At 46.9% G+C, this 69,674-nt stretch overlaps 5 protein-coding genes and 1 long non-coding RNA gene across 11 annotated transcripts in view; 4 read left to right on the plus strand and 2 right to left on the minus strand.

The window, feature by feature from the left end:
• nucks1a (nuclear casein kinase and cyclin-dependent kinase substrate 1a) overlaps positions 1-2,188 on the plus strand; it is a 7,440-nt gene extending 5,252 nt beyond the window's left edge. Inside the window, exon 8 of the mRNA XM_057030313.1 lies at positions 1-2,188. This exon is cut by the window's left edge and continues 168 nt beyond it. Within this exon, the coding sequence (XP_056886293.1) occupies positions 1-86 (86 nt within the window). The 3' untranslated portion in view covers positions 87-2,188.
• Positions 2,189-4,719: 2,531 nt separating this feature from the next.
• Positions 4,720-10,662, plus strand: si:ch211-117k10.3 (Krueppel-like factor 15). Its single transcript, XM_057030661.1, has 3 exons — positions 4,720-5,013; positions 6,150-7,315; positions 7,931-10,662. The coding sequence occupies exons 2-3, from the start codon at positions 6,219-6,221 to the stop codon at positions 8,097-8,099; spliced, it is 1,266 nt and encodes a 421-aa protein (XP_056886641.1). The 5' UTR covers positions 4,720-5,013; positions 6,150-6,218; the 3' UTR covers positions 8,100-10,662.
• A 2,700-nt stretch (positions 10,663-13,362) lies between these two features.
• On the plus strand, positions 13,363-21,207 carry elk4 (ETS transcription factor ELK4). 2 transcript variants are annotated; one of them, XM_057029260.1, is made up of 7 exons: positions 13,382-13,585; positions 14,280-14,465; positions 15,822-16,036; positions 16,263-16,985; positions 17,182-17,418; positions 17,988-18,107; positions 18,212-21,207. In XM_057029260.1, exons 3-7 carry the CDS (start codon positions 15,830-15,832, stop codon positions 18,308-18,310), a joined length of 1,386 nt encoding a protein of 461 aa, XP_056885240.1. In that variant the 5' UTR covers positions 13,382-13,585; positions 14,280-14,465; positions 15,822-15,829; the 3' UTR covers positions 18,311-21,207. The 2 variants fall into 2 exon arrangements, with proteins under 2 accessions (XP_056885239.1, XP_056885240.1); XM_057029259.1 differs by lacking the exon at positions 14,280-14,465 and having other exon boundaries at positions 13,363-13,585.
• mfsd4aa (major facilitator superfamily domain containing 4Aa) lies at positions 21,062-25,760 on the minus strand. 2 transcript variants are annotated; one of them, XM_057029252.1, is made up of 10 exons: positions 25,603-25,760; positions 24,906-25,365; positions 24,142-24,340; positions 23,600-23,839; positions 23,203-23,323; positions 23,013-23,122; positions 22,766-22,939; positions 21,981-22,128; positions 21,830-21,900; positions 21,062-21,705 (listed from the first exon to the last, which is right to left on the minus strand). In XM_057029252.1, the coding sequence occupies exons 2-10, from the start codon at positions 25,136-25,138 to the stop codon at positions 21,508-21,510; spliced, it is 1,494 nt and encodes a 497-aa protein (XP_056885232.1). In that variant the 5' UTR covers positions 25,139-25,365; positions 25,603-25,760; the 3' UTR covers positions 21,062-21,507. The 2 variants fall into 2 exon arrangements, with proteins under 2 accessions (XP_056885232.1, XP_056885233.1); XM_057029253.1 differs by lacking the exon at positions 25,603-25,760 and having other exon boundaries at positions 21,062-21,497; positions 21,585-21,705; positions 24,906-25,348.
• Positions 25,761-25,927: 167 nt separating this feature from the next.
• cdk18 (cyclin dependent kinase 18) lies at positions 25,928-45,102 on the minus strand. 4 transcript variants are annotated; one of them, XM_057029257.1, is made up of 16 exons: positions 44,793-45,102; positions 36,878-36,999; positions 34,629-34,765; positions 33,811-33,942; positions 33,481-33,537; positions 32,926-33,040; positions 32,581-32,675; positions 32,425-32,487; positions 31,799-31,922; positions 31,327-31,447; positions 30,794-30,891; positions 30,230-30,335; positions 29,577-29,619; positions 29,392-29,482; positions 28,568-28,645; positions 25,928-28,473 (listed from the first exon to the last, which is right to left on the minus strand). In XM_057029257.1, exons 1-16 carry the CDS (start codon positions 44,807-44,809, stop codon positions 28,439-28,441), a joined length of 1,434 nt encoding a protein of 477 aa, XP_056885237.1. In that variant the 5' UTR covers positions 44,810-45,102; the 3' UTR covers positions 25,928-28,438. The 4 variants fall into 4 exon arrangements, with proteins under 4 accessions (XP_056885237.1, XP_056885236.1, XP_056885234.1 ...); XM_057029256.1 differs by having other exon boundaries at positions 36,878-37,011; XM_057029254.1 differs by lacking the exon at positions 44,793-45,102 and adding an exon at positions 39,620-40,788 and having other exon boundaries at positions 36,878-37,011.
• Positions 45,103-63,810: 18,708 nt separating this feature from the next.
• LOC130524409 (uncharacterized) overlaps positions 63,811-69,674 on the plus strand; it is a 15,430-nt gene continuing 9,566 nt past the window's right edge. The window contains exons 1-2 of the long non-coding RNA XR_008950140.1: positions 63,811-64,374; positions 65,512-65,693. This is a non-coding gene — a long non-coding RNA (uncharacterized LOC130524409). The remainder of the gene's footprint in view (positions 64,375-65,511; positions 65,694-69,674) is intronic.

Consider the following 69,674-nt stretch of genomic DNA (forward strand, 5'->3'; position numbering starts at 1 on the left):
AGGAGGCTGCAGGAGGTGACGAGGAGGAGGAAGACGAAGAGGAGGAGGACGGCTCAGAAGAAGAGGCACCCTCTGGAGAAGACTAGAAGATGCCAGAGTCTATCCTTTATGTCTTTTCTGTCTCTCTGTCAACGTTTTTGTTTCTTTTGTTGCTTCACTTTTTTGGGGGTTCATTTATTTTATTTTTTTTTGTTCCCTTGGTGGCCTGGCGCAGCGGTTTGGACGCTCCTCTTTCCAGTTGCAACGTTGTTGATCATGGGACTGACATGTGTGTATGAGTTTTTCCTCCCCGACCTCACTATACTCGGCAGTTCCTCCCCGTATTTTATTGTGAAAGTCCCGACAGTTCTGCCTTCTCCAGGAGCGCCGTGCTCGCGAGCATCCGTCCTCAGTGTGATCAAACGTGGCTTTAATTTCCCCTCCTGACCGGACATGAGCTAGCCTCACGCTCAATCCGCCTCCGTCGGACTTGTTCCCTCGGAGCGTATCATGAACCGGAGCGCTGTATTCACACATGCTGCGCTTTCTCTGGTACTCGGAGCTTTTTACCTCTTTTAATCTCGCCGTGTTAGTAGTTGTTTTAAAGGCTGTTTCTTCGGTTAAAGCGCCGCCCGTCTGCCCCGAACGCCCGCGAGGGCAGGTCGGTGGGTCACTCTTCCTTCTTTCGAGCGTGTTAATGACATTTTTATCGAGTTCTGTGAAGGAATTTCCCACGTGGGCTTTGGTTCCTTTCCTTTCCGCTCCCGTCGGCTGCCTGCGTGTAACGGTTTTGTCCGTGGGGTTTTTCCTCGGCTGCGCCATGCTGCGACCCATTCCCTGTGAAAACACGAACCTTGACATCATGCATGGCTCAGGCGTCTCCTCCCGCTCAAGCCCCCGTGCCAGGCCCCCACCACCACCCCCCCAACCCCGACCTTTATTCTGTCGAATGGTTCATTTTTAAGAAATGCAAGATTTTTTTTTTTGTTTCGGTTCTTTTTCTCAAGAAAAAAAAAGAATGTTGGTTTTTGTTTTGTTTTGTTTTTTTTCTCCTGTTGGTTCGTTGTTCTAAATCTTTATTCAGATTTTTTTTGTAATGTTTGTTTTTTAAGAAAAAATAAAATGTATCTTGATTTTAAAGAAACCTAAGTTGGCCCTATCCAGTCTGTTCTGATGGTTAGAGCGGCCGTCCCTCCTCCATCACACCCGCTGCTCCTCCAGTGTTGCTGTCCACATCACGTCCGTGCGCTCTTCCTTTACGATCACAATCCACCCGGGTTTGGTTTCCCCCCCTTTTGACAGACTCACCTGATCATTTGTCTTTTTAATGCCTTAATTTTCACCACGTTGAAGCAGTGGCTCTGGTGGCGCCGTCGGAGGCCTGAGAATGTAACCTGTCCTCGCGTCGTAGGTCTTTATTGGACACGGCACGCGTCAACAATTTGTTTGATCAGCATTCCATCCGAAGCCATAAACGATCACAAGACTAGTGATTCTGAGATCTGGTGCAGCACTAGTGACGTTGTCCCTTTTTTGAACCGAGCGGCATTTCACTGTCGCGGAAATTGAAAGGCAAAAAGTTTCCAATTGTGATCTTTGGAACAGAAATTTGACTATCGAGCTTTTTTGTCTTGAGAAATTCTGACGCAGACGAGTCCTGGAATTCCAGGACGCGCTGGAACCCACCTGGTTCAGAAGCACAGTCGGTAGATTTACAGCTGTCCTCGTCGGCAGGTCGCCCTTTCGTTTTTCTACATGCTCCTGATTTGACCCCCAATTCTTGGTTGGATGAGATTTAAGAGTAAAAAAAGGTTGTTTTTATGAATTTGACACTGCAGGATCAGATACTGTCTGTAGATGGGAGTGTCGGGCTTGACTGCTCCTCTCCATCGCCCCACATGGGATAAGGCTGTGAATTTCTCCTCTTTCATCCATTCTACAACTTCTTCTGTTGTACTTTTCTGTATTTGCAATGTAATTGTAAGAGTTGTGATTCTTACAGAAGACCAAGTGGAGAATCTTGTCAGTGTGGAAAAGGAACGCTGAACTCAAATCTTTTTGCATGTTGTGGAAAATGGTGCAAAGAAATGATGCTGGTGATGGCAATGTTGTGGTCTTACATAAAAAAAAAAGTATTAACAACAATGTTGATAATGTTTTTGGTTTCCCAGCTTCTAATAAAGGCAACCTACTTTTTCTACAGATTTAACTACCTGGTTTCTGATGTTCTGGTGCTGTTGGCGTGTAATGATCTGTAATCCCTCTGTCCTCCACAGGGGGCGCTGCGTCAGGCTGCACCGATACGCGCACAATCACGCAGGTTTATAGTTCCTCCAAAACTCACATAACGTTGCAATTTCTGAAGTTCTCCTGTCAAATAATCTACTGTAAATATTTGCACTGTAAATACAAACAACGTTAAAAGTTAGTGGGTCGGGCTAAAATGGCAAAGGTAAAACAGCGCTGAGTAACTGCGGCTTATTTGCTAATTAAAAATGTAGAATGGTGGAACTGAACCTGGAGGAGAATCCTTGATACCCGTGGAGGAACATTTGATACCTTTACTATAGGTTCTTGACTCGGTTTACGCAGCGAGGAATTACAAAAGCACTTCCATGACGTCAGTTCTTTAAAGGGCCACCATGTTAGAGTTTAGCTGCACAGTGTAAAAACTAAAAGAGCCGTCTTGACTTCTGAGGAAGCTGTAATTATTTTTAAAGGAGAGTAAGAACAAAAAATGCTCAGATGTGGGTCCATGTGGTTCTGGGGGGCCTCAGAACAGGGCCCTGGCCCTGCTGGGATATTCACCAAATCCACTTTATGTTATTTAATTGTGGGACACAAACACCCCTGACATTTAAAATAAAGCTAACAGCAAACGAGCATGCGTAAAACAGGGGTGGTTTTTTTTTTACTTTCCATGGGTGAAGATGTGACATGACGTCGGGCTGTGTGCTGTTGCCAAGAAACCACAGCAAAGTTCTGAAGGTCTTTGGTGCATAAATGCTGCAGTCTACTCTTCTATCTACTTATCCTTGTGCTCTTTAGTTTATGTGGTTGGTCATTCTCCCTCTCTCTCCCTCCCTCTCCCTCCCTCTCTCTCCCCCCTCCCTCTCTCTCCCTCTCTCGCTGACCTGTTGTTGCTCTGTTTAGCCACCAGATGGCGATGCTGTTCATCGGAATAAAGTCGAACTAATACCTCAACTTAATTTCTGCGTGATGAACTCTAATTAACCTCCATCACACCTCCAATTTGTGAGACAATTCTCAAACTACACATTCTGTAATTAGCTGCTGTTTTCCTAAACTTCCAAATGATGACTCTTCACTTGAGTCTGTGTAATCCTGATAGGACAGTGTGTTCTTAAACACAGCCAGGAAGTGCCTGCAGCCAGAATATTCTATATTACAATACACAAACCATTACTTTACATATTTTATCTAACACTCACTAACACTAACTGGTCCAGAATCTCTGTCCAATTATTCTCTGTCTCTGTTCATATTTCATACTAGTTATGGTTTGTTTTTTTAAAAAGTGATTTATTTTAAAATTTAAAATTTTGAACTACTACCGAAATGATTATGTAATACATCTAAATAAAAGGCTGTGACATGAGAGCAGACAAGAATGTAAATTTAAAGTAAAAAAAACACCAGTTAGAAGAGCATCAACTACAAAGAAGTAGTTTATGTGGCTCCAAAGAGCTGGAAAAATCCAGTAGATATGAAGAATAAGAAGCAATTAACGCTGATCAAATGTCAGAACGGGACTGCAGACTTGGTGAGGAGTTAATTAGCACACGGCAACAACCCTGCTAACATCAGTAGAACAGAACTGGGTTCATTATTTGCTCTATTACCGTCTCTAGAAGCCAAACATTTGACATGGTTCCGCCTTACTGTCAATGTTGATTCCAGAGAAAATCACCAGACTTGTTATCACGGCCGTTGATAATGCAACAACGTTAAAGCACATTCAGTGGCGGTCCCAGAACAGAACCCAGTGGGACACCAGAGGTCCAGAAAGCAGCCACAGACATGTAGACAATAAGCAGCTGGCCAATCGATGGAGGAAATACTTTTACATCAGTATCATCATAGTTGAGCTCTGTAAAGTGATGAACGATGCCCAAGGTTGATGTCCACCATCAGGGTGTCTGATCCGTTTCCTGCAGCTTCCTAAACCCGACTGTGGTTCGGACTGTGGTCACTACTGACATCCTTCCTCACTCCTCTGCAGTTTGGAGGTGTTTGAGGAGAAAAAAACCATCACCGCTTCTTCTACCTGATTAGGGGGCAATATGAGGACAGATGGTAATGACAAAATAAAACTAAAATCAGAAGCAAATCAGAGCAATGACAGGAAGCCCCTCTACAGTTTTGCCTGCTGGCTGCAGGATGAGGCTGTGCCAGGGAGGTCATGTGACCGCCGGTGTTTGAATGTGAATCATAGTCTATGATCAGCCCCCTCACTTCACTGAGAGCCTCCAACACAAGACCAGCAATACATGGTGGAAGACAAACCCATTGAAGATAATCCGATTGATTGGATCACCAGCTTTGGGTGTAAGTCAGCACGTGGGGGAATGAGCTGATTGGCGGAGGTGTGCGTGTGTTTTGTTTCTGTTCGTGGTGAAGTCATTCGGGACGAGGTCATCCCTCAGAACGACCATGTTCTGCTTCCGGTGATTGGCCCCGCCCCCGTCACAAGGCCACATTGTGCTCTGCGCCCATGATCAACACATGGCAGTCAGAATTTATCGGCCGCCGTCCAATCAGAGCGCTCCTTTTAGGGCGAGCCTCCGCCGGGCTCGGCCAATCAGCGCGGCCGAACGGGACCCGTGCCTCTGAGTTGTGCTGCGATGCCGTCACGTGACGCTGGGAAAAGGAATGCCAACATGGATCCGTGGCAAGGACGCGACGTGAGAGCGCGACGACAATAACACGACGAAGGAGGGGAGAAAGCGTCCAAATAGAGAACGCCGTCGACGGCGCCGCTTCCTGCACCGACCCTCCTTCGGTCTGAGCACGGTAGGCCGAGGCAGATATTCGGGATCCCCCTGATCTGGTCACCAGAGAGACGGGGGGAGTGTGGAACATTTTTTTGACCCAGCCGAACTTGAGACCCGTGGATTCCTGTGCAGGCGCTGCTGTAGTCAGACGAGTTTGCCGTCTTTTGAACGCTTCTTGCGCGACAAAGGCCGTCCTGGCTTCCTCTGGTTCGGTCTGCGGGCTGGTTTTGCGTGTGCACGCGGCCGTGGGTGCGTCGGTGCGGGCCATGTTTACCAGCCCTGCTGGTGTGGAGTCGGAGGCCTCGCTGCAACATGTGCTGAGGCTCTGACAGCAGCCACAGATTCCTTCGACATGATCGCAGCGCGGCTTCGACTCTGCCTTCAGATTCGACGCGTAACACTGGAAAATGAGACGCTCTTCATTCGAATCCGCCGAATCCACACGTGTTTAACAAGAGACTGAAAAGGCGAAAGGTTTTACAGCTTTCTTATGATCGTATTTTCCAGTGTAAGTGTATATTTATGTCACTATTTTTAAAAAGAAGGAAATCATCGATGTCCTCGTGCTTGCTGGGGCTGTGCATTGGATCATAAATCGATCTATAAGATCAAATGTGGAAATATGGCCTTTTTTTGCTTATAACAAATTAGGAATGTTTATAGAGACAGTAAGTATTTACTGATATTCTGAGGGTCAGGTTTTAGAATAGATTTGCTGTATTGAATCTAATACCTGTATTAAATCTGCTCACGTCGTTGTTGTTTACAAAAAAGGAGGCTCTTCCTCCATCTTCATCATCACTCAGAGTTCAGCTGGAGCGAGATCTCGCTGATTCCCTTCAAGCGTGCAAAAACTGCTGCTCACTTACTTCTCCTTTAATTTGATTGTAAAGAGAACAAGGTTTGAGTTGTTGAGCTGCACCTTCAACACACAACAACACTCGCGCGGTGGTTTTAACGTAAAGTGTGTTTATGATGCAAAGAGATCTATAAAACACAGATATGGCCAGAAATGAGTACGTCTAACCTGATCAGTCATAAGAGTGTGTATTTAAATTTATTTAGAATGTGAATATAAAAGATGAGTTATGGGATAGAAGGAGAATGTGAACCAGTCCTGTTGAATGCTCATCATGTCTATTCTCAACGTTGCAGGTTTTCTGTGATCCCAGTTCTGGAAAAAGTGTTTCTTCCACATCTCTCTTCTGCTTTTGGTTGGACTCAATGGTGTCGCTCCGCAGCAGAACCGGTTTGGACAACGACCTGTTCAGGGACGGCGGCTGTAGCGGCCTGTTCTCTCTCGGTCTGGGAGAGGGAGCTCACAGCGAGGGGGGCAGCTCGGCGTCGTGCGACAGCCCCGAGGCCGGGGAGCTCGCCGCCATGCACAGCTCCAGTCCCGGGGAGGAGGAAGACGGTGAGGAGGAGGAGGAAGATGAAGAAGACGAGGCATGCCTGCATATTTTCCTTGGTGAAGAGGGAGAAGATGAAGCTGCAGGTCAGGAGCCCAAGTTGCCAGAGTTCCCTTTCAGTTCCTCTTCCCCATTCTCTCCAACTCTAGAAGACATAGAAGAGTTCCTGAGGGAAAAAATGGAACTGGTCAAAGACGAGGCATTGAGCCCCAAAGAGGAGCCCTCCCCTCAAACATGCATGGACTCGCCATCCTCCAGCGCCCCTCTGACCACCGATTCAGACACTGGCACCGAAGCTGGGACGAGCACCTCGCAGTGCACTTCAAGACCAGACACTCCTGGCAAAGCAGAAGGAAGCCCAGCTGACCTGTCACGTTCTCCCCAGGTGAACCTCTCTCCCACTCCAATCACCCCACCTGTGCTCCTGGGGGCTCCTCTCGTTCTGCAGCTCCAGCCCCTGCAACTGGCCCAGTCTCCCACCCCCGCAGGATCCCCCCCTGGAGTCCAAAGTGGAATTTGGCTCACTCATCTGGTCATGGGTCTCCAGAATGGAACAGGACAAAATGTCACACTGTTGACCCCACAGGTGCCCTCCACCCCCACCACATTGGTATCATTAAACGCTGGAGATACCAAGTCAGTGGACCAGAAGTATGTGAAGATTGCCCCGCTGCCCCTCACGATGAGGACCTTAGAGATCAGGGGCGTGAGTGGGGTCGGGGGCCAGGACAGCAGCCTGTTGAAGGCTGTAGGGTCCCGCGTGACCAGAGTGCCCCCCACTGAGAGGGTCCATAAGTGCTCTCACCCAGGCTGTGGGAAGATGTACACCAAAAGCAGCCACCTGAAAGCTCATTTCCGCCGCCACACAGGAGAGAAACCGTACACATGCAGCTGGCCTGAGTGTGGATGGAGGTGCGTAACAGGATCGTTATCTTTTTTTCCTCAGGTTTGAAGGCATTTTTTTAGAATGTGACTAGAATTTAATGTCACGTGACCAGCGCACACGGATGGGTTGGACAGAGCATCACGCTGTGCCCAACTATTGACTGTTAATCATAGAATCCACCCATGCATGTTGCCTGCATGTTAAATAGAAACAGAAGGTGATAATTAGCAACCATCTGCAAACTAAAAATTTCAGGGAGTTTCAGGATTAAATATAACTTAATATTGAGTATTAAGGTCTGAGTCCAGCAGAACTCTGGGTGTAAGTGATAGTAAAGAGGCTCAGCCTTGTGGTGTGTGTTCCTCTCTGAAGAGAATAAGCAAATGTTAACTGATAAATCCATAATCTGATGATCTGTTACTGGGTTTTAGTATTCCTTTTCTCACCCAGAAGGCTTCCACATGTTTCCATCACGTGGATAGTTTCTTGGCTCTTCTCTGATGATCACCTGCCAGCTGTCCAATAACGGTCCTGGCTGCCGCTGCATGTGTCGCCCCGCCGACACATTTGTGTGGGTGGCGGGTCACTCTCAGCTGCTGTGGTCCTTCACCCACCTGCTCTCTCTGCTCCTGTCTCGCCAGGTTCTCCCGGTCCGATGAGCTGTCCCGTCACCGCCGCTCGCACTCTGGCATCAAGCCGTACGAGTGTTCGCTGTGTGAGAAGAAGTTCGCCCGCAGCGATCACTTGTCCAAACACACAAAGGTCCACCGCAGCTCCAGACCCAACAGGATTATCAGAGCTACAGTGTGATTCTCAGCTAGCCCCTAAAATCTGCCCTGCATCCATCCTGGCCCCCTCCCCGGGGGCTCCAGAACTCAGGACTCTTCGTGATCCAGTGTCGACTTTTCGGATGAAATTTGAGAGCCAGCTGCTGCATCTTCAGCGTTTCTTCCTTCTTTTATCTCCTCCCTGCCCTTCGTGTGTCATCTCAACGTTGAGCGAAGAGCCTCCTCAGGAAAATGTCCGATTTCCTGGCCTTCACATACGCTCGTGTTCAAGGCGGCGTACAGGAGGGAGCTTTAAGTGGGCTGCTTCCACCTTGTCTTTACGTGCATCCCGAGGGAGCCGGGATGCATCAGAGGCCAGAAGGCTGCTCGTGATATAAGAAATCCCCTCTGAACGTGTTAGATGAGAACACAAAGGCAGTCCGGCCTGGACCCGGTTTACTTCCCATCAGCCCTCCTCTGTCAGGCAGAGCAGCAGCGACGTTCCCGCCCTCTCCGGTGCGTTTCAACAGTAAATCTCACTGCCTCCAGTTTTTCCCAGACTGTGCGCTGCAGTAGAACTCTTCTTTGTAACGTTCTACACATCAATTATGCACACACGATGTTGCTGTACTTGCAGAAGAAGAAGTAAGCACTTACCTGAAGTGAGTCTAGATACGTTTATCTATGCTGGTGGAAGCTATGTACATGTTTCTGTAGCAGGGCTGTGAGACCTGAAGCAGTCAAAGAGAGCCACGGGGATGTCCGTGAAGACAAGGTCAGGAGAGCCCTGGAGAACCCCCGTTTGTAGCCTCTACCTGCACTATTGTTCCAGTTTTGAAGCTACTGGGTGCTGCTGGAAGTGTACTGGCACAGTAGTTCAATAAGCTCCATCTTCTTTTGGAATCTTCCAATCAAAGCCAAAGGGTCCACACGCATTAAGATTTTGAATATTTTTGTTCATGGTAACAATGAAAGTGTGCCAGGTTGGCAGCACATTTATGGTATGTGTTCTCATCACAAGGAATGCAATGAAATATTTCTCTTTGCTGAAATCATGGACGCTGCAGACTCCTCCAGAAGGGGAGGAACAGATTTTCAGGTCATCTGGAACTAATAGTATGGCTCCTTGATTGCTTTGCCTCCCGTTGGACTGGGCTAAAACTAAAATCTGCTTTGCTCTTTGTCAGTTCTGGCCTTTTAATGCAAAAGTCATAATCCTCCTTATTTTGACCTGTATGCCTTTGCTCAGTCCCCGTGTGCCCTTATTGTGACTGATGCTTTTCTCTGTGATACGAAGCCTAACTTTAACCTAATATTGTCACAACCAGCTCTTATTTTATGTAACTGTGATTTTAAACGGAGGGTTGCCAAACCAGTAATTCCCGTTCTGGCCCCGTACAGACATGAACGCATCTACCATGTGCTTTCGCTTTATAAGCTCCTTGTTCTCTGAGGTTCTCTTGAAGTCAGTGTGCAGCCAAACCCGCTGCAGATGGCCTCGAAAACAACTCGGATTGCATGTTCTGTTTTGTGACGTGGAACATGGCTCCTTCCTCTTTACAGCAGCGTTTGCTGTATATGATGTTCTCTTGTGTATAGCAGCAAGAAAAGCTAATCGGTCAAAGAGCTGGAAAGGTAGCTAACATCTCTTCAATCCCTGTAACCCGGTATAATCGTACTGAAACTGTACAGCTCGTAGCCATTGTATAGGTGTATTTTTTGAACAGAGAGGAGGTTTTAATCAGTGCATTAAGCTATTCATGTTTCTCAAGAGATTTTTTGGTCTTTAATATGAGTTTGATTGTAGTGTGATCCTTCTGTGGAATGTCAAACTGATTATGGGCTGGGATTTGGAGTCCTAAACTACCACCCTGCAACCATTAAGGTGTCAAGTGCACTTGTGTTAGTGGAAAGTGAGAAAAAATAACTGTGCTCTTATGGCAGTTCCATAAACTTATATCGGAACCATGAAATGCCAAAACAATAAAAAGCATTAAAAAATAAAGAGCTGAAGGTTGAGCTGCACGAGCGGTGCAGTCCCTCTTCTCATGTACCCTTGATCCGATCACCTTGGTGCTTCATATGAAGAGTCTGTCTAAATGCCAGCGTTGACATATCTAGATTGTTTCCTCAGAAACAGACGACTACAGTGCTGACCACAGGTTACTGCTTGAACAACATTGGTGCTTCTGGTAAACACTTAACGTAAAGCACTTATTCATGCCGCCGTGCACAGCAATCATGTTTATATCTGTGTTTCTAGCATCATGGAGGCGTTGAGTCTCACTTTGTAAAAACATTGGTCTGTGTGAAAGCCCACTGGACAGACGGGCAGACGTGTTTATCTGTCTGAATCAATGCTGTCTTTGTGTCTGAGCCTCCCCAGGCTGCTTCTACTGACCTATATCCAGACCTGTATTCCCTAATCACCATCATCCAAATCTCTCTCTCTCTCCCTCTCTGTCTCTCTACCCATCTCTCCTCTGTTTCTCTTTCACTCCCGCCTGTGCTTTTGGTTGAACATGGGCTGTATATACAGTATTTTGTTTTTTGAATACCAGAAATGCTATTTTCCTATTTGCAGAAATAAAATTGAAAACGCTGAATCATTTTTGGTGTGGCGCTGTTTGTTACTGACCCGTTTCAGCCGCCCCGACGGGTTCACGCGGATGGGAGGAAGTCCCACAGTCCCGTTCAGGCAGCCATTAGTCCACTTGAGCTGATGATGAATTTGGGGGGCGTCGGTCTGCAAAACAGCTCTGGGGGGTTTTAGCAAACATGCTTTCAACTAGTTTTGAAAAATAAATAAAAAGAGGCAGCAGGGCCGTCCGAGCATCCACAAACTGATGCATTCGGTGTTTGAAAAGACCTGAATCATTTACTAAGGTGCTTCTACTGCTAATAAACACACTTAAGTACTGTGAATAAACAGCATTTGCTCAGCTTTCTTGATATATTACCGGTATTAGTTGTAAATATAGATTTTAAATGAAAAAGTTCTGGGCATGGCTGGTTCTGGCCAGTCCTGATCTGCTCCATCGTGCATGTATCCTGTGACCCACTTCTGGTAAACACCATCAATCTTTCACGGGATTCTGCGTTGTGTTTGTATAAGGTCACCTGCCTCACATCAGACATTAAGACTGGGAACCAAACAGGATGCGGCACTGCTGCACAGTCATTACAATCTTAATTACATGTAAAATTCAAATGCTGTTTCAGCTAAATCTTTGCAGTTGGAGGTGATTTCTGAAGTGTTTGTGTTGATCTACAGGGACAAATCTCGCTTTTTCTGGTGAACTGACTCTCAGATGTACTCGTGTGTTCGGTGCCCTGTGCAACAGCGGAGTGGGTGGAGGAAGAATTAAATCAAGGCCAGTAACTTTTCCAAACCGAGAATACTGCCGACAGTTTCAACGGTTCAGCGCCGCAGCGTGCTACAAGATCTGGGGAATGCAGAGAGGAAGTTGCAGCTCTCCGCCAGCGCACATTTGGGGGATTTCTACATGCTGGTGTTGCTTTGTTTGCCTGGAGGAACGAAGTTCAAATATTTGCTTCCACGCTGCAACAGAACTCACGTATGGTTTGACTGCGACGCTCTCAGCCTGTTCTCACTAATCAGGGCTGAAGCGATGAAGGAAGAACGGCCCTGATTTCTGACAGCAGGCCAGAAGAGGAGAACAGTGGGATGAAGAGGCTGTCCGTCCAGGAATGCAACACAGCCGTGGCCTTGTAACGTACCACGTCACTGTGAAAGTGACTTTTGTCAGTAAGAAATGCTGCGCTGCCTTTGAAATTTCCTCTGACAAGAAAACCTCTTCTCACGGCCCTGAGCACATTCTGATCCTTTTCTCTGTCAAACTTGCGTGTTTTTGAAATATATTTTGAACCTGCCCTTTGTTTCCCTCTGTCTTGTCGTATTATGTGCAACAATTCAAAAAAAGACATAAAGAAAATCTAAAGCACTAAAAATCATGTTTGCAATTGTTGCCTTTTGTCAAAGAAGTGATGCTGTTTTCCGACTGGCTGTCATCACTGCGTGTTTTGCTGCAGGAACATTTCATTTTATCTTCAACTTTGAGGAATAAGCTGGTGGGAAAAGGTGCTAGCCCGTTTAAGTTCTCCGTAATCACCACTTCAGAGACGTGAATATTTGCATATCTTATTTTTTACACTTAACTTACACTGTTTTAAATAAATGTCTTTATTGTTATTATTATGTTCATGTTATTATCAGCATCCACAGGCTAAATATTTCATATAGTGGCAACACTGGAAACTGCCACCCTGCTGCTGTTTCATTGTTCTTTTATAAAGGCTCCAGAGGTCAATGGTGACAGTTGGAGAAGGAAATCTAATTTCTGCCCCAACAGTGAGCCTTGGCCTGAAAACGTTTGACATTTGATGCATTGTTGGGGAAAGCTGCCTCATAGTGGTTAGTTTATTAAACTCTGCAGTCTCACGCAGCTTCCTGCACTTTCTTTTTAGATTCACAGAGGCCAATTACACTAACCAAACTACAGTAACTGGTGCTACTTAGACTTTATAAAAAAATGTACATTTTGTGACCTTTGGAACAAAAATGTTTTCTCTACTGAGGACAGTCAGCAGCTCTATAACTGCATGTTTGCACTCCTTTATTTGTTGATTTCCACACCTTATTTCACTCCCCATCTGATGCAGGCTGCAGCATTTGTTTGCTTTTATTTGACGCATGTGCAGTCTAAAATCTCTCAACGCTACGAGACAACAACCTATAATCCTTTATCATAGGCGGTAGACATCAGTTTAAATCTATCTTGCTTTGTGCTTGTATTTTTTAAGGACAAAACGACCGGAGCGTGTGATGTTGACTAAACAGTAAATTATGTAAATGAGACCAAGCTGCAGGAAAATATATTTTCAAAAACACAACAACAAGAGGAAGTGATCTCAATAAAAATTAATGTTGCATTTCCATACCGCCCAAAAAATCGGAAATCGAACAGACGTTATTACGTTAGGGTGGCAAAGTGTTATAACCTGAAGTGCAGAAAAATAATGCAACTCTTGGGTAGCAACTGAGATAACTGAGAAATTGTTATTATTCGACGGATACCACACAATCTTTAGTGTTCTTAAGTAAATGAATTTGCGTTTTCATTTTTAGACAGGATATCAGTTGTATTGCTTTCACCGGTTGTAACAAAAGCACCTCTCAAGACTGAATCTAAAACACAGATTATAATTTAATTATGATCTAAATTCGCATCCACAACAGTCACTAACGAAAACATATTCCCCGTAAAGGCGCAACGATTCTCGATATTGACATTTCCGAGTAATTTCAAACGCAACATATTTTCAGTTCAAAGGAAATGCCGTCATGACGATCCAAAGGCAGTTTAATGTATTTTATGTTTAGGTATTTTTTTAAAATCTAAAACTTATTTCACTGCATATGAAACATTAATACGGTTTTCAGAAATGTTTTGGGAACGTATCGACGCGACTCGACGACTCGGAAATCCACCCGTCTCTAGGAGCGAGGTAGGTTAGCCGCTGAGCTAACATGCTAAGAGCTAACTTCCAGTTCAGAAACTGACGCTAAAGCTTTGATTTGTTGGCCTCGACGCCTCCGTGCACGGAACAGCAGCTTCGGGCTTTTAAAGGCAAACTGCGTGAAATCAGCAGCGAGCCTGTCGACTGTCACCAAAGGGAGGGCTTTTAAGCAACAAGTGGTCTTTATTTCCCACTGTTGTTGGTCTGTGGCGGCGCCAGTAAAGCCCAGTCGGACCCGTCCGGACCCCCGGATCATGTCTCACACATGTTACATGAGCCATTTGTCTCAGCTCGCGTTTGCGCCATTTGTGGCGAATGTTGCGCAACGACGGTGGTTAATCTTCCCGCTGGCTGCAGGTTGGACGCTGCCGAACTTTGGATAGCTCTGGTTCTGACAGGGTTCCCAACCTGTCAGGTGTGGATGAGTCAGGCTCATTGTTTCTGTTGCTCGAGGCGCGCACACGCACATGTTGACCGGTGCAGATGTGTGTCGGTGCTTTTGGCTCCACTTCAACCATAATAAAAAGGAATGTGACCAAATCACAGCAGCGCTTTGGTTCGGCCCATCATCAGGTTCTGGACGGTCTCTGTCTCACACACGTGTATAAATGCATCTCAGAAACCTTTCTGCACTTGTTTGACCAAAATCTTCCCCATTTTGTGTGACCTTTGGCCCCGACAGCAGCGTGTTGGGGCGTTAAACTCCAGAACCAGAACAGAATCCCTCCTGATTTCTCTGTGGGTGCAGAACCTTCTCCAGCTTCTCTGAACACACACGGCCACGCTGAGCCAGGAGGTCCAACCCGAATCAAAACTGCAGCTTCCTAGAAGATGATTATACGGCGGCATTAGAACATAAAACACTTTGGTAAGAGCAGACCTGATTAGAGGTCAGTGCACCTCACACCGGGGGTCGTATTCAGCACTGGGTTCTGGATCAGAACACACTGCACCTTATGAGGACATCTGCTGCGTGGGAGGCAGCTTTTCATAGGGGATCTGGGGCGACATCACACCCATGTCCCCAGCTACAGCGGCGAGATTTATCTCGAAATGGGTCTGGAAATGGAAATCACCACCACGACCCAGCTGATGGACCCAGCTGGTTCCAACCCGGTTCCTCCCTGTGGACGGTCCTGATTTGGGCCAAATGTTATTTAAATGACTTTAAAGTGGCCGGAACTGAAATGTAAATGCCATTAAAAACATCAAAGCAGCCGAAAATGGTCGGCAGGAGGCCTTTCTCACAACTTTGTGGTGCCTCTCTCACAACTTCTGCACCAGCAGGTCCGATCTGCCAGTGTGGCGTCATGAGGGCTGTGATTCTGCATCTATATTCGGGATCCGAGCCGCAGGAGAGGGGAGAAGGAAGCTGTTGTTGTTACAGAGCTGCTCGGCTTCATGAATGGCTCATGGAAAAGTTGAACCGGGTCATGTGACCCCACCAGAAGCACGAGTCCCATATCTTCTGGTTCGGCTGCGTCCGTCTCGCAGGTGTCCGTGCAGTGGATAAAACTTGCAACTTCTTTTTAATACTGAGCGTTTCCCTTTAAAAAGACATCTTAAGTGCTTCGGAGGCGTGAAACACGTGGTCTTAAACTTCATTTTACCTGATTCGGCCGCTGGAAGGTTCCAAATGTGAGTTTTTCCTCATTTATCAGGGCTCCCTGCTGTTATTAGGGATCAGAAGGATGTCGAAGAAGAGGCCTTTGTTCGTCCAAATGAGCAGTTTTAAGACGGAGGGATTGCGTTGGATAAAAGTCTTCCTCTGTTCACCAGCCTCCGTCTTGGCCTTTGGGATATTTAATGTTCACAGCTTCCTGGGCTCGGACAGCCAGATGTGAACAAGATGTTTGTAAAATAGTAATTAGCTACGTTAAAGCGTCAGGTTTCTGTCTTCTTTTCTATGACTGGGTGCTACTTTTCCTTCTTTAGCGCCTGGTTTAATGCCCCAACACGTCACCTAAACCCTTTATTCTGTGTAACAGCCGTAACACACACACTCACTGGTGACTTGGCTGCTGCCTTTTTACACCAGGGTCCAGATCTGCCTTTGATTTATTGATATTAGGTGGTTTCCACCACACAGATTCTGTTTGGATCCTTAGAACGTGGCTCCATTAAAGAGGCTAAAGGTCAGGAGGAAAACGCCCACCGATGCAGGAGACGGTTGGAACCTGACAGTTTGGTGTTTGGTGTAATTTCTTTCATTTCTCTTTTCCAGTGACAGACATGGACAACTCTGTCACTCTGTGGCAGTTCCTCCTGCAGCTCCTACTGGACTCCAGTAACGAGCAGCTCATCTGCTGGACCAATGAGAAGGGGGAGTTCAAGCTGCTGCAGGCGGAGGAGGTGGCCCGGCTGTGGGGAGCCCGAAAGAACAAACCCAACATGAACTACGACAAACTCAGCAGGGCTCTCAGATACTACTACGACAAGGTAGCTGCAGCAGAGACGCTCGGCACAAGTGTGTCCTGTCCCCCACTGTCCCCCGTGGGTGTGGACGCCTCTGCTTTAGATGTGGGGCTCAGACAGAGGACAGAGCGCTGTCCCACGGGCCATTCTGGTCTCTCCAGTCATCTTTGGTTGGGGCAGAACTGCTCATTTAACACAATATTTATTTAACATCTCCTTATTTATTCTCCTCCACACGTTTGTTTCGCAGAACATCATCAAGAAGGTGAACGGCCAGAAGTTTGTCTACCGCTTCGTCTCCTATCCGGACATCCTGAAAGGGGACGTTTTCTCCCGAGCGGAGGGAGGAGATGCGCCTCCCCAGGCCAAGAAGGGGGACGGCCCCCTCCCGGAGGGCGAGCCGGCCGACCACGGCAAGGTGGGAAGCAGCTCCGGCAGCAAGCAGTCGAGCCGTAACGACTACATCCACTCTGGCCTCTACACCTCCTTCACCCTCAACTCGTTGCAAAACGGACGGCAGCTCTTCAAATCCATCAAGATAGAGAATCCAGCCGAGAAGATGGCCGACAGGAGGAACGCCGGCCCCCGAGCTCACAGCCAGGAGGAGGCGCCCCAAACGCAGCAGCCCACCTTGTCCTCCGTCATCAAGTTCGTGAACACCCCTCCAAAGCCAGCACCAGCACAGACACCAGCACCCCCCCCTCGGGTGGACATAGAGCCCGCTCTGAGCTCCAGCCCGCTGGACCCTCTGCCAGCCACGGCCCAGAGACACGAAGGCCTCGCCACACACTCCTCCGTGCCGTCCCAGTACGCCTACTCATTCGAACAGGTCCCGCCATCAGAACCAGCCTTCAGCTTACAGGACCTGGCCTCCACCAACCCGTCACCAAATCTGGTGCTCTACTCCTCTCAGGAGCTGGTGATGGACAGCGACTTGGAGTCTCAGCCTGTGGACTCTCAGTCGCAGGAGAGGGTGAGTAGAGGACCGCACCCTCCTGTTTGACTCTTGTTATCTTCTAAAATCTGTCCTGTCATGTGATGTTTTTATTACTAGAAATAACATGTTTGTAGAGCTAGTCGTGGCAGGTGTGCCCGCCCCACTGTGGAATTCCCTGTAGCATTCTAGTGAAGACAGTGTGCAGATCCGTGTTCTGTCCTCTGTCCTCCAGGTGGACAGTAGCATTGCTCTGTCGGACGAGACCAGTCTGGTGGATGCTGAGACCAGTTCATCCTCAGTGAGCAGCAGCACCACAGTCAGCACTCAGAGCTCAGGAAAATCCCGGAAGCCGCCAAAAGTCCTGCAGATCAGCCCACCCACCCTGCTGGTCACCACCTCGGACTTCTCTCCCATGAGCCTCTGCAGCCCCTCGTTACCCACCGCTTCTCTGACACCAGCAATGATACCGGTGAGTGTGTGGAGGCAAATCAGCACAGAATATTGGACCGACGTAATTATCTGATAGAGGAGAGATTAAACCTGAAGATCAACCACTTCTAAATCTTAATATTTGTGAGAAAACTGGTTTATTTATTCATGTAAACTTCAGTTCCAGTGTCGACCAATAGGTGGCAGTAGACGCTGCGATGTGAATGGTTATTTGGTGTTTTTTGTGTTGTTTAAAGCTGCATTTAATGTTGTTTGCTGAACACATGACTGGGCCGCAGTTGCAAGATTCTGTCATTGTAATTGGATTTAGCTTTAGACAATGTAGTCTTTCTGGTTCGGTTTAGGGCCGTGACTGATCACAAGATCTACTGGTGTGGTCATCCAGTAAAACCTTCCTGTTAGTTTAAGATAGATTAAGTAGATAAGAAAACATCTTCACATATTAAGATAAATGTCTGTATCTGAACATTCAGGTGTTTCTTAAACAGAAATGTTTAAATTTCCTGCTCAAGGTTCTGTGGTGTGGACAGTAAATACGGTAATTTCCTCCATAAATTAGTGTATTAGTGTCCTCCCTCTTTCCCTCAGACTCCCACCCTGCTGTTGACTCCCAGTCCTCTGTTGTCCAACATCCACTTCTGGAGCACGCTCAGCCCAGTGGCTCCCCTCAGCCCGGCCACGCGTCGTCAGGGAGCTCATCTGTTCCAGGTAAACGCACCAAAGTGCACCACACACACACACACACACACACACACACACACAGGCACACACACACTCTGCAGAGATGTATTCAAACTTCTGTCCTTTTCCAGTTCCCGTCCGTCCTCACCCCTCAGTTCCAGATCCCTGTACACAGCATGGATGGAACCAACACACCTGGTCCCATTTCTCCAGACCCTCAGAAGACTTAGAACTCTGCAGCGTTTGGACCCAGACAGGCAAAACTCACAGTTGCAGTATTTACACTACACACACGCGCAGGAGGACCTGGAGTCCTTTCAGAATCCGTCCTCACACACTGGTACTCTTGTTCCACTCGGACTTTTGGATTCATGTTCCGGGGCTCCTCGCGTGCATCGGTTTGAAGGAGGGAGAAGTTTCTCTATCAGCAGCAGGTGGATCCACGCTGGACCCCCACCAGCGACAATCCCGTTGGGTTATTTTGGACTCGAGCAATGCAAAGCCTGGATTGTTCTTTTAATGTGCAGTTGTGTCACTGCTTTATTTCCTGATCCAGCTGCACCTCTGCTGGCAATAGTTCTGTTTCCTTTTCTCTACTCAAGTGTTGCAGAGGAACCTTCTAACCGCCATGTTTCTCTGCAGTCCCTCGGAGCCCCTGAACCCGCTTTACCTGCCCGTGTACTGTCTGCTGCTGTGAAACCTGGGCTGACTGTAGCCTGATCAGCTCCGACTGTCTCCGTGTTGACGTTGAATCATTCCTCTTCTCAGTGTAAAAACAAGCCATAACACTTTGTGTGCATCAGATCTGCGCAGGCCAAAACTTAAATTCAGCTTAAACGTGTAGGTGGCGCCAACAGTAATCCGGACTAGGACGACGGCATCCCAGCACTCCTGACTTTGACCAAAGAACACAAACGCCACCCTCTTCTGACAGCCACTTATCAAACCTTAATGACTGGTGTGTTTAAACTGCACACACGACAAACTGTCAAAATATTGACTCTCTTTTCCCCGGGAAGCTTCAGCTGGTCGGACTCATCGCAGGCAAAAGAACAACAATTGATTTTGCACTTATTGCAGACTCTGTGTTGTAGTTATGTGGGAATACTGGCAGCCACACCCCAGAGCTAACGTTCTGCTGGCCTTGATGATGCTTGTGGAATTTAAGGATCCGTACGGACACCGCTACGCGTTTACTGCAGGTGGTCGGGCTGCACGATATCCGCACCAACAGGTGCTTAATCAGAGGCTACAGGTTCATGTGCTTCAGCTTTAAGAGATACTGGACTGCACCGTTCTGCTGCTCCTGGACTTTACATTAGCTTGTTTGCTTCGCTAATGCTAGCTTTTTATAACTCTGCATAGATTTTTGTGTGGCTATGGAAATAATCGTCCTTCAGGACGCTAAAATTGTTAAGCATGAATGACGTAAAACCGCATTTCTAGCATGTGGCTAATGGATGTAACAACACATTCTGTTGTTTTGATCTCTGCTCTCCATGTTTGACATATTTACCACAGCTTTGTTCATATTTTGTGATTCTTACGACTAATACAACGAAGTATTAGGTTTAGTGTGAGCCCTAACATGTGTATGAGTGTCACCATAATGGAAATTTTAATTGTGACGCTGAAAAATATGATGAGTAATGGTCAGAGTAACTGACGACCAAATGATTCTGTTTTCCACTTCCAAATCAAGTATTGAAACATATTTTGTGACGCATTAGCAGACGACGGAAAGATGCAACGCCACTCGGTCAGCAGTCATTTTCCAGTCTACCAGCCTGAAATTGAGCCTCTTCTCACCAGTGAATGACAGCAACCCTTAATCCAGAAGCCCCCGAGACTCTGATACACCTTCTTTAAGCTGCACCCTCTCCATAAAGAGCCATAAACAGTTTTGGACCTGTTTCCTAATAGATGTAGAAGCCATAAGTCTGCGTCAGACTCATGAACATGGAATTATGTTTACTCGATGCTTGGATAGAAGACATGCCTGTCTTTCTTTACCCAAGTGTCCCTTTCTAACCCAGGGATGTACCAGCAGAGATGTGGAGAATACTGGCTGACCTTTGACCCCTTTGCCTGCAGGCTGTCATTCCAATATGGTGCCTTACCACAGCCAAGCCCGAGTCCATTTCCTAAAATGCAAGTCCAAGTAGGCGTAAACCCAGTAACAACGAGCCTGTTTAGTGAGTTTTGCCATATCACAGCGGAGGTGCTGAAGCCGATCAGCGCACGTAAATATGCAGCGCTTGTAAATCTAAGACGGCTTCTAAATGTTTGCGCTAAATTTTCTTACATTTTTCTCACAGAATATAAATATTTAGACCCTGTTCATTCAGCGTAATCTCCTTTCCTGTAACCGTAGATTATTTTTGTAAGAGCCCGATGGCTTAGACGTGTTTCGGGTTCTGGGATTTGATGTTTTTTGTCCAGTTTCTCCTCCTGTGAGTGTGGAGGCAGCTGTGCAGCAGTGGCATTGTCTATTTTTGAGAATCAAAAGCCTTATTGAGAGAAATCAAAAGTCTATGTTTTATATGTGCAGTGTTTTGATATGGTGTTGATATTGTACATGCAGATGTGGTGATGGAACGTTTGCACTTCTCCAGGTTCTCCTTTAATTGCATTCTGTCGCTTTTCACATTTACTCTTTGACAAAATGTTGTTTGTTTACTGACTAATGTATATTTTCCCAAAGGGAGGAACATCTTTGCACTTTGTATGAAATACGATTCTCACAATCTGTCAAGCTATTAGTCATGTGATTAGTCATGTGATTAGGTTAACCCAGACTATTTATTTCAACATGACTCACAGAATTGGTTTATATTGCATTTTGTTTCAGTGCTTTTAATTAAGAAAAAGTGTCCGTGAGACTAAATCCCTTTTAAAACTTTCCCGATCTGCTCGTCCGGACCTCCCCATGTTTTCCCCTCAGATGTAAACTCTTGTTTGTTTTTAAAAAGAAACAACCGTTGTTGCTTTTTTCTGTCCACTTTTTATTTCTTCTTCTTTCCTGATGTTTACAAGTTACTTGTCTGAAGCTGCACATCGATGTACGAGAGGCGGCGAGGGAGCGTTTATAATCGGTGAGACCAAGAATTAAAGATGTGTAACCAGCCCCGTGTCACCTTATTAGCAGGTTCAAGTAGCCGCAGGTAGGAACGTATAAGGCACACACACGCAACACAGAGCAAACATCGTTGTGTGTTCTGGAGGGCAGCTACAGCTGCTGAGGATGTGTGACGGGTTTGACCAGAACGGAACATAATAGAGTCCTGCTCTATATCCAGCTGCCTCTGGAACATACGTGTCACTCGGATCTTTGGAATTCCAGGAAAGTCCTTGTGATAGGAGGGGACGTGGGGACATCAGCAGCCTCTTGTGGCCCCTCTTTCTTTCTAGATTAACCTGGGGCAGATTAGAGGAGGGATTCCTGGGATGTTTGTCTGTCAGCCTGATCGAGGAGGCCTGGCATGGTAGCAGAGGTGGGTTTACCTGCGCGGCTGCTTCTGTGGAGGTGCTGGACGTAGAGAAACAGCAGGAAACAGCAGAGGGCCGTCACCGAGGCTGTGGTGCAGCAGAGCAGGAAGGTGAAGCTGCCCTCACGCTGGATCACCTGCAGGGAGAGACCACAGGCGACATCAACGGCTTCCACGCGCTGCAGCTCTCATTTTACCGAGGAGATGGATCTTGGCTGAGGTTTCAAGTGTAATCATCATGACAGGGAAAACGGCGCTCACAGATCCAAAGACCACTTGCAGCAGCATCTCTCCTGTGCTCGCACTGGTCACCAGGACGGTGGTGGCGCAACCTTGAACGCAAAGAAGAGGAACGGGAGTTCACGGACAGATCTGTCGGTAGATTCCAGAGGCTTCCACATTCAGAGTTTACCTTTGTAGTCCAGAATGTCCTCTGTGAAGGCCAGCATGGAGGGGAACATGCTGCTTATGCACAGCCCCAACACGCACGTACCAATGAAGAGAAATACCCAGCTGGTGTAGAAGATCATCAGCATGAACTGCACCAGTATGGCCCCCACCTCAGGCAAACATGCGGACGGACAGCAAGGATAGAGAGTAACTGATCGGGGTGGGTATTTACAGAGGTCAGCCTCCTTAAATGAGATGTTTGAACAAAGATTTGGGTTTCTGTCGTCACAAACATGGACTGGTTTCCCAGGAGAAAAGGATAGACTCCACCCTGCTGTTAACCCCCCCCATCTGCAATGGACTTTAGCAGGTTCTTTCCAGAGGAGCTGCGTGTAAACGCATGTGTGACTACAGAGATGTGAGAGCTCCTGGTGGGGCTGTCGGCTCACACGCAGCACCGCGAGGGCGTGCACGTCACACTGCAGATGGTCTGAGACACAGACGCATCACTTCAGCCGTCCTCTGCAGGATCCCCTCATCTCCTAGATATCGCTCCTCAGCTTCGTGCCATGCTTTGAGCTTCCTCTATCCGCCGTGCAGTGGCCCATTGGCACGGCTTCAGTATTTACACGAGGGGACGCGAGTGAATCTGGGTGGGAACAGCAGCTGTGTTCACACATCCAGCTCCTCTGGACTGAAACTCGAGGTGGACTCTGAGCTGCGCTGGGGACAAGCTTCTTCCGCCTAAACCACACGCCGATCATCTCTTTTCAGATTCTTGAAATTTTAAAAATCCGACTCTCGTACCAGACTGAAGGTGAGCAGCCTGGGTGCTGTGAATCTGTACGACATAAAGATGAAGCCCAGACGTCCGATTGTGATGGAGGCCCAGAATATGCTGTCCAGGCAGCCGGCAGCCTTGTGGCCCATCAGCAGAGGAGGGGACACGGCGTAGGTGTAGACGAAGCCAGCGTAGGAGCCCTGGGAAGAAGGTAAACTACAGCAGATCAGGGCCCAACTCCCAGGTGAACAGACATGACTGTGAACGCCTCACCATGATCCCATCAGTGAGGAAGAGGATGGCTCCGCCCAGAGCATGGATGAGGAAGAACGAGGGAGGGCGGCCGCGCAGATTAGCGGGGCTGCAGCAGGAAAACGCGCTGCCTGGAGACGAAGGGACAGTGAGCAGCTGTGTGGACAGCACGGACACAAAGACGGACACACACACACGTGCTGTGTGTTACCGGGAGCGGCGTCCAGAGAGGAGCCGCCGGAGCGTCCCTCGAGCAGACCCGGACCCTTCCGGAAGCAGGGCAGCAGCCTCTTCTGGTATATCAGGGTGAAGACGGCCACCGGCACAGGGAGCTGCCTCAGACACACACACACACACACAACACACACACACACACACACACACACACACACACAGCAGGAGTATTAACACCCTTTCCAAGCAAGAAGCTCCTGAACAAACGTATTAATGTCATAAATGGGAACCGGTGAAGCGTAAACTTGAGCAAACTGGTTCCTGCAGTTTCCCCAAAGTCGACTGAAAAACACACTCACGCATTTACACCTACACACTCCGAGAGTATGAAACACACTTCCCTTTATTCTGCATAATCGGGCCGAAGGACTCACGTTGATCAGCGCCATGATCCAGAAGGCGTACGACACGCTGCCGATGGCCTCGCCCTCGATCGGAACTCCATGCGCGGAGATCTGGTCGAGCCGGGCGGCCTCGTGCTGGGACGTGTTCATCTGGACGTGGTGATAGTTTGGGGTCCGGTTGGTTTCCAGGGTGCAGTTGTCGTCTGTCAGGAAGGGGTCGGCCACCAGGGGGCTGATGAGCGCCCCCAGTCCGATGAAGAAATGCAAAGACTGTGGCCACGACAGAGTTAGAAACGGTCCGAAAGGCCGAACCAGCAGAGACTTTTATTCAGCTTCACTTTTACATGTCAGGGGGCAACTTTAAACTATCAGGGATTCTGAAGGAAGTTCTCTGCAGACCGCCAAGGTTTGGTCACATGATCTGTTCAGATGTTGATCAAGATGGAGTGATCAAAGATGATGATCAGGTCCCATCATGAGCTGATGTCGCCCCTGACCATGACTCTGACCCTGACCTAAACTCAACCTTAAAACCACACACACACACAGACACACACACACGGTCCCCTGACCTGTAGGAAAACAGCAGAGTTCTTCTGGTACAAATTCACGAGCTGGTAGTTGGCGATGGTGTCGATCACCCCCATGGCACCACCGGTTATCGCCATGGTGACAAACAATGGCACAATATGGTGGCAGAACGGTATGGCAGCGAACAGAAGTGAGATCATGAGAGTGCAGAAGAACAGGGCCAAGAGGGAGGCCAGAAGGCTGCGGATGAATAAAAAACATGATTCAAACGATCGCTTAATGAGCAACATTTTAATTTAGTATATTCGCCTCTTCCTTCCTAGTTAAAAAAATTTCCATTTTTAATTCCCTCAGACGCTCGCCTGAGGCTTACAAATTTGAAATGACAAATTTTCAGATTATGTCTAAATGATTGTCTTTTCCCTCCTAACAAATGCTGGAACGACCAACTTAAACCCTCAGAAGTGTCGCAGGAGCTTTGTGTAGTTTCAGTCTTTGTTCTGTAAAAGTACCAACAGCAAATGCAAAGCAGGAGCTCTTTTGCGTAACTGTGACCAGAAAACTGTCAAAAAGGTGTTTACGCTGATCCTATTTGCTCTTCCAACAAGTTCTTGTCGGACCAGAATGTCTAATAATGTCACATTGGTCAAGACAGTCTATCCATAAACACTGAGGTGGTTTTATTATTTACTTGTTCCATAAAAAGTTGATTTCACCACAAGAAGAACGAACTCACTGCGACTAACAGGCGAGAAGCAAGCAAACGTCGAGAATGTATCGTAGAGAAATATGATGACGCACTCACGTCTTCTTGAAGAGCCCCCCCACACAGCTGCCCACCAACAAGAAGAACTGCTGGGAGAAGAAGACCCAGGTGATCTGCTCCACTGTGGCCCCAGTCTGACATCGCAGGTCCAGGATGGTGGGTCCCAGGAAGGAGACGCACAGGCCGAAGCTGAAGAAGACGCTCCAGTAGGTGAGGGTCTGCTGCAGGTGCTGCTTCAGCAGAGGCCAGAGCTGCTCCTCCATCAGCTTCATCTCGCTCCTTCACAGCAACTCCAGCTCCATCCGCACGGCCGTCTGGTGGAGCTCTGCTGCCTCGGAGGCTCAAAGTGCCAGCAGACAGAGTAAACAGAGCTGTGGGACTCCCAGCAGCTGACAGGAACCAGGCGTCTCGCTGGTTGGCTGGTTCAGGGCAGGACATCCAATCATTCATCCCACTGAGTTTCACTCCTGTGTGTTGGTTTTGACGAACGTTTACTTTTCTGAGAAGATGAAATTTAAAAAAAATCTGTTAATGTTTCCCTTCAGGTTATTATGAATTAGATATGGATAAAATCCTGACAGCGGAATTATAAGAACTAAATTTAATAGCGACTCCGACTCAAAGGTGAAAGGTTAAGTGTTTATGAAAGCTTAATCTTGGAAACTCTTCATATTTAGTTTTAATGCAAATCAACGTGAAGTCCAGGATGCAGGAATGCGATCAATGTGATCCATACCTGCTCGATACCCGATTAAAACCTTCGCTGTTCCGGTTTTTGGTCCGTTTAATAACTAATATTCCATAGATAACCGTGAACAACCGGTTACATGTTGGTCCGGCCCAAATCCTTCCCAAATAACTAAATTATTGAATTAAGACATTTTCCTCTGCAGTCACCGGGGCCCGGCCGTGCCAGACAGTGGAGCTGCAGCGCCACCTGGTGTTCACCGACGCTCATAGCACCAAAGGGACGGATGAAGGTGACGAGTCGGACGCGCCACAAAAGCTGCTGCAAACTCACATTTCCAGTGTCACAGAAGATCAAACAGCGAAGCAGTGGATGGGTTTCAGAATGACAAGAGTTTATTACTGTTTATTTCTCCGATTAATCAATTATTCACTCAGTTTGTTTGCCGTCAGGCTTCAAACTACATTCAGTTTCTTATAACTGTGTAGACGACCAACACTAAATATCACATAATACAAAATCTAAACTTTTATAAAACAATTAGACATCTGTTTTATTTTAAATACAGTGGGTTTTGTTTTTTTTAAACTTTGAACAGCAGCAAACGCTCTAATAAAAATGAAAACATCTGTTAAAATACATATATAGTTTATTCTTTTTTATTACTGTATTTAGAATTAGCTTAAATGACCACAGCTAAAACACAGTAATACTTCTGCCACTAAAAGAAAGAAGAGAAAGGTCAGAAATGTAACATCCACTGGAAGTCTCAGCATGCTTTGCACTGATTCCAGGCCGAGGTTGGACTCACGCACTTTTACAGGCGGTCAAACACTTCACTCTTCACGTAAACACACACGACGTCCAGGGTTTCCCTTAAATTAAGTGCAAAAAGCTGAATTTAAATACAGTCTCTATTATATTGGAGTACGTCACAATTTGTTTTTTTGCAACCACGTTTTTTTCTTAAATCAATAGACAAAGTGGAAGTGTGAAGGTCAGATGTGCAGAGTTCGGGTTGTGTTGGGTGAAATTTAATCACTGTAAATTTGGCAGTAAAAAATGTTCCCAATAACACAGCGGTCAAAGAAAAGTTCCACCAGTTGGAAGCTTTGAGAGAAGGAACCTGCATGGAAAAAACAAGATTACAGATAAGACTTGAGAATGAGCTCCTCCGTCTGTCTGCAGGTCCCAGGTGAGAAGAAGATCTAGTTCTACTGATTTACAGTCGGCTGTAGTGTTTACCCTAAAAGAAACGTGTCGAACCAGTTCAGGCTGTGAAAGGCAGTTGAGATTATAACTGGAAAAAGCAGTGTTTGTGTGCTCTTGTACTTGCTACATACTTAGAACCAAAGTTCCCATTTTACTAGCAAAGTGGGGACATTTTTGAGGAGTGAGCATATTTGGCTGGTCCTCGCGACTTTAAAGGACTGTTTGAGGGTTAAGACTTGGTTTTAAGGTTGAGGTAAGAATTAGGTCAAGGTCAGAGGTTAGTCTGGATGTTCGGGGTTAGGGTTCGAAGCTGGGGAATTAAAGCTGTCTAGTCCTCACAATGATAGGAGTACAAGGATGTTTGTGTGTGTGTGTGTGTGTGTGTGTGTGTATTGGCATCAACAGACTCCTGAGAGTCCAACTTTTCAGTCAAAAGGGTGAAACACTGCAAATAATTTGAAGTCCTTGCAACACTTTTTGGTCCTCTCAGCAGGAACCAGCAGCCTCCGAGCTGCCGGTCTCGTTAGGACAACATACGGAGAACTGAAATGATGTGGAGAAGCTGAAGAAGTTCACACTACTGTTGAGGTTAATGTGGTAACTTTCCCCTTAAATGATTAACGTCAGTTGCGTCAGGTTTCCAGGACTTTAGAGTGTAGTTTAAAATGCAAATGACTGCACAAAGCCTGGTTCCTGTCAGGGAAGATCCTTCTAAAGTAGCCGGTACTGGTGGAAAGCATCACTTCCTGAGAGTCAGACAACCTGAATCCCACCTCTGAGGCTCAGAAGGTTCTCAGCAGGATGTCATAAACAAGAACAGAAATAAATCTGCAGTCCTTCAACAAGTCACACTCAGTCCTAATGAACGTAACTTTGCTACCAATAAGCACCTGAAAGTACAGTCGCAGGTCACGCTCGGGCCGTCGCACCCTGCGGGGATTCACAAGACACGGAGGAAAGTTTACAGCCGGGCCTCAGAGGACACTTCCGGTTTGTGCAAATCCTGGAAAGATTTCTAACTTTAGTCAGTTTTTCAGACACGAAAAGCAAAAACTTTTGAACCACTTGGCTTCACAAGATCAAATAGGCTGTCTCCACAAGGCCAAACCATCATGCACAGGTTACTAAGGCAACGTAAAGACACGACAGTCAGCTGTTAAGAGCGTCCGCAGCACAGAGCTGCACCCAAGGGCCCCTCAACCTTTACTGCTGGAGTCTGTCCTCCTGCCAGCAGAGGTGCTGCTCCGCCTCTGGATGGGTCTTTATGTACACCGTCACCAGCACCAGACTGGAGCAGCATCCTTCACAGCAGGAGAGGAAGTCAGTGTGAATCAGCGTACCTGACGCTGGTCAGGTCTGACAGGTGTGGGAGCTCCCTGAAGCCCCTGGAGCGTGTGTGTGTGTGTGTGTGTGTGTGTGTGACCAGTGGACTCTGGATGGCAGCAGCGCCTCTGACTGTGCAAATATGTGCAAATTATAAATGTGGAGCGTCTCCGTCGTGCGGTGCGATTTCCTGTGCAGAGAAATGTCCAGCGTCTTGTGCGTGCATGTAGGTGTGTGCACGTGCTGTAGGGGAGCATGCGTGTGAGTGTAATGAGCCGCCGGTCTTTGTGCCGCGGTGTGAAAAGGCAGCTCTTCTTCTCTCTGCACCTCCGCTTCGTCTCTCCCGCTTCTAGAAAATGCTTTGTCTTCGGTTTTTTCCTCGAACTGATGAGAAGAAAAAAAAAACAACACATCAACTTTCAATTTTTCCAAAGAAACCACCGAGAATTAAAGGTGTAGAGGTGAGAGAGGGTTTTACCTAAAGGCTGAAAGACGGAGCTGCGGTGTCCCGGGTCCTTCTGGAGCTGCACCTCTCTGAGGGAAAACACTGAAGCAGCTGAGGGACAAGAAGAGGGGGAATCTTTTAAGATCACAGAACAAACCTAAATAAACATAAAATATACAGACTATAAATGTAATGTATCTGATGCGGTCATGTGCGTATTTGTGCTATTACTATGTTTTAATTCAGCATATTACAGCCCTATTACTAGTCTATTACATCACCACGCGGACCATAACGCTGGTTTATAGCAGGGTTGGGGTTTGCTGCCCTCTGCTGGAGATCACTGCTAACACGTGACTTGTTCCCAGGCAAACCCAACTTTACTGAATGAAACAAAGCCTTTGATATTTGCTGTCTTCAGAACGTTTAGAGGGATTCTGATCGTCTCGGCCGGCTGGTTGTCAGAGCTTGTGTGGCTGTGGAACATCCCAAAACAACTGCTCCGACGCACATAAACGTCAGACTTCTGCTCACCAGAACTACCAGCTCTGGATATCAGTCAGCTGGAGCTGAACGGTGGCAGCTCCAACGACAGATGGGTCGATTGGAAGAAGTTAAAGGAGCCGAATGGTGTCAGAGATGAAATTATCTCAACACGTTCGCGTCCTGCTGGATTTGTTGCTGTAGCCGGTGAAGCAAGACGTGAAACGCGTGAAAAACGGGCTTCTTAAATTAAAAAGGTGGAGGATGAAGTGACGCAGATGGCTCATTTGTAAATATCCCTTCATCACTCTCACTCTCCAGCTGTCTCGTCTCTGACTGTTCAGTCTGTTTCTGGTGGGATGTGTACAACTCACTGTCTGGCAGATTGTGGATGATCTCCCCCAGACTCAGGAAGTACGAGTGTCGCAGCGCCGCCTCGGCGCTGAGTCTGCTCCTGCTGTCAAACTGCAGCAGGATCAGAGCACAGAGGGTTAAATGTCTCTGAGGTCAGCAGGGGTCAGCAGGGGTCAGCAGGGGTCACTGGGCTCTGGTGTCCTACCTGCAGCAGCGCACACAGCAGGTCGATCCCCTCCGTGTCCAACCTGATGGAGGCCAAAAGACACTGAAGTGGAGAAACTACAACATTCTCATAACGAATCCACAGAGATCTGAGCTACACGACGAAAGACGATAAAAGAAACCCGATTTATTTCATCTGAAGGTTAAAGTGCCACTAAAATAAAAGTAAAACCTCCTAAAACGCCTCAACGTTTGACCCGCAGGTGGTGAGAGCCAGAGAGGATTAGAGCTGAACATTCTGGTAAAAGAGAAGTTTGAAGCTGTGAAATCCTCCAAAGAGACCTCGTCTTAGTCTGATTATTGTTAATCTGCTAATGACGGAACTTGTGTTCCGGCCAAACACTCAGGCTGCATTAATCAATCTTAAAAGGGGGCAAAATGAGGCCGAATCCCCAGGTTTAATCTCACAGCACAAACATACGACTTGTTAGAGCTGGTTCTGCTCTGGTGGCTACGTGGTAACGTGATATAACCTACAGACGTTAAACCCAGCTGGTTTGACTGGTAACTTCCCAGCTGCAAACCAGGCTGACCTTTGACCCCCAACTAAAACGGAGGTGTGTATTTGTTGTCATTAGAGACACAACCCTAACAGCGAGCGCGTTGTTGTTTTGCAGTTGCCGTTAGCCTTACCTGGGCACGTGGTTGATGAGGTTCTGGGCCCGGTACTGAGGGAAGAGGTAGGACCGGAACTCCTCATTACTGCTGACTCCAGGCCAGGTCTCCTCTGTGGGGGTTCCTGCAGGACAACACACTCAAATCAAGATGTGATGAGAAGATTTAAGCTCAGTCCCGACCGTGTCGCTGTTTATTCTGCACGCCGGCTTTTTCTACTGATCAGATTTTATCCAGATTCTCCCTGACGACATTCCCATTTATCCCCAGTGAAAGGAGAGACTGATCTAATTGGCCATTAGAGACCTCAGTCGGGAGGAGGCGGGAGGAGAACTGTCTGCTCCTCCTGAGCTGCTGCAGCTTCAGGCTGTGTCACAGAAGCAGCTGCACACATAATTGTTCCGCCTGCTTCACAAACTTCATGGCATTTTCTTCCCCCAGATTTCTAATCTAAATATAGGGGGATTGTACATAAGAGGAAATTCTCAGAGCAGCCGCATCACCGTTCACAAACGGAGAAATATTCCCACAAGTATTCCCTGATTCCCTCGGTTTGGGGCGGATTAAAACGTTAAATCAAACCCATAAGTCTGAAGATCAAGTGCAGCTCCTCCTTCACTGTGGCTCCAGGAAACATCGGACGACCAGTGGCCATTTCGTACAGGATGCACCCAACACCCCTGGAGGGAAACAAAGAGTGAGAGGAGCTTCAGGCGCCGCTCAGCGTGCAAACACGTAGTCCCAGAACGGTGCAGTGGAGGCGCCCCCTGCTGGGCGACGAAACGAGGAGTTAGGGGGCCGTTATGTTGCCGCTTGTCGAAAAAAGCCAGCGGAGAAGGTGAAACGTTTAATCTCGCTGCTGAAAACTCCTAATGAGCAGCAGGTGAACGCAGGTGACGCCGCCCACAGGTGACTCGCAGCTGGGCTAATTTCCCAGGAGACTTCAGCATGTATGTTTCATGGAAACCTGAGATGCACCTCGTGCCTGCGAGTGGTGGCGCTCTGCTGCTCGGCGACGGTGGAGGGGGGCGGGGCTCCACACGCTGTGGTGGCCTGCTCAAACCCCCCCGAAGCCGCGGGGGATTTTTAATAGTGAGTTCAGCGCTTTAACCCACCACATGTCGATGGGTGTGGAGTATTCCGTAGAGCCCAGCAGCACGTCGGGGGGCCGGTACCACAGAGTCACCACCTCGTTGGAGTAGGTCTTGGTGGGCACCGACTTGGCTCGGGCCAGACCTGAAGGACAGGATTCACTTTCATTTACAACTGATCAATCGTTCCTTCCACAATGACCAGCAAGCAGCCAGTTTCATTCACTCCTACGCTGCCGATGTTACGAAATGTTGAATTTAAGATGTGGGGAATACTGCTCAGATTAACTATGGCTACATCGCACACTTTGCAAACTCAAAGAGAGGCGGACGGTTGCTAGGATACAGGAAGTGAGGGTGCTGGAGCAATCAGTAGAGCAGTAGAGAAGATCTCAGTGTGGCAGTAAAATGTTATCAGAAAGCAAATCCTGCTACCCTGCTGCCGTTTGCGTCTACATCTACGTGTGGGTGTGACTCCACGTGTGTGTTTTCCCACCGAAGTCGGCCAGTTTCAGCTCCCCTCTGTCGTTGATGAGCAGATTCTGAGGTTTCAGGTCCCTGTGGAGGATTTTCCTCTTGTGGCAGTAGGAGAGACCACGCAGCAGCTGGAACATGAAAATCTGGAGGACAAACAAACAGGGATCACGTATGTGTGGCGCACCCTACAGCACAGCAGGGTGCCCCGCCATGTGACGCCCGGCCATGTGACGCCCACCCGCCCCTGAAGTTAAAAATACCAGGCCGCTAATGATTTGTGATTATGTGTTCCAGTGTGACCGTGCACACGTTCGGTCCACACTCACACGTTAGCAACATGCGGCAGTATTTTGAACTCTTAATGCCCTTATTACTGCTGCCTGAACCAGAATGACAGTATAGCACCGCGCGTGAAGCCGAAGGAGACGCGTCATTAATGGGTGACTTCAAAGTGAGAACGTGGAGCTTTGATCTCAGCGCTTGTCTGAGGGGCAGTTTGGAGCTGCTGAACTGTGTAAAACATCAGCCGAACTGGTGATTTCATCCAAACTGGGGGAACGTTTTTCAGCCTACTGATGCTGTAAGGAAATCTGACACACACACACACACACACACACACACTGCTCACCGATGCTGCCGACTCACCTTGACATTATGCATGCTCATCAGATTTCCACAGTTGTCCAGGTACTGTTTGAGGTCACTGTCCTGAAGGTCAAAGATGCACAGGACTCAACCAAAGAACCAACCTGGAGTCAAGACCTCGTGCACAGCTGCACGCTGAAGTGTCCATGTACTCACGAGATACTCGAACACCAGCGTGAGGCAGCGTTCCGTGTGGATGATGTCGTGGAGCGTGACGATGTTGGCGTGTTTCAGGTTCTTCAGTAAGGACACTGGAAGGAGAGACAAGCCCCTAACTTCACCAGCACAACGAGCTGCATGTGTTTAATGTTGGTGAAGGTTCTCAGTCATCCAGGTAGAAAGAAAACTCTTCAAAAAAACGCTTTAAAAGGTTAACTGGACTTCTGAGGCTCGTCGCTACAGCGACCATGTTGTCAGCAGGCAGGATGAAGAATCTGTCCCGTCTTCATCTTCTCGTTAGGCTCTGACTGTGTGTGTGTGTGTGTGGGATGGGGGGTGTACCTTCTCTGATAGCTGTGCAGGGGGCTCCCTCATCATGCTCAAGCCTGATCTCCTTCAAGGCCACCAGGTTCTCGGTGAGTTTGCTTCTTCCTTTGAACACCGTCGCGTACGTTCCCTGTAAACACAAACACATGATGTTCTCTGAGGGTTCTCTGAGGGTTCTCTGAGGGTTCTCTGGGTGCCGTTACATAAGAACCGCCATGCCGCTCTGATCCGCTGGTCATGATAATTGACAACAAAAGCAGCTCTTTTCGACGGTTGGCCGAGGATGAATAATGAAGACAGCTTGTGACAGTATGCATCCGCCTCCTTCAGGCAGGAGCTCAGATGAATGTGAGGGATCTAAGTGTTCTGGGCGCGAGAGGAGATTCAAATTGGCCTGTTTATTTATTGGCACGGAGCTGCCAGCAAACACAGAAAAATTAAACTTCCTGGATGTGAACTGATGTCTGAAACGAGTTGGTACCCATTTGTTAGCATGGTGAACATTAAAGTATTACAGCCTCTCAGCATCTGTTACTGGGCAGTCTGAAGATGTAACTGGTGCTAACATACTTCACCCAGTTTCCCCAGCTTGACATACGTCTCCAGTTTTCCAAAGCCGATGTCGGACTGATGGGAGAAAAGACACAAAGGTTGTTGTTTCAGCAGCGAGATGCTCATTAATATGCAGGTTTATGAATGAAGAGGCTCCACTCGTGTTGAAGGTCAACATTTGTTGTGTTAGCATTAGCCAGCCTCATAATAGCTTCAAAGTCCATGTTGTTTCTCTTTTTTCCTGAATCCTAATGTGCCACTCCGACTTTTGCTCTTCTCCAACACAAAAAATGTGAGTTGAGACGGAGATAAAGACGAGCAGATCGGACACAGACAGATGTCACAAACCAGCGAAGCGCGTCGAGACATGCGGCTGAGAGGTTTGCAGAGCGGCGAGTTTTCGTTCTCGGGCTGCAGCTTCTTCAGGAACTCTGGAGGCAGACGGATGTCCATGGGCAGAGACATCCGTTTACTGACGTCCTGCAGAAACCAGCACAGACCATGAAGGAGAAAACAGCTGACATTTGTCTCAAACGCAAGGACAGTCAGAGATTTGGACATTTTGGTTGAAGCAGAGCAGAGCACAGCAGGGGGGGGGGCACTGTGAAATAAGCTTATCCTGATCCTCGCTAACTCAAGTTAAATATTAATAAGGGATTTGGCCGTGACAAGCCTTTTCCGTAGGAACTACAATGCATAATGGGGACAGAAATAGTAAAAGCTCCAGTTCAATACAACCCTGATTGACCACATGTCCACTTCCCCCCTTTGGCGCCATTGACGGTGTTTTTGATCAATCCCACTCCCTCCTGATGTCACGTCGCTGGTCTGCTGTGATTTACACGGGACATAAAAAGGCTGGAGCGGCATCACGCTGGCTCCACAGGGGACATATTGAGTAGGCACAACTGTGCACTCTCACATTAAGAACACAGTCATGCGCTTTAGGAGCTTTAAGGTGTTTGAGGTGACGCATCTAGAAGTGGGAGTGAAGAATGGCCTGATGGGAGGTTTTCAAACCACGCTGCTCAACTCCATTTATACATTTTAATGGGTTGAACTGACTTTTCTATTATTGCTCCCGTCCCTGAAACTAATTTGGCTTGCAATCAGATGAAATGGTGCAGTAAATTGGTTGATTTAATTGTCCTGGCTGTGCCTCTCACCTCCATGGAGAAGCGCCTGTGCTGCGCCTTGCTGTGATAGAGGAGGTGGGACGGCGACTGAGCTCCCGGTGTTGTTGGTTCTGGACTCACTGGGCTGACGTCCTGGGATGGAGGACCCAGCATGTCTGCTGTCGGGGCTAAAAGAGCAGAGCAAATGATGGGGAACATTTCTCCTGGCTCACATATGTGATTCACGGTACTAAAGACGCTGTTTGGAGGGGAAATCTGGTCCGTTTGCTTTGGTGGTCACTTTTTCTAAATGATCAAAAGAATCACTAATGAGATTAATTATGCGTCTGCAGAAGAGCCTCCTGAAAGTGAAGAGATCATTAAGAAGCATAAAGATAGAATTTCAGGCAGCGCTGCAGCCTGGCAAGGTAACGATGCAGCTCCGGCGCCGAGACGGACGGACTTTGATCCCATCGTTTAACATCTTACATAACGCACGTTTGATGCATTCTGAAGTCTGCCGACCGGGAGTTTTCAATGCCTCTTTGATCTTCAATGCCGGCCGCCATCGCCGGTACGCTCATGCGTGAATTCAGACGGCTCTTCAGCGCTTCCCTCCCAACCAAAGTGCCTAAACGCCCCGTTTCCATGGGAACAATGGTGAACTAGGAGGTCTCCCAGCAATTTACGGCCTCTCCTCAACATGCAAAACAAACATTTACTGTGTCGTAACCCTGTGACCTCTGTGGAAATTTAATTAAACAGGACAATAGAAGCACACCCTGCAGAGCTGTTAAACCAGGACGTTGGATTCACGTCACTGGCAGAAACAAGCGTCCGACTGAGTCCTCCAACTCTTTCCCTTCTGTCTCGATAAGTTCAATACTAACGAAGTGAAGGCAGAATATCACTGACCAGAGTGGATGATTCAAGCTTACTTGGGTCGATTCATAGATTTTCTGTCTGTGTTCGAGTAATGAGACGAGGGCAAATTAATCCAATTAACTTTTCAAGTCGAGCCAGATGCACAGAGGCCGCGAGCTCAGGAGGAGGAAATACGGTTTAAAGCAGCCGTGTTTGGATTTACCTGATCCATTAAACAGCTCTAATGTCACGGAGGCCAAAAGGAAACAGATCTTTAATTTACTGAGGCCTAATCAGCAAAAACCATTGCATCTGCTGGGACTATTTTAAGGAACTTCGTTTTAAACATGTGGCCACTGCGGATTAAACAACAAATCCAGTTCAAGGTCTTCGGCCACACGGCCTCTTTCACCTTTTGGTTTGTGCGAATGCAAGAAAGAAATAAAGCAGCTCATGTCTAATAATAGAGCTCTGTAACACTGTAATCTCATCCTTTGTGTTTAATCCCAAACACAAAAGCGTTCTTTCCCCCGTGTTTGTAGCACAGCCTCACAGATTAGCAGTTTCCCCCCCCCACCGCCGGTCCCACCGCCGGTCCCACCGCCGGTCCCACCGCCGGCGCCGCGTCGCCGAGCTTCAGGGTGCGAAAGGAAATGAGGCGAAAACGAAGGCGGGTGGCGAGGAGCGGCAGAATGCATTCTGGTTCTCAAGTGTCTCTGAGTGTCCAAGCACCTTTTCTAAGAAGAAGCGGGAGAGTCTCACCCCCCCCCCCTCACTACATCACACTCTGCTTCCCTCCATCTTGTGACCGAACGAATGCGTCCGCTCCAACTGGTCCGTGGAAATATCACCGATTTACATGTTTTGTTTGCTTGCAGTGACATTTTCACATTTCAGCGCTCGGCATTCAAGGTTGGGTTTGACATCTGAGTCCTCCGGGGGGGTGGGTGGGGGGGGGGGGGGGGTGACCTCATGTGCATCAGTGGTCTGCAGCTGACCCCCCCAGACTGAAGCTGTCTGCTGCCTGAACCAGACAGGGAGAGGAAGAGCAGGAGCCATCTTTACCTCCTGTTGGGGGGGGGGGTAGGAGCCACCGTCAAACCCTCCCGCCTCCAGAAGCTTCTCAGCGGGTCTGTTTTATTAATCAATCTGGCGGATCTTTAATATCACAGAGGTGACCGCCATGATCACCCCCTTTGCTGAGCTAAGCTCCATATAAACCTCTAATTTTCTGCAGTTATATTTTCTTATTATGACTAAAGAGGCTGCAGCAGGAATAAAGACTTCGTGAAGCTCTTCGTCCCTCCTGCTGCTAAACTTATCAGCACAAACACGGACGAGGACTCGGCCCACATTCACGAACCCCCCACCTTAAACCCTTTGGGAGGACCGACCACATTTAGGCTGAAAACCTTTTGTAAAAATGGGGGTTTTACCCTGGATGTGCTGGATGTTGAGCTGGTTTATCTGGCCGGTGAACTCGTTCTCCTCGATGGTCTCAGTGCGGGGAACCGAGAGAGAAAACCGTCGTTTAAAGTTCTTCATCTTGTTCATGGTGCTACAGCACAGACTCGAGGAGAGAGAGAGAGAGAGAGAGATGGTTTAAAGTACTGAACAGACCAGTTCATATTAGGAAGCTAAATCACAGAAACATCATGAAAGCAGCATCACATTCAGCCACATGTGAGTGTGTTTTCAGGTTTAATGAAAGAAAAAAGCAGCAGGAGAGCATTGGATCAATATAATCTGTTCCCCCCAACTAATTAGTTTTTTACTCTGTTACACACACAAGCACACACACACACACAAACACACACACACACACACACGTATGTGTATGTTTCACGCACCCCCCTCGGAGGACACCACTTTCTAAATAGTTTGATAGACACTAGTGTGTAGTGTGTAATCCATTAAGCACCCGGATTATGAAAATCACTTGAGATTTTACTTTTGATTTTAGATTTTTAGTTTTGAACAACCTTTGGTCAAATGAACTTTTAACCTGTAACTTGGGGACCCATAATTTGAACGTCCTTTTTCAAATACACGAACTAATAAAAGTCTGCTTCACTTTGAGGACAGAGTCATTAAATTAGCTTTGGGTGCACATAAAGATTTTTTAATTTAAAATTTAGTAAAGAAAACATGTTCTGAAGTTCCAAAATGATCAGCTCAAGTAGCACCTGCTAAAAAAAGACAAGTCGTTAGACGCAACCAATGAAGACTAATTAAACCAACACTCTTGTGTTTTGTGATGATGGGGAGAAAAACAATGGTTTAAAGTTTGAGATCTTTTCCTCCATTAGCTTTGTGTTTAGGCTCCAATCATTCTTCTTGGTGGCTTCGATAATTAGGGGACTTCTCGTTATCTGCTGCTACCTCCAGGCCTGAGGAAGACATCAGAGAATTGCTGTGCAGCCACCTGAGTCATGCATTACTCATATGTCATATCAAATGATTATGAATATATCAACGGAACTGTGCAAAACCCACAGAACTTTGAGGTTTAAAGGGATTAAAATGCATGATCATAAGGGCGAAGCAACACTCCCACTCAAATTAGAAGCTATCCAGTTGATCCAAATCCATTTTTCCAGTTTTTTATCGTGTATAGTTGAACATATGGATCTGTGCCAACCACATCGAGCATCTGTTTAGAGAAATCTAGTGAGGGGATCAAACCTGAAGGAGAATCCGATTCTTGCTGCGCAGAAATAAGATGAGCACTAAAGTGTGGAGGGAAAAGGCATCGTTGCTATTGGAGGTGTGGGTGGTAGCCAGAAATACAACAGAAGAAGAGGAAGCAACTTGAAAAGCAATAGTGGAAGCAAATGATTCCAAGATAAGAGGACTGAAGATGTGCGAACCTAATGAGGAAGCACGCGGATCTTTAGAGAGCCGTCAGATTCTGCGAACGCGGTTTTCAAGGGAACAAACTGTCTGGCTCAAAAGTCACAAAGCTGCTTTTGTACGGTGGTCAAAACAGAAGAGGGGATGAGAGGACACGGAGAAGGAGTTAATGTCAGACTGGCTGCAGTGTCTGACGCTCTGGTGGGGGACTGATCTGCCCACGGATCCGTCTCTGCCTCCTGCAGGAGCGCAGAGGACAAAGGAGTTTGAAAATCAATATGTTTGGGCCGTTTAGTCTCGGAGCATTTCATGATTTTCCTTCAGATTTCTCCATACTGGGGCTCAGCAGCTCACGTGGAGGTGTGCGTTCACTGGACACGCTGTGATCCCAGTCATGATCCCAGTCATGTTCCCAGTAATGATCCCAGTCAGGATCCCAGTAATGATCCTAGTCATGATCCCAGTCATGATCCCAGTCATGATCCCAGTAATGATCCTGGTCATGATCCCAGTCATGTTCCCAGTCATGATCCCAGTCATGATCCCAGTCATGATCCCAGTCATGATCCCAGTCATGTTCCCAGTCATGATCCCAGTCATGTTCCCAGTCATGATCCCAGTCATGTTCCCAGTCAGGATCCCAGTAATGATCCCAGTCATGATCCCAGTAATGTTCCAGTCATGATCCCAGTCATGATCCCAGTCATGTTTCCAGTAATGTTCCCAGTCATGATCCCAGTCATGTTTCTGGTCATGATCCCAGTCATGTTCCCAGTCATGATCCCAGTCATGATTCCAGTCATGTTCCCAGTCATGATCCCAGTCATGATCCCAGTCATGTTCCCAGTAATGTTCCCAGTAATGATCCCAGTCATGATCCCAGTCATGTTCCCAGTAATGATCCCAGTAATGATCTCAAGACTGTTGCCTTTGAGCTGTTTTTAAAATGGAAGTAAAAGCAGCTTTTCCACATGTGGTTTGTTACACAACTTGCTAATTAGTAATATAATAATTGGAATGTGACCAAATCAAACAGTCATTAGAAAAGTGATCAAACTAAAGTGTGAGTGAAACGTGAAAAAGGTGCAACAGGACGATAACCTGCACAACGTCTTTGAAACGTGGCTGTAAACACCATAATTTAGGGATGTGAATGTTACTGTAATAACATCTCTGCATGACTCCTCGAGCCGATTCTATAATTAATGTTTAATTGTAACGAACAAAGCCAGCTCGTCTTCTGCCGACTCATCTTTTCTGACTGGAGACATCATTTACTGTAAATGCATCAACACTCGGCGTGTTTACAGAGCCTGTGAACGTACGTGAGCTTTGATTCCCTCCACGTCCTCTTCACCTTCATCACCTCACCTCTCCTCCTCAGACTGGCAGGAACCTGTCTGATGGTTGAGGTCTAGAAACGAGATCCCGTGTTGTCGCTCCTCCTTCTCACCCGATCCTCTGAGCTGCTCTTGCTCTCCTTCTGCTGTCCTTCTGCTCTTCTTCCTCACTGGTTCCTGCCTCCCTCCTCCCCAACATGGCAGCTTGTGTGTATTGATCCATATGGAGACAGTTGTGCGAGACGGTTAACACGAGGACAGCCGCCCTCTGCCGGGTCGACCTTGTGTAACCTGCTATAATTACGCGTGAGTGTGCGCCGTTTGTCTGATTCAGGCAAAGTGCTGGTAATTATGGCAACAAAGGCAAAGTCACTTTCATGACAAAGCTCTAAAGTACGCTCTGACAACAACCGGCGACTCAGAAGTGACCAGGAAATCCCGCCACCTTGATTTAACCTCCGGTTTAACCCTTTAGCAGCGCGTCACACCCAGATGAGCGTGCACATTTAAACAATATAGATCAACATAAAGATCACAGTGATGTTCAGTGTCAGCGCGCGTCCAACTGTTAATATGGTGATAATAGTGCTATGAAACAAGCAGCTGAACCATGTGACTGATGATGACACTGATTTAGGAGTGTGTCTTTGGGCCGCGGGGGGGTTAAATATCTTCACCCAGGTCAGTGGGCACAATCATCAGGAAACAGGAACCATTCTGAAATAGGAATCCTCCATCCGAGATGGCAGCAGCCAGCTGAGGGTGACCCCTCGTGCACGCCGGTGAGCGCTGCCAGCACGAGCTGCTAAAGCTCGAATCAACTTCAATATCAGCCGACATTCATAAACATCAATAAACAGTCCAGCATCCTTCGGGAACGGCCCGTTTCCTGTCAGCATCTCTGTTTTCATGAAAGAGGGAGCCAAGATAACGATTCAGAAAAGCAGATACACACTGTTTCAGTCACTATGTGTTTGTCCATCTGTCTGTGTGCGTGTGTGTGCGTGTCTGTGTGCGTGTGTGTGCGTGTGCATGTGTGTGTGTGTAATCAGTCATATGCACTAAATGTAACCTTCAGCCTGGGGTTATATTACTCTATGCTCCAGTTGATATCCACTGAAAATTCAGCTTTGTTGAACAACTGGCACACACACACACACACACACACACACACACACACACACACACACACACACACACACACACACACACACCACACACACCGTGCTGCTAAGCGGCATGAAATTACTGAGTAAAAGTGTCGGTGGAGCTGAACAACTGAATCATTACACTATAGCAGCGAACGTGGTGACGAAGGCTTTATTTGCATTTTGTTTGGTGGAGAATGAGGTGACAGGAAAGGTGATGTGGCAGAAATGCCCCGTCACACCTGCATTTCCTTTATTTTACCCCAGTATATCTGCTAAGCTAATTAACAGGTGGACATTGCTGATGTGTTTTCATGATACAGAAAGAATGAATCCTTTTATATTTACTGCAGCCTCAGTTCATTAGAAAGTATTTAATTAGTGAGAATTTTAATTAAATACAGAAGCAAAGCTGCATGATATTAAACCGTGAAAGGACAAATCCGGAATTCTTTGATAATGACATATTTTGGGTGTTTTCTGCCTGTGGTATCTCAGTGTAACCCCTCATTAACGCGGCTAATGTGACACGTTAGCTAAAGCAAGGACACAACAACCACAATGCCTCCTTCTCCTTCATAAAAAAGATGTTCTCTCTGTTTCTCCTCATCTTTAGCTGGAACCAAACGAGCAGGGATTATGTTCTCAGCTGAATGCGGCAGATCGCACCTCTGAGGCACATTGGACCACGTTTTCCGTGTGTTTCCGTCATCCCAGGCTTGTTTTCCAAGCAGATTGAAAGCAGCAGAAATTATGCAGTTATTGCCGAGCGACTCCCAGCAGTGATGACAGCAACAATAAATCCTCTGTCTGTCGTTTGGTGCATCCCTCCACTTCATCCCCAGCTCCTTTATCAACAGTAGAACTACTGTGTGCAGATGTGTGTGAGCGACGTGGACATCTGACCGGTGATTGTGTCACAGGCCACCGGAGTTTGTGCAACAGGCCACAAATGTGAGTGTGTTTGAGATGGTGACAGATTCCTCCTCATCACTTTCACACCCGCCTGACTGTCTCTGGTTGCTCCAGACAGGTAAAAGTACTGAAGAGCAGTTAGTTTGTGCAGGTCTGGTGCGTCTGAGCTGCAGGCGGAGGCACTTTAATCCAGCCAGAGGAGTAAAGTAAAGTTGTGATGAATTTGAGTTTAAATAGGTCAAATTTACAGATTCACAATAGGAAAGTACGAAAACGTGGCGATAATATGTTGGAATTCAGGTCACAAAGAGCCTACAATCATTTGAAAAGAGAGAATTCTTAAGAGCAGCTTTATAATCTTAATGCTGGTCATTTCTGATGCATCGGAGGATTGTGTTTCGTTTAATAGAGATGTGAGTGAGATGTGATTCAAACTGAAGACGTCTGCACAGCTACAGAGGGAAAGAAGCTCTAAAAGGATTTCTGAAGGATTTCAAACATATTGGATCATCTTTCGAACCCGATTGTGTCGTCAGAACAGAGCAGAACCTGAACCAGAAAGGTTCTCCCTCTCCTTATTTACCATAAACAACATGACGTTTTAATATTAGACTAAAAAGACAAAAAAAACACCAATAAATTAGTGACAGACTAGATAAATGTTCCAGACCTGCACATCTGTGCACATTATGCGTCCGTGCGTGCGTGCGTGCGTGCGTGCGTGTGTGCGTGCGGACCACACATAAACCCTCTGGGCTTTTAGCTCATGTTCCTGGTCCTGGCGGAGCCGCTCTGACTCACAGCTCACCTCAGACCACTCTCATCACATTATACATTTCCCAGGGTGCCTTGTGCTTGTGTCTGTATCCAGGCCGACGGTGGATAAGCCATCAGTGCCGCAGCTCTAACCGAGAGACACTTGGGGAAAGCAGGAGGCCTCCAATTATGTAATGCAATTATGTTTGTGTGCTCCCAGATGCCTCTGAACACAGAGATAAAAGTGAGCACATCTGGCTGAGCTCAGATCAGGAACAAACGCTGATGTCACGCTGCTCAAACACTCCAACAGCTTCCACCCAGAGGTGGCAACAGCGAGATAACACTGAGTTTTTTTTCTCATCCTGCCACCCTGCGACCAAAATAAAGCCCGAACCGGATGCTGCACCCCTGCACATGAAACCTATTTATGATGAGATTTAGCTCATTTTGGATTCTGGAGCAAAGAAATATAACATCTCATCTACAGCAGAGCCTTCCAGTGAGAAGATCCAGCACCGGTCCACAACAACCCTCTTCTTAAGGTACTTATGGAGTGTGTAGGAGCAACCAAGGAAGGTGGAACCAGAGCAGGAGCAGAGCTCGGCCAGGCTGCGTGGAGCTGCAGCTGCGATGGATCCGTCAGCATCTCTGCGCTCCTCTCAACACAACCTGAAGCGATTGAGACGGTGCTGCTCACTGCTAACACCTCCCGCTAAACAGACGCTAACGACGCAGGGTTGTGATCTCTCCGGTTCAAGTCTAACCGAGAAAAAGAGGAAACAAGTGCTTTCAAGCTTTTGATTCATCTGAGCGTTCAGTAAGACTGAAAGTGTGTGAAGGTGTTATTTGTGGCTCTGCTGTCCACATGTCAGCCAGCAGCTGATTGCTTATCAGAGTGGTCTGATGTACTGGTGCTTGCTTAAATGTGTATTTTTCCAGTTTGTCCAACTGGGGCTGTGACCTATTGAGAAGAGCTTCTGAATGGAGACAGAGCTCAGTTTGAATGAGATAATATCATTCAGCTCTGCAAACCAACAGAGGAACCATTATGTTTCCCAGCACAGCTGCAAATGTATCACGATTACATTTAAAACAGATCTAATGCCACGTCTCCTAATAAGGTCTGGATGTAAACAGCCGTCTTTAATCTCAACAGAACAATGTTTGTGATTTGCATGCGCTCCTGAGTTCAGTTAAAGAAGAAGGATTTGTTTTCCTCTTTCACGCTGAATTATTTAACCTTCCAACACAAAGAGACGAGGCTGACATTTTCAGCCTGTTTGTTTGTGTTGGTTGATCTAAGTGCTGTAATGTTCTGCTGCCACAGTACTTATTAGATATGGACGGCTCTGTCTTCGTATCGTCACAGCTGAATGGGCTCAGCCCCATAAAAAAGCACCTCTGGAAACACTGCTGGTGTCATTCACCTGCAGCAGCCCAGGACAAACAATTACTGCCATTAAATGGTTCTCAGAGCCACGAGGGGACGCAGACAACAGTCACACATGGACCCGAAGTGACTGAGATAACGTTGATAACCCCATCTCCACTTTTGTTACGACATCATATGGAAAAATCCCAACAGGCCCTGTATTGTTTACTTCATTTTCTGTGACACATCTATATGAAATGAAGCGTCAGCTGCACCCAAAGGGTGACGAAAAATCCACCAACGGGCAGGAGGATCAACGTTGGTGGAAAGAGAAGTGAAAGTGAAAGTGGCCTCTGATGTCATCAAACATCAAACATCTGCTCAGCCTCCTGTGTGGTTCCAACATCTGACCCAAGGTCCTGAAACAGCTGCAGCTTTAAGACCGAAGTCAAGTCAGAGCAAAACTTTGCAAATTCAAAGAGAAACGTGCACATGGAAGCGTGTTGTGAATGACAATAAGACACACACACACACACACACACACACACACACACACACACACACCCGCAGGTCCTGTTAAACAGAGCCGTGTATCGTTGGGCTTCACTGTATTTGCCTACACTTGAACGTGCTTCACACGGTTGTTTCCACGTCACGAGCGCTTCCAGGCATTTTCACCTTCGGTGTCTCGTGTTCGTCCAACTGGATCTTTTATTCTAATATTTTATAAGTGACTCTAACGGCTCAAGCAGCTGTTTTGGTTCCTCTTTTGGTACTAACCTATAAATGAGCCTCCGTTTCAACTCATGTTTGTGCTCATTGAAAATGTGAAACACTTACACTGTAATTCAAGAGGTGAGAAACAGGGGGAGAGAAATGCAACCGAACTCTAAGCAGCTAAATAAGTCACAATTCCAGCCCCTAATCAGCAACGTGAGGAGAAGCCTGCAGCTCAGATACTCACAGAAGTGTGCAGGTCATCTACACGCCACCCTCAGGTGGGATGGAGCAGCGGTGGGGGTGGGGGGGCGGGCAACCTCCTGCCTCTCAGCCTCCCAGGGGTCTCTCGTAGTCGTCCGAATCCAGCAGACGCAGGCAGCACCCTCTCGTTATGTAGCTACGTGCACGTATGTGGATGTGTGGCGCAGCTCGTCCCGGAGTCCCGGTGGCAGCTCGGGCTTCCTCCACAGGGAGCCGCCTGACTCCCAGAGCCGATGGCTGATGGAGGCCGGCAGGAGAGATGCAGAGGAGACAGATCAGGGGGAGACCAACTGCTGCTCAGAGGCTTTTATAATCATCCCGCTCCTCCCCCACCAATCCCTGCCTTTGTCCCGCCCTCATCGCTATGGCAATCACCAATCATTTGCAAGCTTTACAACAAGCCTCTTCCTGTCCATCTTTTCCCTCCCACTGCCCCCCCCCCCCCCCCCCTTGGCCTCTGGTGGTGACAGGATCGTCACACACCAATGAGTTTTATTTAGCTATAGATAAGTCATTCGGTTCACATTATATAGCAGAAACAGCACAGAAAGAAGCTCGTCTGTGTGTGCGCGCGTCAGAACAGATAAAAGTATTTCTGGAGTGTTTGTAGCCTCGCGTGTCGTGCATGAGCGTGTCATGCCTCTGCGCACGTGACCGCCGATGGGTTTGCATGCTTGTGTCCACATGTGCAAAAATAAAGAGGCAGGTTCTGTCCTCCTCCAGCTGAGGACCTGTTTGTTCCTCTTGGTCCTCCAGGATCAGACGCTTCGTCGGTGAAGGTTGTGGAGCCGGGAAGCAGCAGCAGTCGGGGAAATCGGATGAAATCCGAAGCTCTCGTGAGGAACGGGAAGCACGCTGGGCCGGTCTGCCTGAGTGATGTTTCTGGGGAGAAGTGTCAGAGCGCGGCGTGCCCCACAGGAGACGCCGCGACCTCCGGTCTGGCTGACCGTGCAGTCAGCAGCAGAGCAACTCAATGTTCTAACCTCCAGCTGAGGTCTGACACTCGAACACGACGGGCCCGTGGCAGAGACGGTCCCGTACGACCCTCACGGCTCGCCACGCTTCCTTATATAAGCAGGGGGAGCAGGTTCAGGTGCTGCGTCTTCAAGAAGACCGCATATTGGTGAGGGAGTGTTGGTCCGGGTGGGGGGGGGTGGGGGGGCTCCAGACCAGACATACGCAGTGAAATGGTTCATGTCTGGATGGAAAATGCTTTATAACAGCTTCATTTCACCATAAAATTCAGATAATCCAGATTACACAGTCGTCCAGGTGCCTCCAGGTGTATTTTTGAATAAAGGTTCTCTGATACTCAAATACAAGAACCTGGACATGCACAGACGACAGGGAACTTACAGGAAGTAACAGGGGGGGAAAATGAAAGCGTGACACCAAGATCAGAAGAGCGTGTTCACTTGAATCTTCAGATTTGTTGTTTCTCCCCTCACCGTTGCTCGATTAATAACAGGATTGAACAAAGACCCTCAGAAGAATGTTCATAATAAGACTGAAGGGGGGGGGGGGGGGGGGGGGGTGGTGAAGGTCATGGAAGAAGCTGGTCTACTCAAGTCAACTCTGAAAAGGTCGGAGGTCAAGGACAGATGTTGGGAACCAAGTTTCCTGACTATGATCAGTTGGACACAATGTTTTAGTCTCTTGGTTCCTTCAGCTACTAAAGCCTTCACACACACACACACACACACACACACACACACACACACACACACACACACACACACACACACACACACACTCTCTCTTTCTCAGAGGAGCAAATTGTGCTGATGTGTTTTTTTAAAAGTATCACTCACTTTGACTTTGACTGGTGAGATACAGTTTTTCTTCCATCTTCTGTCTTTCCACCCCTCCACCCCTCCACCCCTCCACCCCTCCACCCCTCCACCCCTCCACCCTTCCACCCCTCCATCCCTCCACCCTTCCACCCCTCCATCCCTCCACCCCTCCATCCCTCCACCCCTCCATCCCTCCATCCCTCCTCTCCCCCCCCATGTGTGTAGAGGAAGAGAGCGAGACCTCAATAATTAATGACTTGTCTTGTGACTGCACAGCACAATATGCGCCTTTTAGGAACAATTTGTGGTTGTGAGTGCCGTTTATTACACAATCATCTCTATGAGACTGCAGCTCAAACACACACACACACCACACCACACACACACACCACACCACACACACACACACACACACACACACACACACACGAGCAGACAAGTTTACGACTATCTACCGTGACATTAGGCTCACAGCTCTACTGTGGCCGCCTTCCTCATTATAAGCCACATCTATTATCTAATTACTCTCATTTCGGTTTAAAAACTCACCATTCAAGCTTTCAACACGTGAAAACTATCGAATTAAATTTAGTTAGATTTTATCGTTTGAATGCGATGATTTCCATATATTTTTTAATTTATTTATTTTTAAAACACAACTGGAACAATATCTCAGGGTCTGTGTTGGAAATAAGCGTCAAACTTGGGATTGGTAATAGCTACTTGTTTGGCTGGATATTTTACTATATTTAAGTCATTAAGTCATGTTAATATCTATAAGTTTTGTATTTCAGTTTGTTATTTGTGGCCCTTATGGATCTGTATATCTTGATTTGGTTTATAAAAACATAATTATTCGGGCTCCTGTCTGCCATTACTGGGTGTTTGGCTCCCTCTTGTGGTTATTTTGTGTTGTTGCTCCGCCGGGTGAAACTGGCCGCTGGGCCGAGGTTCTGGTCAGGGTCTGAGGCCGCTCCCGGTGCCGGATCCTCTCTCAGGCCGACTTTTCGTCTCAGGTCCGGAAACAAAAAACCCAAGCATACAAGAAACTGCAAAATAAAATGGTGATATATATTTTTTTCTTTATCCGTAGCACTTGAAATAGGTGAAAGTCTAAAAATGGGGTTTAAATTTAGCTCTGTTATTTTAAAAAATGGCAAACAATCCATAATTTTGGGTTGGATTTTTTGGGCCTTTCATCCTGTGTTACAACAAACAGACCTTTCCTATCTATTTTACCATTGAATAGTTTAATATTCGTGAATTGCAGGATTCCAGCTGATGCATCTTCTCTGAACCTGAAGAATAGAAATATTAAAATCTGAATATAATTTAAGCTCTCTTTTGAACCATTCAAAATGTAAATGCTTTATAATCTATTGCTTTAAATGGGTCTTCCTCAGACCTTTCTTGTTTACTTTACACCTCTTTAGAAGACAGAGGCCCAACAACTCAGAAACGGTTTAAACTCAGTTCATTTTGTCTAAATTCACCAATTTGGCTGTAAATTGCAACATTTACTGACAGTGAATCATGTCGATGTGACAGGTCAGCGCTCCCTGTGAGCTGCAGCTCCACACTCCTCCTGATCCACAGATGATGACAGTTCTGGAGGGGAATTATTGAATTATTTATTATTTAATTTCCTCCTGAAACACAGCACATAGCAGCGTTGTCAGGGGAAACAGCACCGGTCCTGGGACAAGCTGAACCACAGGCTTGGTTAGCTTCATTATCAAACACCTACAAACAACAACAGATCACTAGTTGGTGCAGATCAAACGGGAGCTTTAGCCCGAAGCTCAGGGGTCAGAGGTCAGACCTGCTCCCTGGCTGATCTCCTGCTGCCTTTCTGTCCCTGCAGGATCTGACTTATCTCTCCATCAAGGATCAATGATTCTGTTCAGTCATAACTGTGGCACCAATAGCAGGTGACCCCTGAAGCTTTGGGCTGAGCAGCCAGGCCGAGTTAACCGTCACCATCACACGTAACATAAAGTCTGCCGGACTGGTGCATCGTCACGGCGATTCTCTCTCTCTCTCTCTCTCTCTCTCTCTCTCTCTCTCTCTCTCTCTCTCTCTCTCTCTCTCTGTTTTCACCCTTGTTATTGATACAAGTCTATTTTCATAATGAATAATGCAATCCCAGCTTTTGAGCTACAGAGAAGAAAGAGAGAGATGGTGTGTGTTTGTGTGTGTATCTGTGTGTTTGTGCTTGTGTGTTTATGAGACAGAGTAAGAGAGCGAGAGAGAGAGAGAGAGAGAGAGAGAGAGGAGAGAGAGAGAGAGAGAGAGAGAGAGAGAGAGCTTCACCCAGACAAAGAGATGAGGACCGAAAAAGCTGTGAAGACAAAAAGCTACATGGATGGACAGATGGATGGATAGATAGATAGATAGATAGATAGATAGATAGATAGATAGATAGATAGATAGATAGATAGATAGATAGATATAGATAGATAGATGGATGGATGGATGGATGGATGGAGGGTCCCCTTGTCAGAGAGCACCTCAGAACACCTCATTATACTTCCTCTCCATGTTTCTCTCCTTTTTTTAAACAGCAACTTTGGCTCCATCTAAAGGCTAAAATGAGTATTACAACCCAGTAATAAACCAAAGCAATTCAAAAATGTGAACAACCATCTGAACCCACGAATTAAATAAATAAACCCATGAATTAAACACTTGCCTTGGGCATCACGATGAACTGTCCTCATCAGCTCCTATATAACTTGTTGATAGAGTTGACTGGACTGGTTACCAGTTCATCACAGGACTCAAAAACAACCTCAAACTCACAGCGACGCACTTCCTGGTGGCAACAGGAGCACAAAATGCAAACTACCTACAGAAAAGACCCTGACAGGAGCAAAACCTGGCCCATGCGCTGTTAAGTCCCATGATGTTACAAAAAGGAACATGAATTTTTAATGAACCATTTTAGTGTTTTGTTTCAAACTAAAATCTCATTAATTTTACATGAAAATCTTGTATATTGGCTATTTTTTTTATAGCTGTAATCAAATCAAAACTCCTATCTCGCACAGAAAAATGGTCCCATTTGCACTTCCACTGCGTTCCAATCATGTCTAAAGCTTATGCAAACAAGCGGAATATTATCTTATATCAGTGATGATGAAATCTTTGATGAGCCAGGACCTGGAGCTCCCACAGCTCTTCATTTATAGTGCGCAGTAATTAACCTCCGCCCGTGTGCTGCAGCTTTCCCCACTCCTCCACCTCCAGCTGAGGCTCCCTCCTCTCAGATGCACTTGTCTCCTCTTATCTGGCAGGTGAGAGCAGTGGAGAAATCTCAAACAGATGGCACTGAAAGCCCAGAGTGACACACAGGAGTGTTTCAAAGGTTATTCTCAGAACTGCAGCACACGAGTAATTACACCCACATTAACGCTATTACACTCATATAACGCAGAGAGACGCTCTTCAGGAGGGTCGGACATGAACTCATGTAAATAATTTTTATTTTGTCCTGGCAGCAACAGTGTAATCATCCTGTGGACACCAGTAAAGGCTTTCAGGTTTTAATGGGAAGCCATTAAATGAAATGAAAGCTGTAGGTGCCTCAACTGCCCAGCAGAGGGCAGTGTTTACACGCAACCGCGGATTTATTCATCTGCGTGGTTATAATTTCACGTTGAGCCCAAATAAACTCGGGTAGTTCTGAAATGACAGATACGCTCTCATGTGCAATGTTGACGTGGTAATATTTCAAAAAAATTTAGCAAGTGTTCACGTGAAATATAATTTTTACTCTAAATTTCAGCTGTATTGGATCTGTGCTATTCAGAATTGAAGTCACTCATGAGAGGCTTTTTAAATATAGCGAAGCAGGTGGTGTATTTGTTTAGCTTTATTAAAAGAAAAATTAAAATTGGCATTAAAACAGATTAAGCAGCTCTACAGACTTATTATATTCAGAACCTGTGTGGAAATGTAAAATTTGCACCGATTGTGGAGGAAACCTCAGACTTTGGCAATTAATAGTTGACGTTGGGCTCCATGTGGTTTAATGAGGTGGAATCTTTAATATCAAGCCCATGTGACCATGTTATGATTGTCATGCCGCGGATAATATCCGGCAGTGACAAAAATCTAATGAAATCTGAGAAGCAGCAGTAATGAAGCTGGAGGAAAGTTCAGCCAGAAGGAGGATGTTTAAGGTCAGTCAGCGTGCAGGTTTCTCCTGAGCTGCACCTTCTTTGCAAAAACAAACCCTTCCATCTGCTGCAGACAATTCCAAGCAGGCTAAACATTCCCAAAACCTGCTTCCAGGAGCCGGCGTGGCTGATGATCAAGCCCGAACCGGCCTGCAGCTCCAGCACATCTGCAGCCACTGATGCAGAAATGTGAGAAGAATACAAACATCGCCCAGAAAAAAGGAGCTTTCTGTGGGATAAAGGGGCTTTTAATCTGCATCAAACATTCTCCTGCACCGCAGCCATTTATCACATTGATTTACAATCACAATCTCCCTCATCGAAAACCGATCGACGTTGTCGCGGGTGTTGTGGTTTGCTTGAGAAACGAGGTGGGAACGCAGCCTTTTAATCTCAGTTACGCACGGAAAACCCGAGTGAAGCGTCCAAACTTCCTGCCGCCGCCACCGTGTGACGCGTGAGGTTGAGGGTTGAACTCCCAGCTCCTACGGCTGCTCTACAGATGTTAGGTTACCATCACCGGGGGCTCTGCAGGGTTTGTTTAGGTGCATCAAAATGTTACATTTGCAATTTATTCTGTGGAAAAAGTCCTCAGTTTAAATTCTGAAATCAATTTTAGGGCTGGTTCCTGAGCACCTGCAGTGGTTTTCGGAAGAATAAAGCAACTGGAAATTCCTTCTGAAATACTCCATGAAGAACTTCAAATATTGACAGATCACAAGAGGGAATCTCTTTCTTCACCCCCCCCCCCCCCCCCCACCACCACCACCAAACCACCCAAAAAAATAAAAACACTTCTTCTTTGACTTTATTGAAGAGAAACAACAAAGAGAAACTGGTTCTCTCGTAGCCTCAGAAGCTTCTCCGACATTATCAGCTGATAAAAACATTTGAAATGGAATTAATTTAAATGTAATAAAACCTGTAAGCGAAGGCCAACGTCACATCCGATCAGGTTCACCGAGATGTGAGAAAACCTGTTTTAATCCACTGATAAAATAACAAATGTGGTCGGCTCAGACTCGGCTCTTTGTTTTAGCTCCCCAAACCATTCAGAGCGCTCGAGAACTTAAAAACTTTGAGTGTTGTCAGCGCCCCCTCACCTTACAGTGTGCTGCAAACACACACACACACCACACACACACACACACACACACACACACACACACACACACACACACACACACACCACACACACACACACACACACACACGAACAGCGAGAGAGAGCCCAAAGGGAAACAGCAGGATAGCGGAGAACACAGCATTTGCAACTGGAACGGTTCACCCGACAGGATTTTCTCCAAATCCTCCAATTCAATTTCTCCCTCCTGCGAGGGGAAGATGCTCCTCTCTCTCCAGCCTCATATCCCAGAGCTCTAGCATCAGCAATTTGTGTTTGCCAATCCATTACGACTATGAATATTTTAGAGGGAACATGGAGTCGGGGCGTCTTAGTCCGGCTCTTCACGTTGAGCTGCAGCTCAGAATAAACTCCAACACACGTCGATCGGTTTCAGGCGTTGATGCGGTCGTTCCACGTATTTTGACCAACACGTTTACCATCTACCGAGGCTCTTGGTCCTCACTGGCGGGTTTAGTTGGAGCAAAATGGAAGAACAGAAAGCGAAACATGACAGAAATAATGGGGAACTTAATGGGATTAAAATCCAACTACTCCCCAAACAGATGAGCTGACGGATGAGGAGAAGTTAGAAAATCCTAAAAACACATGTTGCTTTCCAAGCTCAGCAACATCTGCTCCGAGCACCAGGTCGAGGTCGAGCCTTAACTACAGCCCTCCCCTCCCAGAAAGCGTCGTTTTTTTAATCGATCTTACACCCTTCTGCTCCCTCACGAGCAGGTGTTTATCGCCCTTCCTGCCCTTCCAATCACAGAGGCCTGTAATCTGCCACAACTCACCTCTTTAATTTTTAAAGCCCCCTCATAGCAGCACTGATTCCCTCAGTCCATCTCCATCAGTGCAGGGTCAAAGGTCAGCATTCACAGTCGTCACCAAGCTCCAGTTCACACGTTCATACGCTGGTAGCTGAAGTAGGAACTCATATTCCCACATGCTGCAGGGCCCTTTTGGAGGTTTGAGAGGCTGACTGCAGGTATGGGGGGGCAGGGGGGGTTCTCTGAGGTACAACACTCTGTGATACGCTGCAATCGGATTGTTTGCTAGTCAGGTTACCGCGATAATGTGTGCTCGCTCCCTCCGGCGGCCTCGCGCAGATCAAGGATTCGACGCTATTTTTAGCATCAATGTCATTTCACCGTGGCACGAACGACCCAGGAGGAGGTTCCCCCAGAGTCCTGGCGTGATGTCACACAGGAACCGCCGTTGCTCCCGCACCCTCCAGTGGAAATGCCAACCAGATTACAGCACAACGGTCCAAAACGGACCGGAAATACAGCAGGAGCGCATCGCCATCGAGGTCGTGCTCTCATCACGGCTGTAAATATAATAGCAGTCGCTCATTAAAGCTGATAAAAGAGCGCGTCAGCAGCGGAGGGATGATGGATGAAATGAATAAATGAACTGCAGATCTGAAGCAAACAAAACTGAAGTGTAAGATTGTGTCTACAGGACGCGGACGTCCCCCTTCAGGTCTCATCAGTCCAGGTCATCATTTAATTTCTGTTTAGGATGGAAGGTGTTTTTAAAAACATAATCTCCTTTCACCAGAGGTATAAAACAATCATCATTATCAGGCACAGCGACACCCAGTTCAGACCTGTCACGGGCGACATGGTGCCTGCCTGATTGTGATTAGCAAAGTAATCAAAGATAATTGCGGTTCTGTCAACCTGTTCCTGCTGCACATCTCGCTCGGTCACATCTCTCAGGGAGGAGATTAATCCAAGAGCCTCAACCGTGCTCCGTCATCAGACAGATTTGTCTATTTAGTTCTTTTTTGGGGAAATATTCTCCAGATTCGGGAGCCAAACACCTTTATTTTGGTGTTATCTGTGTTCAGTCCGAGTTTCAGCATTTATAAGTAACATTGGGATAGTTTTACTAGTATTGTGAGGACCATTTTGTGCCTGGGCTTCATCAGCGACGTTCCTACCTTCATCCCGGCCGGTTGATCATTTTACGCTCAGCTTCAAATGAAGCCACAGATTTAAGTACTTGCCGTGCACAAACGTGTTATTATATTGTTATTAACTTTAATCACTAAAGTGTTTCCCATCTAAAGTGGCAGTTCTCTTGTTTGGCGCCACCTCACCAGTGTGAGCTTCTACAGCCAATTAAACATGATAATTATGACATTATAATGATACACACACACACACACACACACACACACACACACACACACACACACACACACACACACATACACAGAGCTTGTATCTTTGTTATTATGTTTGTGGCATTTTTCATCCTATATAGTCTATTAGTAGCTTTTGAGATAAAATCTTATGTTTTGAGTCCATTTCCCCAACACACTCATTACCTTACCGTCGTTCACCTGTGTCTACTCCTTGAAAGCATCTTCCTGGAGTGGAGGCTACCTCTGAACCATCTGTGACTCCTCTGCTGCTTCATTAAGATGTTGCTGCCTTTGCAACTTTGTTTTTAAGCATTCGCCATGAAACATTGTTGCTATTATTGGATGTATGACGGCGTACGAGCAGGCGGCCGTAGCGGAGTAGCCAGGATGTGTCCACCAGCTCCGGCTGTCAGGAAACGACGTTAGTCAGCGTGCACGTCTCTGTAGGCCCATGATTGACGAAGAGCCTGATGATAAAAGTAGTAATCACCCTGCCAGAGACTGAAGTGGATGCTGTTGTGAAAACCTGGTGTTTTCTGTGTGGGTTCACAAACAGCTGTTATTAGTGTGTGTGTGCGTGTGTGTGTGTGTCATCAACACCCCCTTGCCCAACTGCCAATCCATCAAGATGCTCTATGACAATGTGGGAAGTGTGTAAGAGTGTGTGTGTGTGTGTGTGTGGATGGGGGACCTTTGGGTTGCCATGTGTTGTCTGTTACTACAGCAGAGCGAGAGTGTGTGTCAGAGGCTTGCGTAGATGAGCTCCCGAGCAAGTGTGACATCTTAAATTAGACAACATTCCTGGCCACAGAAGCGCTCAGCCCTGCCAAACACACGGCAGACAGCGCCATTCATGTGTGGCAGACTATGACAAGACACACACGCGTACACACACTCGCGCAGACGCGGTGACTCATACGTCTTAATTAGAAGCTAAGCAGCAGCGTGTTAGCATTAGTGAGGAGAGACAAGCCTGTCACTGCAGGCAAATGAGAGAGCGCGATTGGGCACACGTGCACGAGCATGTGAGGCAATTTCAGGGCCTGAAGTCCAATTAATTCAATACCTGCAGAACTCTGATATGTGAGCTGAGGTTGGAATATCCAGGCTCACATCAACACACGTGCAGGAAGCTTAGGAGGCAAAATGTGAGTATAATGACACAGCGCACATGTGTGTGTGTGTGTGTGTGTGTGGTAAAGTGAACACTCTTAATATGATGTGTAACACTAATATGACTGGCTGGATGGTTGCACTGGTCAGTGGCATTTTTCGAAGTTCATGCAATGCTCACACATGCGCGTGGGCGCACACACACACACACACACACAACACACACACACACACGCACACACGCACGCAGATGGTGGCATTTGGTCAGAATTGTGCTGGGGATTTGGGGTGGGGTGTTCACTGACGTCCTTGTTGCCATGGGGATGAAATGACCTTAAAAGGCTCCTCGTGAGGGAGGTATGGGGGAGTTTGACAGATCAGTTCACCTTAATGTCAAACAAAGACACAACTATTTAAAAGGAAGTGAAAGACAGACTGTGCCCACGGAAGTCATGGCAGGAATTCAAGTACTCCTGAAATTATGAGAAGGTCAAAGGTCATCGTAAATCCCCAACTGGAGGATGTTCATGATACCGGGAGCCGAACTCCGACAGTGACGTCCACACCGCCCACTTCCAGACCAACACAACCCATTTTGCCCCTGACTCCTTCCTCTCCAACTTTTAAAACTTTTCTCTCTATATATTGGCAATTCTGCTCCACCTCTCCGTCCTACCCCCCCCCCCCCCACACACACACCCACGCACACACACACTGATGAGCTGAATGCTGCGCCACTCATCAGATTGCCTGCCTCTCCTGTCCTGCTTTCTTTAACACTTGTAGAAATGACCTGACACATTCAATCCCAAGTTATTACACAGATGTGCCCACTCTCTCGCTCGTTCTCTCTCGTTCTCTCTCTATCTCACACACACCGAAACGTGTACACCCCCAGTAGGACATTTTACACATACATGCACAAGCACACACACCTCCCCATTACAGGAGCCCAAATGAAAATGAATTATGTATCCTGCTTGGCCACTTGTAACAAGCTTATGATACATTGGCTGTTTCCACACAATTGGGCAGAGAGAGAAAAACATATGAAATTGGAAAAGTGGTGAGACAGACAGACAAACAGAAACACACAAACACACACACACCATCATATATTAGGGATGTTATTTCAAAGATTAGCTTGCGCACATGGAACTCCTTACATCAAATACTGTATTTGATGAAACCCTGGCCAACTCCTCCACAGCGCTCACGCTCCACCAAGGTCATTGGCCTCCCCCCAGGCTTAAGCATTCCCCTTGAATCCCCCATAATCCTCAGTGTTTAAGCCTGAGGTACAAATACTTTCTATTCAACCTGCACAAAAGTGTCTGCTAATACGTAGAAGCTTGTGCATTTGTGTATGTATGTGTGTCCTGGTGTGCTGCAGGGAATCTGTGAGTGTATACCTGTGTGCGTGTGTATGCATGTGCGCGCGCGTGCACGTTCTGTGCAGGGATTTATGTTTAAAACCCATCCGTGTTTAGTATTCCTGCCGCCACGCGTCCTTGCATCCCCGTGCTTATTATTTCCTGCTCTGTTCTCCCTTTTCAGACAAGACAGCTGATGAGAGGACGGTATAAAAAAGGGGGAGAGGAGATATAGGAGGAGGCAGAGTGAGCAACAACACGTGGGCATTGAGATAAAGATTGGAGTAACTTCAGTACTCTTGTGTTCATTCTATATCAGACTTAAATTGGACCTCGGCCTTGGCCAAACCCACCCTCAGCCGTCTAATATCACAGCGTCACGTGCGCTTTTGTTACATAAACTAAGTCATTTTGCGGTGACGTTCGGCGACAGGACTTGTGCTTTTATTCTAAAGTCAGCTCAGTCGTCACAGGCGATTAGTTTCAGGCAAACGCGGAGGAAGTGGCAGCAGCGTCAATTGAGTCCAGACAAAATCTAATTTAAGGTGTTTTCAGGCTGCTGTCCCCCCTCCAGATGGTGAACTTTTTATTGTGGGTGGACCTCAAAGCAGAGTACAGACAAGAGTTTTAATAAAACCAGTTGGAGTAAATAAACCAATAAGCAGCACACAATCAATCAAATGCCCATTTTGTGAGGTGGCAGGTGAAGGTTTTCTGTTGGGTGGTGAAAAAGGCTTTGTGCAGCTCTGCTTTCTCTGCACACTTCAAGAAGCTGAGATCTTTTCATTCATGGCGTTCAGAGGAAAGATTTGGACCTCGCCGCAAACACAAATTCTTCATTAATGTCAGCTTTTGTTGTCAGAGGTGTTGGATCAAGAGCTGGAATCCAGTGCAACATAACTATCCAGGATAGTTGACAGAGCGACCGTCCTCCATTAACGAACATAACTAACACAGTAAAAGTAGGATTTGACCCATCAGGAGCAGGAACGAGATCAGAACCACACTCTAGATCATAGGCTTCAAACTCTGGCCCGCGGGCCAAATTTGGCCCGCAATGTAATTATATTTGGCCCGCGAAGCCATGCCAATTGACTATTATTGCTTAAAGCGCATGTGCTAATAGTACAAATACCAGAATGCTCTGCTGGTGTTTTGGTGTGAAAATCCATACTCCACATCAGCTGGTGGTGGTAATGCACCAATTTGTGGCTTGCCAACCACCAAGAAAGAGAAAGTAGTCATAGCGACCTTATATGCTAATGCTAATTGTGGCACTACCCCTCTGAAAAATGATTAAAGGCAGAAAATAGGACCTTTCTGAACAGGTAGGAGGCAGAATATCTGTTGAGATATGTAAAAGATGTACCCGTCTGTCTTGTATGTGGAGCCAATGTTCATTACAAGGAGAACAACAGCAGATGAAGCTATAAACGCAACACCAAGACAAGCACAAGCACCTGGAAATTACTCAAAGGTGCCAGAAAGTAGAAGAGATGCAAAGGCATTACATTTACATTACATTAACTTACAATGGCAAACGATTACTGTTGGAATTTAATTCAGAAGGCTGCAAATAAAAAGAGAAGAAATGAATGCCAGTGATGTGTGCAGTAATAAATTATATATTGTATTGTGTGAAGCTTTGCTTGTTCCATGTTCAGTTGTTGAGCAAAACTAGTTTGGGTCCATATCAAAAGGTTCCGTATCATAGCTAGAGGAAGATTATTTCAATAAATATCAATGTTGGCCCGTGACTTTGTCCCAGTTTTGAATTTTGGCCCACTGGGTATTTGAGTTTGACACCTCTGCTCTAGATCATACTAAGCTATATAAACCAAGTTTCAGAAGTGGTTGTGAACTTATAGAGAGCATTAGCAGCTCCGCGGTGCAGCCCAGTTCCGTTTCAGGGTGACTGGAGTGCACGTGGAGGATGGAGACCACTGGGTCTGCACAATGGGCCCAACAGGAAGCTGACAGGAGCATCTCTACCCAGGAACTGTTGAGCCTTCTCACTCACTGCTCCACATTCTTCTGTCTGGATCAACTGTCTGTGAGAAACGTGGCGCTGATTGAATTGATTCAAATCATCAAAGAGATTTCAGATATCCACGTCTACCATCATCTCACGTTTGAAAAGCTACGAAACCGTAGAAAAAACGTTCCCGCCAGGAGGAGAAGCGGCACCAGTTTGCTCGTGCGGATGTTCTGTAATCACTTTACCTGCTGTGGCGTCATTTTAATGTCAAGTGTTTTGAATTTTCAGTGTGGGGAAAATAAACCATCATGCAATAAAGAGACGTGCGTTACAGAAGAGCAAATGTGAGTATTGTTTTATTTTATTTTTTTAAATCTTTTTGTTCTGCTGAAGCGTTGGCCGCGCAGGAGGCTCAGCTTACAATCACTGCTTTCCAAAAGGGTGCTAAAATTTAATGTAAATTGTTAATGTACCTAACTCCTGTTTTTGCTGTGGGGCAGCGTATTTTAATGAGCATGTAGTGCATGTTTGTGTGGGTCAGTAATCATTATAATCCACAATAGGTTCAAAGTCAACACCAATATTTGGTCTCCAGGGTGCCGCTCACCCCTGCTAGTTAGATGAAAAAGGCAACACAAGAGTCAGGAAGTAAAGGACCTCACATAAAATCAGGCATAATAACATCCTTGACTACATGCTGGAAGCAAGTATCACTGAACAAAACCTCTCTTCAGACCACGTTTATTCGTTGTACGTTTTATTACTAAAATGAAAAGCATTTTTAAAAAATTGCTAAAAGCCGAGGGTCAAAGTCGTGCTCATACCTTCCTACAATAGCAAGAAGACTGTGTAAAACCCACAGTGACTCAATAAACCATTAAAATCATACAAGAAGCTGGTGGAAGTGCGTTAACAAAAGAACTGGCTGAATATAAGCCAACAGCAGGTTCTTCCACCTCCCCCTAAACACAAGCTGTGAAAATCATTTATATCACATCCACTTTAGCGTCACGCAGCTTGCAGCAGTCCTATACCGATGCAAACATTCTGCAACCACCTCAACTCCACATATATATCTCCAAAACATCCTTCATCACCTGCACCGGCAGCTTCGTGTCACACATGCTCCTTGATTCTATAAATCTGTGGCTCTTTTTTGGATTTCAACCAAATGCAATAGTTTAAAAGTTGGGTCGTGAGTAAATATTAATTTATACATGCACAGTGGTTGCTGGTTTAGTTTGGTCCCGAACTGTAAATGTTAACACCATGGGGGATTTAAACCCCCGTGTGGGTAAGCGTGATCCTTTTTTGAGGTGGTTACAGACTTTATGAAGCATATTATGAGCCCAGAAAGTGGTTAGACGGAGGGGTCGTTGTTGATTGATGCTGGTTGGAGCGTCTCAAATGCTGGTCGGCTTCTCGCATGCAGAAAGTGACATTGGTTTAGTCTGAAGAATATTGATCTCGAAGGGCTCCTGTAGAGCACAGATATGGAGGGCTGTATTGATGTTCACCAGGGTTCTCATTTCAAGCTCATCTCTCCTAACTTCTCTCTCTCTCTCTCTCTCTCTTTCTGTGTGAGTGTGTGTGTGTGTGTGTGTGTGTGTGTGTGTGTGTGTGTTGCAGCAGTGCCGGAGGCTACTCAAGTGTGAAATCGTGTGACGGTTTCTTCATTGCGCTTCATTTAGCTACGCATTGCCCATCTCTCATTCCTGACAAGTTGCTTAACTGCTCCAAAATGCAAGCGCCTCGGGGTGGGGTGGTGGTGTAGTCCTGTCAGTGTACAATGAGATGTGTGTGTGTGTGTGTGTGTGTGTGTGTGTGTGTTTGTGTGTGTATAATAAAACCAGCAGCTGCCATGGAAACTAGAGCAGAGGCTAACTCATCCCACACCTAGGGACCCATCAGGACGTCGGCCATGGTTCAGATTCACATGCGCCCCAAACCCCAACATGCACACACAATTGCGTAGTCAAGGCATGTAAAAAGGCCTCGTGCACAAAGAAAGCGACACACACATGCACACCTTAGTGGTACTTGAACAACATGGATGTTCAATAACCAGCCGCAATCTTCTCTCTCCTTACCAATTGTGTGTGTGTGTGTGTGTGTGTGTGCATGCATGCGTGTGTGTTTAAATAGGTAGATAAGAGTGACAGTGTACTCAAGTTGACATGAAGACAGCAGCTTTCTCCATGTGACAGGTTTATTGCATTTCTAATCTCTGTTTACTTAAACCCTCAACATCCACACACACACAAGCACACACACATCCACACACACACACACACACACACACCAATATAGATATGCATACACGCAAACATTCATTCATACACACTCTGCATGGCTTTATCCTCCCCCTGTCACAATGAAAAGGGCAGAGGAAGCCAATCAAAATGATCACCATTAAGAATATTACCCATCAGCCTGTGGGGGTGGGGGCAGCTGGGTTGGACAGCTTGTCAAGGTTCTGACATTTATAAAATGGATTGCAGGGCACACACTGAGGAAATAAGGTGCGTCTAAGCAATATGGTGTACGCAGATATGTTGATTGAAAAGGAGATGCTGTTGAAGGTGATCTCCACCTCCGGCGTCACTAAAGTGTCACAAGCTGAGCAAAGACGACAACGCTTTAGGTGGATGACAGATTTGTTCCCTTGACAGGTCTGCAGATGGAGCTAAACCGGAAGAGATGCGATTTAAACGACGACGCGGTGGAGGTTATTGACTCAACGAGGCAGCGGCAGAAACGGAAGATAAGGACGAACGTATGCAGGAGATGATGACAGACTGCAGCTTTAGGGATGCAGAGTTCTCTCATCTCATGTACTTGTTAAACCGAAAACACAATAACAACGTTCAAATATAGATTTTTACAGCCTTCAACTCTTTTCACCACCATCTGCAGTGAGAAAATGCAAGTTATGTCTATTCATATACTGTAGCTCTTCCTAAGTTGGAGTCTCTCAGGGGTTTTGTAACGCCCACACAATGAAACAGTAAATGAAAACGGCCCCCCGCAGCCCTAAACCCACAAAGAGAGCAAGAGAAACCACCCACCGAAACCTTATTAAGGGAAGTAAAACAAACTTTTAGGCTGGATTTCACTGCAACGACCAACTAGAAGAAAGTAAGTAAAGTGTGAAAGTGCAAGAGGTGGGCAAACACTGATTAATGGAAACTGCTTTCCTGGGAAGGTAGCATCACGTCTATCGGGTGCAACCCCATCCAAGCACCCCGATCAGCTGGTTAAACCTGACTGCTTAACCGCGACCACATTACTAATCAGACATCTTTAAAAGGTTCTCTTTAGGTTTAATGCTACACGTGAAGCGTGTGTGTGTGTGAGAGCTGCATGGCGGTGCGTTCGAGGGAATGTCGGATGTGTTGTTTTTGTTCTTTTGAATAATTCTAATGAAAGTGTGGGTTTAAAAAGGTGAAACCTGAGTTTCAATGATGATCCTTGAGAGAAAAAATAACAAGCTACTTCTTTGAAATCATCACACTCCTTACAGATGCTCCTCACAGCAAAGTTTTCTTTACATCGCAGCATGGAAGCCAGCGGAGATGCGTTCATGGAACAGGCGCTGCCTTCAACTTGACCTTCCTTTCTCTTCATAAACAATTTCACTTTGGTTTGAATTCCTGTTTAATCTCCTGCTTTTCTTCAGATAAACTTCTGTCGCTGCAGCAGATCAAAGGTTTCACCGGAAGTCGACACAACACCTCATCGAAATGTTGCACTACTACTACTGTAAACATATAACATGCACAAACCCCAGTATGACCCTAATTTCCAGAACAGGGGATGTAAGAAGTGAAGAAATGACATCAGGAGCACGTTAGTAGCTGAGCAAGTATTATATTTAACAGAAAATGTTGCACTAACTCTTATTGACTGGGTGCTCGGGGCTCAGATGGTGGAGGGGTTCTCTCGTAGAGATGTCCCTGGTGTCAGAAATAAAAAGGTCAACATTCTGTCCACAACCACCATATTAGTGCAGCGTGGATCCGGCGTGAGCTCTCTCATCTTTGGAGGGTTCAGTGTCACCTGTTTCCTCAGCACCACTCCACCATCTCTGTTCCTCTTCAGGGGAGCTTTCCTCTCTGTCTTCAGCAAAGCTGATGATGCCGTGGGATGAGTGGATGTTTGGGATGTCGAGGAGTGCAGAACCTCTGTGGTGTATTCGTGTGTGGTGGTGGAGGTCAGAGCAGCACCAGAGGGATGGACACACAAAAATGACCAAAGTCGCTGAGAGTCTTTAATGGACAACGGCGCTTCAGAAGGACATGATAGGAGGAAACCTTCTGGATGGAAGATAAAATAAACTACTAACAATCATAAACATTAGACATAATTACCATAGCAATGCACAAACCCAACTACAAGAACTTGGCTATAAGGGAGGTATTACCAGAACCAAAGCACCACCTTACAGTGAGGCAGATGATAAGCTGTACTTTAAAAACAAATTAGAGTGCTCGGCGCATTAATTACTGCATAGACAAGAGCAAGAACAAGTGCGACTGCCTATAAGAACAGCCACCCGTCTCAGGGATCAGCACCTCGTAGTACTGAAGGGCTTTGAGAGCTGCTCAAGGACCACGTCACCTCCAGGCAGTCCTGGGCTCTTCACAAGTCCAGATTACAGTGGAGAACCTGGATCGCTGATCTGTTTTGGACCATCTCACCCATATACTTATATCTTTAGTTAATGTATGCATCTTATGGTACATCTCATACAGGAAAAAAGGAGCTATGATGTGACGTGATGGTGTCTAAGCCCAGACATTCTGAATGGAGTCATGGAAAATGCCTTTTGCTGCCCTGCAGTCGCTCTAGGTTGTCTTGAACGGGAACAGCTACTCTTTGTTTTTCACAACTAGATTTAACCAAATCCTACAAACCGGAACTTCACAACTTTGATAGAGAACTTTTTTTAATCAAGATTTTCCTCCGTGAGCTCATTTTTTTTGGTTGTAAAACTGTGAAAAGGAGGGGTTGGACAGAACAAAGTAGCCCTCACATGCGGCCACTTGCATGTGACCTGGACATTCATTCATGCACGAGCCTCAGGCTGACAGCCAACAATGGAAACCAAGGAGACACCTGCACGTCTGATACCCCCCCGCCCCATCCTCCTCCTCTTCAGCCGCTCTCCTCCACCTCCATTAAGATTCAGTTCGGGGTGAAGCTCCGTCTCCGTGAGTGGCTTAACCATGCGTGTCATGGTGAGACGCTGTGAATGATAATGAACGAAGCGAGCGCCTGCGTGTGCAGACGAGGAGGAGAGGAGGTGGCGTGCCTGCTGAATCACACCCTCTATCACCCCTCCATCCACCTACCGACCCATCCATTCCTCCTCCACCTCTTCCTCGTTGGTGGCGGCGGCGCGAAGGACTGCCCCCGTGTTCTGACACCCTCACACATACGTAGACGCACACCTCCGCGATGTGTCACTACCAACCTGCCTCTTCCCATCATTCCCGCTTGCAGTTGCATCTACCTACACTTGCGCTTTTCTCGTCCCCGCTCTCTCTCTCCGTCCATCCACCCCTGCTTGTCCTCGACGTCCCCCCTACGCCGTGTGTCACCGCTGTTGGGGAAGAAAGAAAAATGCTCCGGCTGACAAGAGTGAAAGAGAAAACGGTGAAAAGAGTCAAAGGTAGTGAAAGCTGGAGAGTGTTTTCGGCGCATCGGTGCCTCCACCCGCCATGAGTCCAACTCTTCTCTGATGGAGTATCCCGGTCGGCAGAGAGAGGCAGAAGCGACACGAGGAAAAAGTAGAAGAGAAGAAGGACAAGAGGAGACAGACGGCTGCTCGCATCAGGACGGTATGGAGACACAAACTAATGAGAAGAATTAGGCTGTTTTTCTGTACACACTCTCGTCAGTCTTCTCTCTAACAACTTCAGCTCTTCTTTGTGCCATTTTTCATCATCCCTCTCTCTTTCCACATATCCTCTCTGCTCAGTTGGCTCCTTGGGGATTAGTTGAGATATTTTCTAATTGTGAAACTACTCTCTGAACTTGAGCAGAGAGAATACTTTCTTATTCTAATGACCCCCCCCCCTCCTTCTGCAGACCCTCTCTGTGCCTCTGACTTGGTCTACCTTTCTCTCTTACCCCCCTTCTCCATCTGTCTGTCTTTGAGAAGCAAATAATTGGACGTGGAGACGGGCTTTTCTGCCGCTCAGTCGGGATTGTGGCTGCTCGGTACTTCACACACAATTACACGCAAGCGCTCGGTGCTCCGGCTGTGTGGACATGAATTTGCTTTTCCTGTGTGAGAGCGATACAGAAAAAAAAAGAACTCTACAACCAGCAAATATCAGAGATGTTTTATGTAACTGCAATTTAACCAACCCAAGATAAAGGGTGATACAAGAGCTCCATTAGCACCTTTGTTCTGTAGTTTGATGTTTTTTTATATAAACTCTTACTCAATTGCATGATTTTAAAAAAAAATAACTTCATAATCAATAATACTATTAGTGGCAGTATTCTTTCATTGATATTTAAAATACAAATGATGAGGAACAGGGAGGAACTTCAGAAGCTGGAGGATCTGGGAGACGTTTGAGAGGATTAGAAGGAAAAGAGAGAATGCAATTAAGCGGAGGACTGAAGAGCTGCAGAGACAAAACGACATGAATCGTGTTGTAATGCGAGTGAGCTGTAGCCTGAGACTGATGGGAGACCCACACACACACACACGCACACACACGCACGCACACACACACACAGACTGTACACTTTCTGTTGAGAGGCAGAGGTCTGAAGTGATGAAGAGGGGATCCTTACAGAGCTTCACACATTCCCAGCACACAAACCCTCAAATGACGGATGGAAGGACTCTGCGTCAGTGTGACCCTTTTCACAAATGTTTTCCTTCACCGATTCCTTTTTTCCTCTGCTGGATTTCATTCTTCAGTCTCTCTCTCTCCCTCTCTCCCTCCCTCTCTCTCCAGACCTCCCTCCTCCCTATCTCCTCCTCCTCCTACTACTGCTCCTTGGCTCTATCCAGTCCAGCCTCGTCAACTGTGCACACTCCTCTGGCTGAGTGTGCGCGTGCATGTGTCTCCTCAAGTACAGAGGCGCAGCCGCTCATTTTTACTCCACGGGGCAGACGAGTGCCGGGTTCCACTCCGAGGTGAGTGTGTCGACTCGCTATCTAATAAACACACTTTTAACTGGTTCAGCCAGTCATTTACTCTATAAATCCCTTAAAAGTGAAAGTACGGTGTGTGTGTGTGTGTGTGTGTGTGTGTGTGTGTGTGTGTGTAGTGCAGCCATAGGGTAAGCTTGACTGAATCTTTACGTGCTCTGTGTATGAATAACAGAACACAGCTTGAGTTTAAAGTCTTTGCCAGTACAGGCTGATCGTGCAGCCTCTTTCCCTCCCCTCTTCTCATCCTGTCACGCTCTTTTCCTATTCTGTGTGATTTGACTTCACAGTAACTTTATTGGCGTGTCTGGCTATTAAAACTTTGCTGCCAAAGCTGTGGACGACTGTTTATGCGTTTAAATGGAACTGTAACTTTGGGGTTTTTTGCCTCTTTCTCTCACATTTACATGAATCGCACATATACACACATTCCGAGGCAGATTGAAATATTTCCCGGCGGGCTTGCAGGGCCAACAGAAATAGATCTAATTCTAAATCAGGATGGAGAGCGAGAGACTCGGGGAGACTCGACACCCTCCCTTCTTCCAGTCGCAGCCAGCAGCTACAACACAGGAAAAAAAAAAGGAAAAAGTTGAAAGATTAGCGGTGGCTAATAACGGTGTGAATATGCTGCAACAGTGTGAAACAGGAACGCTGCTGCCAACTCTGCACCACTCTGCTCCTAATTCTGGACACCAGATGTCTCGAGATTAAAAAAAAGGTCTTTGAAAAACTGGGGAAAACAACGTAGCTTTCCGATTGGCAACCTCGCCACCCCCAGAATAATGCTAAAGATGTTATGCTGCCTTGCCTCTTGGAAAGTGAACTTGAGAGAGATTTGAGGGGGCTTAAGCTGTATGGATTTGTTCGTTCCAGCTCTTGGTTGCTACAGTAGCCGACTGTGCCGGAGAAAGAAGCCGGATTAAGCCTGTAAGACTGAGGTAAAGATACCAATCTGGAACTGATGAGTTTCTAGCTGCCGGTCTATCCTCACACCTGTCTGTCTTCCCACCATGCGTATGTGTCAGAGCTGCGATAGGATAGGTCACAGCCCACCGGCTGCCTCCAGTGGCCCAGGGAGGGGTGAAAAGATGGAGATGAAGGAAGGGGTGAAGGGAGGGGAGATAGGATGAAGGAATGTGTGTGTGTGCGTGTGTGTGTGTGTTGAAGGGTGAGTTTGTGACAGTGGGTAGGAGATAAAACAGGATGAGGGTGGGGGGTGGGGGGATAAGATGTGCTGAAGGCTGGATAAGCAGCACCTGGCTAGAGAGAGAAAAATAAGATAAGAGAGCACAAAGGGGAAGTGAGGGTGGGGGTTGCAGAGGTGGGTGAAGGTGCTGTGAAGCTACCTGCTACAGTCATGCTGAAGCTCACGCGGAGCTTCCTTCTCTCTTACTAACCAGCCTCTGCTTGCTCTCTACTTCTCCGTTTTTTGACAATGAGCCTGACAGCAAAGAACAAAAGGCGACATAACACATGCAAACCTTCCCCTCTCTGCAGTCAGGCTGGAGGAGGAGGAGAGGAGGAGGAGGAAAGGAGGAGGAGGAGAGGAGGAAGAGAGAGGGATGAGTAAGACATAACAAGGAAGGTGAATGTGGTAATCAAAATATGTTACAAAACAATGAAAATGAGCCGCGGCGTTGCTTCCACGCAAAAGTCAAACTTGCACTTGTGAAACGTGGCAAATGAGTAGGTGGGACGATGTCTCCTGAAGTAACCGATGACGTCCACGGGGACGTCCTTAAACTCAGATGTAACCTTTAATGATGCGATTTATGTCAACATGTCAGGGCACTTAAAACCCTACAATTATTCACATGTTTAAAGCAGCCTGTGCTAGTTGCTCGGCAACAGTCAGCAGCGTTGCTTCCAGACCTGCCACAGCAAGTGCATCGCGCAGTCACATGACAGCAGCTACCGAGTTTATTCACATCTGATTTAGGTGGTTAAAAAAAGTTGAGTGGGAAAAGGGAAAATGGAAGATCACTGCTGCGTGAGTTTAGTCCCGAACATCCAGTGATGAAGGATCGAACACAACTGAGGACTCTCTGTTCCTAAAACACACCTTCACACGGTCGAAGTGGCGGAAGAGAGCCGTCAGTGGCTCGCCTGCCCTCTAGCGGTGGGCTCGCCTCTCCCGTCTGGTTTCTTCAAAAACCATTTAAACTTTGTGAATGAGGCGACTTAAACAGATCGTTGACATTGGAATGATGGAAAATGGAGGAACCCGTGCAGGTCTCCCATGTTGGCTGGTCCTGTGGACTGGTCTCACTGGTCTGACGATACTGGTGGCTGCTGTGTGTTCCGACCCCCGAGATGCTGGTACCCGCCGAGCAGCGATCAGGCTGACAGTGATTGCAGCTGCAGTAATTAAAGAAGTGTTAGTGAATAAAACATGCATCAATCCACCCCCCTCCCTCCTTCTCTCCACTGCTACTGTTTTTCCTTGTTCCTTTCTCTTTTATCTCCCGTCTCTTGCCCCCCCCCTCTCTCCCCCTTTAATCACCCTCTTCCCATTTTTTTTGGCTTTTTCTTTTTTCCACCCACCTTCAATTATTGTGTCTTCTTCTCCTTTATGGACCTTCTGGTTCTGACTCCCCCTCTTTTCCATTTTTCCTCCTTCACTATTCTCTCCCAGATCACACTTTTCACCTTTCCCCCCTCTTGCTTCAGCGTTTCCTCCTCCTCCTCCTCCTCCTCCTCCTCCTCCTCTTCCTCCTCCTCTCATTCCCAGAGGTGAGACTTTGTGTGCAAGCTGTTGCAGCAAGGGCAGCGCTAGCGTAGACAGAGCTGGTCTACAGGGGATGTGTACAGAAACTCAGTCTAGGACACACACACACACACACACACACACACACACACACACACACACACACACTCCCTCTCTCTCGCCACTGCAGGTGCTGCGTCAAGATAAATGAGCTGTCATTAGCCAATCAGGTCAGCCAGTGGGAGGGCGATGAATGCCGAGGAGCGAGATGGGTTTGTAGAGGTCAAGCCTCTGACAGGGGAGATGTGTGTGTTTATGTGTTTCACTGCACAGAATGAGGCTGAGAAGGAGGATTCCTCAATTAAGTCCACTCTCCCAGGTTTCTCCTCCACCTCCTCTGCTTGTGCAGCCCTTCTTGTCCTTCCTTTACTACTGTTCCCTCTTCCATTTTCCCACCAGTGCTCCTCGGGGAGGTGGAGGAGTTCTGGGTCTGTTTTTGTGCAGTTGTTTGACGGCCTAATGGGCATTTTCAGCAGATTGTTTGTGTCTTTATGAGGAAACAGAGGATGAGGAGGAATTAAAGGCATTTGGGACCTATGAAACTAACTGGAGTGAGTGCTAAGACAGCGTATCCCATATGCTTGATAGAACACTATAATTGATCAGTGTGTGTATGTGTGTGTGTACATGGAAGTGCAGATGTGTATGTGTGTGCACATTTGCTTGTTTGACATTTAAATGGATTTGTGCTCAGAAAGAAGGTAAATGATTAAACCCATGGAAAAATCCTCTAATCTCCCACACTTTCTCCGTGTGTGTGTGTGTGTGTGTGTGTGTGTGTGTGTGTGTGGTTTCAGGATGGCCACTGGCTTTCTTTGATCACTAATCCCTTCTCTGGCCTGACTTTCTGTCCCTCAGTCTTTTTTCCTCTGCCCATCTCTCTGCTCTCCTCTCATCTTCTCTCTCTTTGTGCAACCATGTCTGTATTGTGAGCAGCTTACAGAGGAATAACTAGGCCAGGGTACCCTCTCCCCCCTCACCCCCTCTTTCTGAGTCGGTTCCACCTCACAATTGTTTTACTGTTCTTTGCTGTCTCGAAAGCCTGGAAGTTGATTTTGATACCTCAGTCCTGGGTCAAACTCCAGGCTGCTGTTGTTCCGTCTCTTAAACGTGGCATGTATAGAAAGCTAAAAGCAGATTTCTGCTCCGAACTGCAGAACTGATGCTTCAGCAGTCTGTTTCGCACAGCCACTTAA

The sequence above is a fragment of the Takifugu flavidus genome, chromosome 4 (genome assembly GCF_003711565.1).
Source record: "Takifugu flavidus isolate HTHZ2018 chromosome 4, ASM371156v2, whole genome shotgun sequence".
NCBI lineage: Eukaryota > Metazoa > Chordata > Actinopteri > Tetraodontiformes > Tetraodontidae > Takifugu > Takifugu flavidus.

Coding starts and splice junctions, on each gene's coding strand:
- mfsd4aa (XM_057029252.1), bottom strand. CDS start 25,138: ATGAAGCTGATGGAGGAGCAGCTCTGGCCTCTGCTGAAGCAGCACCTG. Junction 23,840..24,141: donor ACTCTGCTGTTTTCCTACAG/GTCAGGGGACCG, acceptor TCGTGGCCACAG/TCTTTGCATTTCTTCATCGG. Junction 23,123..23,202: donor CTCTCTGGACGCCGCTCCCG/GTAACACACAGC, acceptor CTTCGTCTCCAG/GCAGCGCGTTTTCCTGCTGC.
- elk4 (XM_057029259.1), top strand. CDS start 15,830: ATGGACAACTCTGTCACTCTGTGGCAGTTCCTCCTGCAGCTCCTACTG. Junction 17,419..17,987: donor TGACACCAGCAATGATACCG/GTGAGTGTGTGG, acceptor TCTTTCCCTCAG/ACTCCCACCCTGCTGTTGAC. Junction 18,108..18,211: donor AGGGAGCTCATCTGTTCCAG/GTAAACGCACCA, acceptor GTCCTTTTCCAG/TTCCCGTCCGTCCTCACCCC.
- si:ch211-117k10.3 (XM_057030661.1), top strand. CDS start 6,219: ATGGTGTCGCTCCGCAGCAGAACCGGTTTGGACAACGACCTGTTCAGG. Junction 7,316..7,930: donor TGGCCTGAGTGTGGATGGAG/GTGCGTAACAGG, acceptor CTGTCTCGCCAG/GTTCTCCCGGTCCGATGAGC.
- cdk18 (XM_057029254.1), bottom strand. CDS start 39,657: ATGAAGGTGAAGAGGACGTGGAGGGAATCAAAGCTCAC. Junction 33,041..33,480: donor AGCTGGGGAAACTGGGTGAA/GTATGTTAGCAC, acceptor TTGTGTTTACAG/GGAACGTACGCGACGGTGTT. Junction 32,488..32,580: donor CGCTGGTGTTCGAGTATCTC/GTGAGTACATGG, acceptor TTTGACCTTCAG/GACAGTGACCTCAAACAGTA.